A 69,238-nucleotide genomic window follows, 5' to 3' on the forward strand; every position below is an offset into this window, starting at 1 on the left:
AATTGTATCACTGATGGGGAGACAGAGGCCATGGTAGTTGCTGAGGACAGGGAGAGGAAAGAAAGAGATGTGATGTGGGGGCATTTTCGGGACTTGGAGTTGTCCTAAATGATATTGCAGGAACAGATGCTGGACAGTATATATCCTGCCACAACCCACTGAATGTACTGGGAGAGAGTGTAAACTACAATGTACACTATAATCCATGTGGTTCAGCAGTGCTCCAAAATGTATTCACCAAATGCAATGAATGTGCCACAATAATGAAAGAGGTTGTTGATGTAAGAGGAGTGGGGTGGGGTGTGGGTTATATGGGAACCTCTTATGTTTTTTATTTTATTTCGTTTTATTTTATTTTTTTATTTCTTTCCCCTACCCACCCCCCACCCCGGTTGTCTTTTCTCTGTGTCCATTTGCTGCGTGTTCTTTTGTCCGCTTCTGTTGTTGTCAGCAGCACTGGAATCTGTGTTTCTTCTTGTTGTGTCATCTTGTTGTGTCAGCTCTCCATGTGTGCAGCGCCATTTTTAGGCAGGCTGCACTTTCTTTTGCACTGGGTGGTTCTCCTTACGGGGCGCACTCCTTGCATGTGGGGCTCTCCTATGCGGGGGCACTCCTGCGTGGCACGGCACTCCTTGCGTGCATCAGCACTGCACGTGGGCCAGCTCCACACGGGTCAAGGAGGCCCGGGGTTTGAACCGTAGACGTCTCGTGGTAGACGGATGCCCTCACCACTGGGCCAAGTCCGCTTCCCTCTTATATTTTTTAATGTAACATTTTTTGTAATCTATGTATCTTTTAAAAAAGACTATTAAATTTTTAAAAATTAAAAAAAAAACCAACAATACAGTTACAATTATTGCTTTCTGTAATCTTATATAATTTTTAAGAGGTAAGAGAAGAAATGAGAAAAATATACGTATAGAGTCTATTTATAAATATGATTTCTGGTGTTAGGCATTTATTCCTGTGAATTCAAGTTACTGTCTGGTGTTATATTCTGTCTGGAGAGCTACCTTTAGTATTTCCTGTAAGGCAGGTCTGCTAGCAACAAATTCTTTAGTCTTTGTTTATCTGGGAATGTTTTTATTTCACCTTCATTTTTGAAGGATAGTTTTGCCGGATATAGAACTCTTGGTTGACAGTTTGTTTTATTTAGCACTTTGAGTATGTCATTCCACTGCCTTTGGCATCCATTTTTTCTAATGAGAAGTCAGTCATTAATCATGTTGTTGTTGTATGTGACAAGTCATTTTTCCCTTGTTGCTTTTAAGAACAGGAGCTTTCAAAAGCAAAAATGTCACTGATTCACTGTTCTTACCAAAAGTTTAGTAATTTTCATTAATGAACGCTTCTCACTTTGTTGAATGCCTTGGTCAATTCCCAGAGGGCTGCAGTGGTTATTTTTGACCATTTGTCCAGCTTCATAATTGCTTTTGGGGGGCACGAGTGGTTGACCTCACTCTGCCATCATGCTAGATATGAGAAAATGGGTTTTCTTTTTCCAGGTGAGATGGAATGCCACGAGAAGTATTAAATGAGGGGGGTGCATTATCTGATTTGCATTTGAATTTTGAATTTGATTTGAATTTTTAAAAGATAGCTGTGTAATAAATTATGCCAAATGGCTTAAAACAGCAAACATTTACTTTCTCACAGTTTCTGGAGGTCAGGAATGTGGAAGCAGCTTTGCTGTCTGGTTCCCATCGGGGTTTCTCTGGAGGGCTGTCATCAAGATGTCAGCTGGGGCTTGGCCAGGGGCAGAAGAGCCATGTCCACGCTTGCTTACCTGGCTGCTTGGCAGGTGCTTATCTGGCTGTTTGGCAGGAGCCTCAGGTCCTCACCTTTGGGTCTCTCTGTAGGCTTGCTCATAGCATCCGTTGCCCTCTGAAGTTAGTGATCTGAGAGGCAGTGTACCCGAAACAGAAGGCATGGTGTCTTCTTATGGCCTAAGCTGTGAAGTCTCACGCGGTCACCCCCTGCTTGATTCTATTCTTTAGAAGTGACTCGCGAAGTGCAGCCTACCCTCAAGAATAGGGAAATCCAGCTCTGTCTCCTGAAAGGAGGAGTAACAAAAAAGCATGTTTTTTAAACCAACACACTCCTATTTGGAGAATGGATTGTCATAGAGCAAGAATAAAAGTCGCTGGATCTGTTTGAGGCCATTGCCATCATCCAGGTGAAAGACGGTGGACTAAGAAGGTGGCAGTGGAGATGGGAGACAAGTGGAGAGATTTGAAGAGGAACTGGTGCCAGACCTGCCTTTGGCTTGTAGGTAAGGGAACAGAAGTTAAGGATGACCTCTAGGTGGGTAGCACTGCTAATTGTGGACTAGTGGTAACGAGGGGAAGACTGCAGAAGAACCATGTTTGGGCGCTCCTGGAGAACGTTGAGATGCCTGCAGGGAAATGATGCAGTGACGTCAAGAGGCAATTCAGTCAGCTAGACACATGGGTCTGGAGGTGAGAGAAGACCTGAGGTCTGGAGATAGAAATTTGAGAGTCTTCAGGCTAAATGGGTTTGAAGATAAGGGATGCTGTATTTGCAGTAATAGTGTTGAGCCAACATTAATTTCTCAGTTTTGATAAGCGTGCCAAGATTATGTAAGATGGCTGCCTACATTAGGGAATCTGAGTGGAGGTTATATGGAAACTTTCTGTACTGTCTTTGCAATTCTTCTGTAAATCTAAACTTATTTCAAAATTTTAAAAAATTTTACCTGAAAAAGAAAAAAGATATGGGATGAATGAGATCCGTTAGGGGCTGGAAAAGCTCCCCAAGGGGAAGAGCAGAAGCCGAGAAGAGATCTAAGTCTGAATCTGGAGACCCTGCAGTATCTAGAGACCAGAGAGAAGGAGAACAAGGGAAGTCTGGGAATGAGCAGCCGCTGAGGTTGAAGGGAATCCAGGAGTGTACAGTGATGTGGATGCAGGACAGTGACAGTGTTTCAAGGAGGACACAGCCATCGTCTCTATCAGTAGCTGCTGAGAGATCAAATAGGATGAAGGCAGAGTTCTTTGGATATGAAAAAGTGGGGGCACTTGCAAGTATAGTTCAGTGGAGAGAATGGGAAAGAAGTGAGTGAGTGTAAGTATGCATGGAAGATGGAGCATTTACACTTGGGGGTGCTTCTTATGTACCCAGAGGGTAAGATCCCTCAAGCTCCATCTGAAGTCCAGCTTCCTGACTTCATCCTCATGCCACTGCCTTAATCTCAGTCACTGTCATGTCTCGCCTGGATGGCTCACCTCTGCCTTGGTTTCCTTAGATCCTTCTTCTACATGGCAACCAGAATGAAAACCCTGTACCTGATCATGTTACGCTTGTGTTTACTGTAACAGTTTTTTTGTGATGTATATATCTTCAAAGAAACACAATTTACAAAAATGATGTGGTGGGGAGTGGGGAGTAGGTTATATGGGAACTTATGTTTTTTGTTTTTTAATGTAACATTCCTTGTGATCTATTAATTTAAAAGATTTTTTTTTAAAAAAGCCTTCCATGGCTCCCCTTTACCCTGAGGACAAAGACCAAAGCCCTTGCAAGTTTCCAGCCTCCCCGCCCTGCTGCCTCTCTGGTGTCTCTCAGTCTTTCTCTCCCTTTTGCTGTGTGCACTCTAGTCATCTTGAACTGTCATCTTTTCTTTTCTCCACTGGGCCCTCATCTCTCTATCCTCGAGGTCTTTGCAAATCTCAGCCGACACATCATTTCCCTCAAAAGGCCTTCTTTGACTTCTCCTTTAGGTCAAGCCCCTCTCCTCACACTTCTCCCACCCCTGCCATAAGCAGGAGAGAGACTTTGTCTTGTTTACGTCTGAATCCCAGCATATGACACCTGGTAGGCACTCAGTAAATATTTGCACTCATGGGGATTCTCCACCAGAATTTTTCTTAAACAGGCAAATATTTTAAACGGCTTTCGAATATGCTAATTTGGGCTTTCCATTTACGGATTAAAAAAAATGACAGGTCAACGATATCTTGGGGGATACGGATGTGGCTCAACCAAGTGGGCTCCCGTCTGCTATATAGGAGGTCCAGGGTTCCATGCCCAGGGCCTCCTGGTGAGGGCAAGCTGGCCCAGGCGGTGAGCTGGCCCATGTGGAGTGCTGGCCCACTGCGGCGAGCTGGCCCGTGCAGGGAAAGTCGCCCCGTGCAGGAGTGCTGACCTGCGTGGGAATGCTGTACCGCACAAGAAAGCTGCCCTGCGCAGGAGTGCCGGCCAACGCGGAGAGCTGGCGCAGCAAGATGATGCAATAAGGGACACAGAGGAGAGACGATAAGAGACGCAGCAGACCAGGGAGCTGAGGTGGCCCAAGAGAATGATCGCCCTCTCTCTCAGTCCGGAAGGTCCCAGGATGGGTTCCTGAAGCCACCTAATGAGAAGACAAGCAGACACAGAAAGAATACACAGCAAATGGACACAGAGAGCAGACAACAGGGTGGGGAGGAAATAAATAAATCTTTTAAAAAAACCAACAACAAAAAACAATATCTCAGGAGGCAAGACCTATAGAATCATTGCAACTTACAGACTGAATGTAACACTCTCATTATGGGTCGCTTGTTAATCCATTTAATAAGTAACCTTTTGAGGGAGGGAGAGGTGAGTTAAAAATCCTTAATTCTGTAGGAGCAATTAGTTATACATGTATTAATTTGCCTGCTTTCAATTCAGGCACTATTAAAAAAAAAATCCAAGGGGAAGGGTGGTAGGAGTTTAACAGCCACCCATTCTTTCTAACATTTTCAGCAAGCAAATGAAAATGAACCCTGAAACAAGCCAACAGCAGGGGCACTCATTAACTTAATATACTTGAATCTTGTGAATAGAAGCTGGAGTTTGATTCATTGAATCTGGAGCTGCAGACTTCCCCCTCCAGCCACCTGCACGGGAGCGCCACATGGGGGTTCTCTCCGGGCCTCCCATTCAGCACACCCCAGTCTGAACTCATTATCTCCTCTGCAGAAACCTGCCCTCTTCCTGGGTTCTCCATTTTGGCAACTCACTGTCCCCGGCCACAAAGGCTGGAAATCTCAGCAGCATCTTCCTGGCCCCTGCTCCATGGCCCCTCAAAGCTGCCACACCTTTACCCCCATCTCGGCACCTCCCCAGCCCCATTCCAGCCTCTGGGGACTCTCACTGAGACCTCAAACCCCACTGCAGTTCCTCTGCCTCCGCAATGGGAGGTGGCCTTCAAAAACCCAGATATGGTCATTCACCCCCTCAAAGCAAGTGAGACCCCCAAATCAAGCATTGCATTCTCATCATCAGAACGAATGTTTACTGAGCACCTACTATCTGCAAGCTCTGTGCTCGGTGCTTTCCACACATTAAATCTTTCCAAATAGCCCTCAAAGACCTAACTCCGTACCAAGACCTGGCCCCTTCTGCCTCTCCCACCCCTTCCAGACTTCTCCTAGCCTGCCAGGTGCCATCCTCAGTAGTAGCCTTTCTGGCCCAAAGACACATGCCACGCCTTTGCCCTGGTGATTTGGCTCTCCCAAAATGCTCTCTCCTCAGTCCCAGCTTGCTTGATTCCTTTTCATCCTGTGACTCTCAGCTCAAACGGTTTCTTAAAGAAGACCTTCAGAAGACTTGTTGGGAGTCCTAATCCAGTAGGATGGGTGTCCTTGTAAGGGGAGAGGGCAGAGACCAGAGCCAGACAGCCGCAGCCACCAATGCCAAGGGCGGCCAGTGAGCCCCAGAAGCTGGAGGGGGCGAAGGGGACACTTCCCTCAGGTTTCAAGTGGAACACTGGGCCCCGCTGACACCTCGGCCTGGACTTCCGGCCTCCAGAACTGAGACAGTGAATTCCTGTTGTTCGACGCCATCCTTTCTGGGGTCCTTTGTCACAGCAGCCTAGTAAACTATGACGCCTTCCTATTGCCCTGAGCAGGCCTCTCCTGCCATCACAGAATACTCCACTCGTCACCATCTGTTGTTATGTTGTTTGTTTCCGGTTTGTCTCCCTCAGGAGACCATAGGCTCCACTGAGGCAAGGGCCATGTCCAATTTGTCCACTACAGAATTCCAGGGACGAGTACGGTTCTGGGCAGAGGGGACCTCAGGAATGAAGAAACGAGGGAGTGGGGAAAGCGCGGCGCTGCTGCCTGCAGCCCAGGCTCCTCTGTCTGATGCCCTCTCCTGCAGCCCCCCGCGCGACCTTTCCCAGCATCCAGAGCTGAGGTGCTGACCTCCCTGCTCAACAGTTCATGACCCTCTTACTACCTCCTGGGAAAGGTGCTGAGAGCTTTAAAAACAGGTCTCCCCTGTGCTTCCCAGCCACCCAGCAAAGTTGCTCTGGAAGCCTGCATTATGACTGTCGTGGGCCCTGGGCCCTGGTGCTCCATAAAAACACAATAAAAGCGGTATTTTACAACGGCGCTGGTATCATATCCAAATGACCATATCAAATTATAATTATATCAAATTCATTATTGCAAGATCCATTTCTTCCTTCCGATTTTAAAAGAAATGCAAATTAAAACTTTTCGTGGGCGCTGGACGCCGAGCCGGAGGGTAAGTGCTGCTGTGCCCAGTGCCAGCCAGGGAGGGGCGGAACTGGGTCCCACCGGAGGTGAAGTCCCTGTCACCTCGGCTTTTCCCTTCGGCCCAGGCCCGGCCTAAGTCGGAGTTGGGAGCCACGAGTGACCCTCAGCCCTTTGTCCCCAGCGCGGAAGCCCGCCGGCCCCGCCTTCGTCTCCGGGCCACGCCCATCCCAGGCCACGCCCCCAGAACCGGGCGAGGCGCGCGGCCGTGGGGAGGGGGCCGCGGGGCCGCGCGTACGCCCGCCCTCCCGCCCGTCCCCGCCGCGCGCATGCGCCATGGTCGCGCGCTCGCTCGCGGGAAAGGATGGCGGGGGCCGCGCCGGGCGCCATCATGGACGAGGACTACTTCGGGAGCGCGGCCGAGTGGGGCGAGGAGGCGGACGGCGGCCAGGTGAGGGGGGGCGCCGGGCGCCTCCCACGACGACTGCTGGTCTCCGTCGCCGGCGGGCCGGCCCCGCTCCGCCGGGCCCCGAGGCGCCAGGCCGCGCGTGCTCCCCGTGGTTCAAGCACTGCCCGCCCCGCCTCACCGCGCCCTCTGCCGCGGCCTCGCGGGCCCGGCCACCCCCTGGGCCGCCGGGGCCCCCCCACTGCCCCGCGCCCCGCCCTCGCCATTGTCCAGTTGAGGGGTCAGCAGCGCGGCCCCTCCGGGCCTCCGTTTCCCCACTTGAAAAAGATGGGGATGGAGCCCGAAGGGGCGGAACGCCCCCGGCTCGGCGAAGGGGTGCGGGAGGCCACCGCCCTGCGGGCAGCCGGTCGAGCGGGGCCCCTGGTCTCGGGCCCGGCTGCCGCTGTCACACGGGGCGCCTCAGTTTCCCCCGAAGCCCAGTGAAGGGCTCTGGCTGGAGAGGAACTGCCTACCCCTCGTGACACGAGATGACCCATTGACTAGGCACTGGGCGAGGCCCAGTGTAGACCCTGTTATTCCCAAGACCCCCCAAGGCCAGTAGGACACAAACTCAGGTGGAGAATTAACGTTTGAAAACGGCCACATCAGCATCAGGAGGAAAAAGTCGAACTTTGGGCGCATGTTTGACCGTTTGGTAAATCAGCATGTGGTCAGTGCACTGGGCTGATTTAATTCTTACCCCGGGTTTAGTGTGGGAGTCGAGGGAGGACCTCTTCTCCCTGAAGACGGGGACGTTGGAAAGCCCTAGCCCGGCCTCTGTCTTGAACCGTATTCTAATCTGAAGCCCCCGCTCGGGTGCATTTTGCTCCTGGAGACCGATAGACCCCGCAGGGAGGGGGCCTGGGAGTTCGCCTTTTTAAACAAGAGTTAAGATTAAGTAGGTTTGGGAAATACTGAACTAATATTTTGAAGGAAGAAAGGGTGAGAAGATGTTTACTTGGTTGGAAGAGCTGGTGGTGAGAAGAAAGTATTAGAGCCAAGGCGCAAAGCTGTAAAGACGGGTGCTGTGTTCCTGGGACTGAAAGTCTTGTTTGGTTACTTGCCTCGTGGAGGCAGTGGCATGAGGTACAACAGGGAGGTTCAGGAGGGCCTTTGAAAGCAAGTGGGGCTTGTTCAAGAGTTTCAAGCTGGGGGTGATTTGAGTGGGTTTGTGTGCTGGAGCATTCCATAGCTTGGGAGGATTAAAGAGGAGTGGCTAGAGTTGCATTTCGCTGAGCGCCTATAGGTGCTTTCCTGCCTTCCCTCATCCACCCTCCGGGGTTTGAGTTGTGTATTACTCTGTTCAATTTTTAGATAAAGAAAGACAAACTAGTAAATGGAGGACTGGGGATCCAAACGCAGATCTTTTGTCTCCATTGCCTCTTTATCCAACAGCTGACCACCTAGGGGGTCCAGATGAGAGAAATTTAGGGTCTGAATTCGTTTAGTAGTGGGTTGGTGTTAGGGGCATCCTGTTCAAATGTAGCACCTGCCCGGTTGAGCCTACTAGTCATCATGTGGGCCCTGTAATCAGTGCTCTCCTTTTATAAACTGGGCACATGAGTTACCTGCCTTAGTTTACAGGTAGAAAGTACAGAACCAGGCCTAGACCCTTCTGATGGGAGGTTGGGGAAGCTCATGCTTGGAAAACTTTAATTGTGATCCTAATTTGACCCGCTATTCATTTTACATTCATTCTATTTGTGATTTTCCTGGGAAAGGGAAAGCCAGGGAGGTGACAGAGATAAAGGGATTCGTGAGCTGATCTTGAAAGGTAGCGGTGCAGATTCTGTGCACTTTAGCCATGTTAAGTGGCTTTTTGGAGGCAGGAAGATTTGTAAGGATGGTTAGTCCAGATGGTAGAAGCCAAGAATTGCTGTAATGCAAATATTCACGCTGACTGCGTATTGCAAATGGGGATGAGACTGGACAAATGAATAAGTGGGAGGGCAAGGCCATGCTAAAGAGAGTGGATTTTTTTTTTCCCTGAGGGAGATAGGAAACCTTAAGCTCGAGAGCAACATCAGAAGCCCACTGTGGTATCAGCATGAAAGGAAGGGATGGAACTTGGGACATTAGGGGAATATTTGCTACTGCAGATATGCAAAACCTACGGAATCGAAGAGGTAAATATGAAAGAAGGGGCCAAATTGGATACGTAAGTGAGAATTGATGTGTCCCTGTGACAGCATGTGAATGTGGGGGTGAGGGAGAAATTGAGGATGACTCCAAGGTTTCTGGCTTTTAGGTAAAAGGTAGATGCTGGAATCATTTACTAAGACATGGGCTGTAGGGAAAAGATAAGTTTAGTTTTGTCCTAATGAGTTTGCATTACTCATTGCTTCCAAACAGAAATGAGAACAGACAGTTAAATGCTTGAGTCTGGAGCTCTAGAGAGAGATCCAGGCAAAATTGTAGTTTTGAGCAGGCAGGTGGCATGACCCAGGAGACGCCATGGTAGTATAAGAAAAGGGGGCCCTGGATAGAAGCAGACCCTTTGGACAGACCCTAAAAGCTCACTCTCCTGGAAGTTCTGGCCCTCACAGCCTGGCTCAAAGCCACCCACACAAATATGGCCTGGGGGGAGACTTTCCAGTCTCCACGGGAAGGCATCATGCTCCATCTGCTCCCAAGCACTTCTTTCAGAATGTTAGTCCAGACCAGGGTGGGCAAACTTTTCTGTAAATGGAGAGAGAGTAAATATATTTAGGCTCTGCAGGTCTCATTACAGCTATTCAACTCAGCTGTTGTGGTGAAAATGTGGCCATGGATAACAGGTGATAGAATGGGCATGGTTATGTTCCAATAAAACTTTATTTATAAAAAAACAGGAGGGAGGGGCACACTGGATTTGGCTGTGGGCCAAAGTTTGCCAGTTCCTGGCCCAGTTCTTACCCCTATTATATTAGAGAAATTCCATGGAAGTTGGGGCTTTTAGATGGAAAGGTCATGTCTTGTCATATATAGTCTTAGGTTCCATGAGGTGATGAGCCCAGTGCTTGGTATGGAGTTACTGTTCAAGAGCATTTGCTTGTCAGTTAGAATGAGAGTATTAAAACCGGGCAGACCCTTGGGATCATTTGGTCCATCATTGTCATTTAACAGATGAAGAATCCTTTTTTGCCCTTAGATTCAGTGACTTAAGGTTATTTAGTTGCTTACAAGTAGCACTGGGACAAATTAACAGCCAGGCTTGTTAATTTGAGGAAAGTCAGTAATCTTTATTTTCTAGTAGTAAATTGATGGTTCCTGTCTTCAAGAATCACTTTGTAAGCCTTTGATTGGAAAGAGTTAAATGCATGTCTGAAAATAATGAAAACAATAATAATAGCTAACATCTATTGAACTCTTTCTAAATGTCAGGTCCTATTCTTAGTACCTCCAAAAATTAGCTCTTGGAATCCTCACAACATCCCAATAGGAAGGGGTCCTGTAATTATCTTTGTTTAATGGAGGAGGAAATGGACACTCAGTGAGGTTAATAAGTAACTTGCGTGACTGTAGTGCACAGCTTACAAGTGGTGGAGTGCCAGCAGCCCCACTTGGTGTGAGTCCATGCCTGTCGTCTTACCACTGCTTGTCCAGCCCGCTTCGTGAGGTTATCATGAACGTCAAATAAAGTTATGTATGGCAATACTTTAGGAATGGACAGCATTATGCAGATTTAAGGTGAAGTTGCTATAGGCTATTAATGAAAATATAGCATGGCTCATGGTATTTACCAACAGCAAGAGGATGATTATGGAGAGGGAGAAGATGACGCAGAGGTCCAGCAAGAATGCCTACATAAATTTTCTACCCGGGATTATATAATGGAACCCTCCATCTTTAACACTCTGAAGAGGTATGTGAGAAAGGTTATTTGTATGGGGAGGAGGGTGGGAGATAATTTAAGGAAAGCTTTGTAACAGACCAAGAAGATGATGTGTCAAAGTAAAAATACTATGATATTGGAATGGATGACTTCTAGGGGTTCCCCCCCCCCAAAAAAAAACCCTTAATAACCTAGCTCTCTTCCTCTTTTCCTCCCTTTTTTCATTGATCCCCATGCCTTTCATTTGAGCATACAACCACTTTGTTTTTTGAGGTGCCAGGGCCAGGGATTGAACCTGGGATCTTGTATATGGGAAGCCAGCGCTCAACCACTGAGCCACATGGGCTCCCCTGAGTTGGTCTTTTCATTTGTTTGCTTATTGTTTGTTTTTTGTTCTTAGGAGGCATCAGGAACTGAACCCTGGACCTCCTAGTGGGAAGCAGGAGCTCAACTGCTTAAGCCACATCCATTTCCCTACCAACCACTTTGTTACCTTTTCTAGGTATTTTCAGGCAGGAGGGTCTCCAGAGAATGTTATCCAGCTCTTATCTGAGAACTACACTGCTGTAGCCCAGACTGTGAACCTGCTGGCTGAGTGGCTCATTCAGACAGGTACTTCATGGGTAGTCTCCATCCTGGCTCTACCCTCCCCCTTTCAATACACCTCTCATCATTATAATGCTGATAAATTGGAAAGACCTTCTGTTTTCCTGGTTTTAAGACTTGTATAAGTAAGAACCAAGCTTCTTACCAATCTTCATCTGCTTGATTCTTACCTTTGATTCAGTAATTAAGATTTGCAAATAGCCTGCAAACATGATTTTCACTGAGCTACTTTCCCTATGATGTTGTAGAACTAAAAGATTATACAGTATATGTTTAGTGTGTCATTTTCAAGATATCTATTATAGCATGCAGTAAATGATGGATACTTGAGGGCTTTTAGCTAATATGATCAAAGTAGACCCTTCCTGTAAATCCACTAAACTGGGTGCAGATGACATTGAGGAAAGTACTGTCTGGAAGCTCGCTGATTCACTGCTTTACAGTGCTGTCGCTGTGGTTAGATACAAGTGTGTCTCTCTTGGCTGCCGTCTGTTCTCTTCTACTTTGTAAGGGTATGTTTTTTTACCCTCCCATCTGTCTGTTTTGACAGTTTGTCCTTAGCAAGGTTTTGAAGATGTCCCTGTCCTTTCTAGGTAGACAAGGGTCAAACATCCTGTGTGTTCTGCTCTGCTGCTCCTTTTGGGGTCTTACAATTTAATATAAAGTAATATTAATTTTTGTAATAAGTTCCAAGTCCTAAATGGTCAGAAGCAATTTTGTGATATTGGATTCATATACAGAATTTTGACCCTTTCACTTTTTCTAAAGTAATATAAGGAATTGAGAGATTGCCATTCTTTATCTAGTTGCTTTTCTTTTCTTTCAGGAGTTGAGCCAGTACAGGTTCAAGAAACTGTGGAAAATCACTTGAAGAGTTTATTGATCAAACATTTTGACCCTCGCAAAGCAGATTCTATTTTTACTGAAGAAGGAGAGGTGAGGAATATCTTCTTTTACTAGTACCAGTTCCTAGGTTGTTTCATTAATCCCACGTGTGCAGTGGAGAGTGCTGTATTGTGTAGGTAATGTAAGGTTTAGGTCCTAAAATAATTAGGGTGTGAGTGGAAATTGTGTAGTCAGATCTGTCCTTTAGAGCCCAGACCCAGCGCAGTGAGTTGCTTGCGTGCTGAGAGGCACATAGAAGCTGAGGTAACAGAAGAAAATGCAGATTTATACTTCCTATCTTCTGCTAACTCTTGGGCATGGGCTTTTGGAGTGTGTGGTATATTTGGTCAAATCCCCCAAGAAGCAGATGCCAAGGCAGAATTAGACCTGCAAGAGATGATTGCGGTAACACCAGGGTGGGAAAACAGGGAGGAGCTGGAGGGGGCTGGGAGAGCCACCAGACCACGATGCAGGTCTGATCACAGGTGAAGGAGAGAGGGAAGGGAGGAAGTTTGGGTCGGAAGAGTCTTAGACCGTGGTGACCCATCACAGCAGTCCCCTCTCTCCAAGCAGCGGGCCTGCCTCAGTCCCCTGATACACTCAGTCAGTGGCTGGGAGCCACCCTGGGCAATCCTGGCTTCGGCACAAGGGTAATGGTGGATTCAGAGCGCAGCACTGGGGCTGTCAGTCGCCCAGCCACCTGTGCTATTTGAATTGCTTTTGTCTCTTTGGCCCAGGGTGGATGGTGAATTGGTGTACAGTTCCAGTCCACTGAACACTGAAAGCACCTTTCATTACCCTGCTAGGCTTGTGTCAGATCTTCCTTCAGTACAAGTGGGCATTTAGGGCTCTACCTCTGCCACTTAGCTAACCTTGTGGTCCTGACCAACTCAGGTCTGTTTATGTCCTCCTCTGGGGATGGAGGGGGCAGAGCTAGTCACTCACAAGGGCTCTTCCAGCTGAAATATCCTATGATTGTTTATACATCATCATCTTCATTTAAGCTAAAGCTAGGCCTCTTAGCCTGCTCTTTATTTGTTTTGTTTTCTTTTGGCAGACTCCAGCTTGGCTTGAACAAATGATTGCACATACCACATGGAGAGATCTTTTTTATAAACTGGCTGAAGCCCATCCAGACTGTTTGATGCTTAACTTCACTGTTAAGGTAGGAAGAGCACTAGAATGGGAGAAAAGGTAAATGTGTTTGTGGGCGAGGGTTTGGGGAAAGGTATTTATTGTTTCTCTTTAATAAGCCTTCCGTTGAGAAAGGAAAAGCATAGAGTGTGTAGCTGTATTTTTGGGTCATTATTGACTGTGTTTTAGGATTTGGCAAGAATGTGTTTATATAACCAGTTATGTTCTGAGAAGAGCTTTTACGAATACCTGCTCTGTCCCCTTCGTCTTACACATGGGGAAGCCGAGTAGAGAAATGGTTAGTCTGGGTCACAAGTCAAATTTGTTGTGAAGCTGGGATCAGAGTAAAGGTTTTGAGACCCCTGGACCAATGCATGCTTGTTCCATTTTGACCACAAATAGGACAAGCCAGTTTTCTATGAAATGTGTGGTTACTGTGTGTTGATACTTTGTTTGACTTCTTGCTTTTGTGTCATAGCTTATTTCTGATGCAGGGTATCAAGGGGAGATTACCAGTGTCTCCACAGCTTGCCAGCAGTTAGAAGTATTTTCTAGAGTACTCCGAACGTCTCTAGCTACAATTTTAGATGGAGGAGAAGAAAACCTTGAAAAAAATCTCCCTGAGTTTGCTGTAAGTTCTTTACTTTGCATATCTCAAATTAATAGGATGCTGTTTGGGTCATGTGTTCTCAAACCTGAAATGCCCCTTCCCTCTAGAGAATCTCCAGGTCAGAAGGAACCTTACATTGCATTTTCACTTCTGCCTTCACTTGTCATTGCTGCAGTAGTGAAACCCCAAACTCTTTCTCCCTGCAATTTTTCAGAAAATGGTTTGCCATGGGGAGCACACATACCTGTTTGCCCAGGCGATGATGTCCGTGCTGGCCCAAGAAGAGCAAGGGGGCTCCGCCGTGCGCAGGATTGCTCAGGAAGTTCAGCGCTTTGCTCAGGAGAAGTGAGGGGCAGGGTTTCTGCTCAGCCTGTCCCTTGCTCATTGCTCACCCACAGAATCCTTCCCACTGCCCTTATTTCCACAACCCAAACTTGTAGTTCTGCCAATTTTGACATAGAGGTGAACTTCCTTTTACCCAGTAGATCTGGAAGAGTCGGGATATTTTAAATACACATGGAGAACTTGCTTTTTTAAAGTATTGCTTTGATGAATCTTTTGTAAAGCACTTAGTTATTCTTTAAATTCACTGGATTTGTGAATCTGTGTTTTCATATATTAGAATTCATTAATAGCAAATAACAATAGTCCTGAAATAGTTATTCAATAATCTAATTATTATACTGTGGTTCATATCTTACACAACAAAATTAGCTACTAATTTCATTTTCTACTGCTAGTGGAGTCTTAATATAAGGTGTTTTAAAAGCACATGCTTTCTTCTTTAAATTCTGCAAGCTCTATTTCAATCATTCCTTCTTGGGTAAACTAGTCAATACACCACCAAATGACAGAAATATGAAAAAACAAAGGGATCCCAACAATTCAAAGCATTTAAAGAAAAGAAAAGGCCACTTTCTAAATGACAGGGTACATGGTACTTTTTTGTTTTTTGTTTTTTTCATGAAGAGGTCATGATGCAAGTCAGATCACTCTAGCATTAGGCACAGCTGCTTCCTACCCCCGAGCGTGCCAGGCCCTTGGGGCGATGCTGTCCAAGGGGGCGCTGAACCCCGCTGACATCACGGTCCTCTTCAAGATGTTCACCAGCATGGACCCTCCACCTGTGGAGCTGGTGAGTTACCTCTTATTTTCCTCCTCAGATGAGAGAGCCCCACTTCTGTTGGGAATGATTATTTTAGAAAGTCTGTGTTTCTCTTACTGTCTTAAGTCATAGAGTGCAAATTCCTGTTGAATCATTTCTGTCCTTTTCCTTTCTCTTCCCTGTTCCACTCTCAGTGTGCACAGAGCCTGCCAGGGGCTGGTACGAGTGCGCTCTTCATCCTGCCTGGCCAGTTGGAATTGCTGGGCACTTCAGCCTGTTATCCATGAGTGTGTGTAACTCACCTACCATCTCTTTCTTTTTTTTTTAACAGCTTTATTGAGATAGAATTCACAAACCAGATAGTTTACCCATTTGAAGTATAAAATTCACTGACTTTTAGCATACTCACAGATGTATGCATCTATCACCACCAGTCCGTTTGAGAACATTTTCATCATATTAAAGAGAAACCCATGGGAGTGGGTATAGGTCAGTGGTTGAGCACTTGCTGTGCATATACGAGGTCCCAGGTTCAATCCCCAGTAGTTCCTTAAAAAAAAAAAAAAGAAAGAAAGAAACCCAGTATCCTTTAGCTATCACCTTATCCCATCCCTTCTAGCCCTAAGGAACCACTAATATACTTTCTGTCGAAGGATTTCCCTAGTCTGAGTTTTTTAATAAATGGAAACATATAGTGTGTAGTCTTTGGTAACTACTTTCACTTAGAAACCTTGAATGTTTTGAAGGCTTCTCTCTGTGCTAACATGTATCAGCAGTTGCTTTTATGGCCAAATACACTAATGTCTGGATAGACCACATTTTGTTTACTTGTCAGCTGATGGACATTTGGGTTGTTTCCACCTGTGGCTATTGTGGATAATGCTGCTATAAACATTCGTGTCCAGGTGTTTGGATATGTTTTCATTTCTTACAGGTATATGCCTAGGAGTAGAAGTGCTAGGTCTTATGGTAACTAGTTTAATCATTTGAGAATTGCTAGGTCTTATGGTAACTAGTTTACTCTTTTTTTTTAAAAAAAAGATTTATTTATTTATTTATTTCTCTCCCCTTACCTCCCACCCACCCCGGTTGTCTGTTCTCTGTGTCTATTTGCTGCGTTTTCTTTGTCCGCTTCTGTTATTACGGCACGGGAATCTGTGTTTCTTTTCGTTGCGTCATCTTGTTATGTCAGGTCTCTGTGTGTGTGGCGCCATTCCTGGGCAGGCTATACCTTCTTTTGCGCTGGGCAGCTCTCCTTACAGGGCGCACACCTTGCGCGTGGGGCTCCCTTATGCAGGGGACACCCCTGCGTGGCACAGCACTCCTTGCGTGCAAGCGCATCAGCATTGCACATGGGCCAGCTGCACATGGGTCAAGGAGGCCCGGGGTTTGAACCGTGGACCTCCCATGTGGTAGACGGACGCCCTAACCACTGGGCCAAGTCCGCCACCCTAGTTTAATCATTTGAGGAACTGCCACACTGTTTTTCAAAGCAGCTGCACCATTTTAAATTCCTGCTAGCAATATGTGAGGGTTCAAATTTCTCCACATGCTCACCGACATTTGTTAGTATTTGACTTTTTGCTTCTAGCCATACTAGCAGGTGTGAAATGGTATCTTATTATGGTTATGATTTGTATTTCCCTGGTGACTAATGATGGCAAGCAGCCTTTCATTTGCTTGTTGGCCATTGATACATCTTCTTTGGAGAAATGTTTGATAAGGTCTTATATCTAGTCTTTAACTGGATTATTTATCTTTTTTAAAGTTCTTTCTATATTCTAGATGTAAGTTCATTATCAGATAGTTTGCACATATTTTCTCTCATGCTTTGGGTTTCCTGAGTGCCTCCTAAATGAGTTGTATGTTTCTCTCCAGATCCGGGTGCCGGCCTTCCTGGACCTGTTCATGCAGTCACTCTTCAAACCAGGGGCCAGGATCAACCAGGACCACAAGCACAAGTACATCCACATCCTGGCCTATGCAGCAAGCGTGGTTGAGACCTGGAAGAAGGTACTGTCAGCACTTAGAATTCTTGGACTCATAGGGAAATATATGTCCTACTTTGCTTGGTATTTAGGAATTTTGACTGCAAGAAACCTTGAGCCTGTCAAGTGCCCAAATATATGTTATTCTGTTTCTGCATAAAATAATCAAATTGCTTAACATCTCAAGTGTAAGTATCATCTGTGATAATTTGAACTGCAATTTGAAGTGACTAAAGAAATGAACCTGATCTCCATAAGCCACAAACACTCATCTTACTAGTTTTCAGTCTCTATACATTGAGTGACTGTGAAGTCTGACAATTAAACAGCCTCCTTACTTCAGAGCTAGGGAAGTTGATTTGCCGAGAGAAGTGCAGTCCCAGATGGCCCTGACAGCAGGGGAGTGCTCCATGAAGATTCAGCTGTTTGTGTGTGTTTTCAGAACAAGCGAGTGAGCATCAATAAAGATGAACTGAAGTCTACGTCGAAAGCTGTTGAAACTGTTCACAGTTTGTGTTGCAATGAGAACAAAGGGGCCTCTGAACTAGTGGCAGAGTTGAGTACACTTTATCAGTGTATTAGGTAAGCACACTGATCCTTCTTTCTAAATGTAGTCTGTTTGGGAGTAGATGGTTTGACTTTTCTTATTAAAAGCTTGGGAAAAAAAACAAAAGCTTCAGAGATACTTATTCTTTTTTTTTTTTCTTTCTTAAACTTATGTAGAGAACTTTAAACAGTTTTAGTAGCACAAGTACTTCTCAGGTGTTTATTTGCTAAGAATATGTTTATTAAATCCTCATAAATTAAGGCTTAATAAAAGACTAGCCAGAATTACAAAAATTGATGTGAAGAAAGGTTTTATTTATAGTAAAAGTTAGGCCAACGGAGTATTGCTTAGATGAGAAAAGCCTAAAAATGGTGTCCTCTTAGGTCTTAGACTTTTATTTATATTAGGAATGAAAAAAAGAGTTTGGTAAAGAAAGGTAAACTTCTACCCAGTCCACCAGAGTGTTTTACATTAATGGGCTTTTTCTTTTAAACCAGTAATGTTAGTACGGTTTAAAGTGAACTGAGAATTGAATTCAGGTTCTTTCCTGCACGTTTGAGAGGATGCTGATCTCATTAGAATGTTCACTAACAAGGTTCTCCAATGGAAGAGCGTATTGAAGAGTGAATTGATGTGGTTTGAAATGGATTTTTTTTTTTTAACTTTCCTAACCCTTTAATGCTTCCTAGCATGCTTTGGTGTCTTTTTGTTTTTTTTAAAAAAACATTGTAGGTTTCCAGTGGTGGCAATGGGTGTACTGAAGTGGGTGGATTGGACTGTATCAGAACCCAGGTACTTTCAGCTGCAGACTGACCACACCCCAGTCCACCTGGCTTTGCTGGACGAGGTAAGATGCATCTACCGCCTACACAGCGTGTCTGCATGCCACACTGTTTATCTGACTACTACCATTGTGCCTATTCAGTGAGTTCAGAAGATACTCTGTTCAATGGCAGTTATTTATCCTAAATGAGGATTTTCCTTTTAAGGAACTCGTTTCATTGCCTTCGTAGATTTCTGTTTTTATCAAATATCACTGAGAGGATGAGGAATGGCAAAGAAGTTGAATGGCTCTGGGCCAAGGTTGTCAGGACTGTCCTTTTCAGTGACAAGCTGTCTCTGGTAGCTTTACAATGACAGCCATTCTGTGCCCTGGGAGTGACCCCAGAAATGGACCCCATTGCTCAGAGAGGCTCCCTCTGGCCTGTTTGTAGATCAGCACCTGCCACCAGCTCCTGCATCCCCAGGTCTTACAGCTGCTTGTTAAGCTCTTTGAGACTGAGCACTCCCAGCTGGATGTGATGGAGCAGGTGAGGGGGTGCCCTGTGGGGGGTTGTGTGCTGGGGCTGGGGGGCTGTTCCCATTCTGATAGGCCATCTGCCCCCACTCTTTTGTAGCTTGAGTTGAAGAAGACCCTACTGGACAGGATGGTTCACCTGCTGAGTCGAGGTTATGTACTTCCTGTTGTCAGTTACATCCGAAAGTGTCTGGAGAAGCTGGACACTGACATTTCACTCATTCGCTATTTTGTAACTGAGGTCAGCAATACACCATTTGTTTCACATTTCATAGTGTTTACACTAGCAGTGCCCCTTTGGGCTTTGCTTAGTTCATTTTGTACCTGAGAATTATGCTTTCTGATAATCGTGGGGATGACAATGACAGATACCAGGTTTCCAAGCACCTCCTCTCTGTCAGGAGCTATATTATGTGCTTTACCTACATATATGCTGGGGTCTTCAGGTTTGAGATGGGAATTGTCTCCAAGGGGCAAGAAAAAAAGGGGGAGGGCTCTTTTCTTTCTCCAAACTGGCGACCATTTCATCAGCATGTTGTGTGATGCCTGTCATAGCCGGTGTGGAAGACAAAAGAGTGACCCAGTGTTTCGCCTCATAGGTACTGGACGTCATTGCGCCTCCATATACCTCTGACTTTGTGCAGCTTTTCCTCCCTATCTTGGAAAATGACAGCATTGCAGGCACCATTAAAACAGAAGGTGAACATGACCCTGTGACGGAATTTATCGGTAAGGGTTACTTGAACATCCCTTTGCTACAATATTAAATGCCATTTTAAACTCCTGTATCTAACCCAGTGACTATTTCTCTTCTCTTAAAGCTCACTGTAAATCTAACTTCATCATGGTGAACTAATTTAGAGTACCCCCAACGCCAAAGCAGAATATTCCAGGCAGATGTAGAAAAACTGAAGAAGCTCAGTCGGCACCTTGGAAGTGGCCTCTGGTGGGAGGAGAAATGTTAGTGTGATGGAAAAGCTGGAATCGTGACTGGCCCCTTTTCTTTGTTGTAAACCTAAGCTGGGTTTACTTTCTTCGTCTCAGTTCATGTTACCTCAGAATGGACCCAGCCTGCAGCCCTGGGGTGCTAGGAATTCAGAGACATTTCCCTGCTTAACTTCGAAGAGTGACTGTGAAAATGAACTACTTTCAAAGTTGACTCTTAAGTTTTCTCAAAAGAGCCAAATAGGTTAATTGATCTTTTAACCATAATTGTTTTAATCTGCCAACAGCAAAGTAAAACCTTTCTGCTGGGTTTTAACACTTCGATCCTGGTGTACATTGTGTATAAGAAAAGCACATTTCACTCAGGTTCACTTCTTGTGTGAAGTCTTATATTTTAGTCATCATTTGGGCAATTCAAAATTACTATCCCCTTCCATTGATTCCAAGGTGACCCAGAATTATTGGTAATAAATCTGAACTCTTTTACCTCTTAAATGCCACATTATGATGATTTACCAAATAGAAAGGACAAAGCCATCTATTTTTTTTCTTTTTTAAATAAAATTTCATTTAAGTATATCATTCATACAAAAAACGTACTGAAACAGTAAGTATATAGTAAAAGTTGTGAACTTAAAAAACAAACATACATGTCATTGTAAAGCCACCTATCTGTTGACAAAAGTTGGGGACCCACAGTGTGATGTTTCTTGCAGACCCCACACTTGCTGAGTGGTTTCAGTGCAGCCATTGTGTTTAAGCCATTCCAATTTCGATTCCTCAAGAAATCTCTGTCCCCACTTCGGCAGGTGCCCCTTCTAGGTGCTCAGTGCTTTTACCAGTTATCAGCTACTTTGAATATCACCCCAGTTCCACAGATCACGCAGTACCAGCGTGGTGCCTGCATTGATGGAAGCCCTCTGACTCGAGTTCCTGAGAATGTTCTAAGCTGTTCTTCAATGCGTCATCCACCTTAAACGATGGGGTCTCCAAATGTACAGAAGTTCTCAATTGCGAGGTTGTACTTCGCCCCCTTCCCGTCCTTATAGGTGCTGGTGACGATCCTCATCCAGCCTTTTTCTCCCTGTGAGGAAAAGTGGGATCATGGGTCATCTCGTTAGAGCTCAACCACCTAACTTTCTTTTCTGCTCTCAAGCTATAGAGGTTTTTCTTGCTTTCATCATCCTTAGGCTTGGAGGACATATAGTCAGTCTCTAAACAACCTACTCAGCTGTCCCTTCACCCTTTTCCATGACTCCTCTTCAGAGCTATCTTTGGTGAACTCTTTCCCTCAGTTAATATTTAGCGTGAGGGGTTTATGGTCCTATATGCCCAAAACTAATTATTGTACCAAAATGTGTTGATTTTTCTAGACCAGACAGCTTCTCTACCAATTAGTACCCTCATTTGTAGGTATTTCATTAAAAAATACTGGCTTTTCACCACACTCCACATTAATCAGCTTCCCTATTTACAGAATGGGTTTCCGTGACCTCTAAACTGTTAATGGGTAATGCCAGCCCTTAGAAAGTAAACTCTGGTAGTTAATTTCAAGTATTTTTGAAAAAACTACATAGCATTATTTTTGAGAGTGAAACCGTGATAGGAGAGAAGAATAAGATGGCTACAGAGGAAGAAACTAGCTAAACTGTGAAACCTCCAAAGCTGTGGCTTTCAACCGGGCGTTCCACCCCCTGAGGGCATCTGGTAACCTGGGAGACCTCATGGTGGTTCCCCTGGGGGAGGGCGGGGCGGCGGGCGGCTAGTGGGAGAGGCCGGGGATGCTGCTCCGTCTCACCATGCCCAGGATGGCCCCAAGTGGCCCTGGTCTGTGGTTGGGAGACCCTGGGCCAAAGCCAGAAACCGCTGTTCCGGGCTGCAGCCTTGGCCTCCCAGCTAGCACAACCCTTGAAATCGGAAGGGTATCAGAACCCTTTCTCTCCATGTGTACTTAAGTGAAAATTTCTTACCCATGGTTCGCCCCATGAATTCCGGACAATCCAGTACTCAGTCCCATTGCTGACACCCCACCCAGCCACAGAGATGACGTGGTTTATGAAGGGCGCCTCGTTGTATTCAGTGTAGATGCCGCCAGTGTATTCGTCCATCCCTTTTGTTGCCATTATACCACAGCTGAGAGCAAGCAGTTAAAGAATTAGCACTTTAAAAGAATTTACCATCGCCAGAAAGTCCAATTCTCGATCCAATTCTGTTGTTACTCAGGGGTCTTCCCTACTGAAACAATCCCAAACTCTCTACATGGCACTCTGCAGCTTTGAAAGCTGCTTCACGTATGTCCCTCACTCAGTAATCCTTTGAGGGGGCAGAATACTTAGCCATTCAGTTTTCTTTGAAAACTGAAGTTCTTAGAGGTGAAAAAGTATGTGGCACTTATGTCTCAAGATTAGAGCGAATGCAATCTGCCAGGAGGAAAGGGATGAAAATGACTTGTCTCATTCACCTGAAGCATAAAAGAGAAAATGGCGCACACTCCCACAGGGTGCGGTCGCAGCTTCCCTTACCTGATGGGGCCATTTGCGTAGATTTCTGCCATCATCTTCTCCCTCCCAGAGAGGGAGCCGTAGTCGCCCACTCTCCAGAGGGTGTAGTTCTGGATGACGTGGCACACTTTGAATTCTGTGCATGTCCCACACTGATTGAACTTGTTACACTCTGTGGGAGCACAGGAAAGTCAGCAGGAGACTGTCTTCTCATTAACCTGCTAACAAAGGATCTTGCCCAAACCCACTCTTGCTACTTTTCTAATTCAGCCTGCCATTCATTAGCTAATAACGGAAATAATCTTGGTATCAGGTGTGGTTTAATTATGCTCTTTCAGTTGCAAAGAATTATGAAAATGCCCTTTCCTAGGCCCTGGCAGAAAAGAAAGATGACAATTGTTAATTAGCACATAGTAGGCATTCAAGACAGCCTTCTTTCTTTTCTTTTAGAGCCTGGGGGAAGGGTCTTTTTACAGTGCTTTATATTATAGTTGGAAATAGAAGGTAATCAAATTATTAGTATTTAATTAGATAATTCAGCCAGTGAATAAATCAGCCAGTACATTTGGGAAAAGAATAAGCTCTTTGTTCTTTTGGTTTGAGGAGGTATGATGAATTAGTTTTAAACCATTCCAGGTCACTCCCTCCCATTGTTCCCCGGCTTTTTTACTGCTTTGCTGTTATCCATTTATGTTCTAGTTACACACCAGCCCGGAATCTTCCCCCAGGACTTAAAACTCCTTGAGGCTTAAACTATTGGTTTAATTTGTCCCTCAGACCCCAAATACCCATTGCAGTGCAACCAGAAAATGGTGGCTCCACAGTCCTCCTTGCCAAGACAAAGACGGCTCTATTTATTGCAAACAAGCAGGATTCTCATGAGTTCCTTCCACCTGTCACCCCAGTGGGATTAGAGGGGCCGCCCAGGGCTGGACAAGAGCAGTTCGTGGCGGGGTGTGGCCCCAGGACCCCTCCCCCATCCCTGCAGAGCAGTCAGCTGGCCTTCCTGTCCTTGGTCCTTGGGTCTCAGGTCCCTGCTGGGTTTACCCCTTCAACAAAGGACGCCCCCAACCTGGGGTGGGGTGGGGGGATTCTCCCTGGCTGGACAATAAGACCTAAGAGGCAAGGCCAGGGGAACCCACTGCCGCTGGAACAAACTCTGTGATAGATCGGGGCGGGGGGGGGGGCAGCATGGGAACCCAGGGCTCCCTCCCCGCTCCCCCCATTCCCCCAGTGGCCTTTCCCAGTGCCCTTCCCCGGGTTCTCCCCAGCTCTTTACTCCGGCATCTAGATCTGGCACAGTTGGGTGACTTGAAACTGCCGATTATTGGTTTGGGGCTTGGGTATCTGCTCCCTGGTCTCGAAGGACAGTGGCCTGGAGGGATGTGCCGACCACAGCTTCCAGGCCCGCTTGGCTCTGCCCTTCCCATGCGGCGGCCCCTCGGCTCCACACGCCTGAAGCTACCCTCCCCCGGCCTGCTTCCTTCCCACCTTCCACCCGCACGGCCCACGGGCTTGCCCTCTGTTTCCAAGGCCGCACACGGCCTGCATCCGGGGCCCTCCAGTCCCTATAATGCCATCAGAAGGCCAACACGGCAGGATCTGGGACACCATGTCCAGGCCACAGGGCACGGCAGGACTGCACAATGTGACGCCCGGGGGCAGGAAGATGCCCTCCAGTCCCCACCCAGGCCAGGCATTCTGTTGAGGCCAAAGGCCAAAGGTCCCAGCTTGCAGCTGCCCCCCTGCCCCGGCCTGCACCAGCTTCAGGTGGCAGGAGACCTCTGCAGGGTGGCCTGCCACGGAGTGGCCCTGGAATGCCAGAGGCAGGGGCAGGGGTGCCCAGGCCGGGCCTGGCAGGGGGCAGGCGGGGCGGGGCTGCCGGCGCACGGCCTACCTTGGTCCTTGGCCTGGTAGTTGTTGCAAGTCTCATCGGGGATGCCGTGGCTGTGGGCGTAGGCCCACACCAGCAGGTCGGTGCCCCCCTCGCAGGAGCCGGCCTGGCCGCAGTCGATGACGTTCTGCACGGACAGCAGGGTGGGGGGCCACGCCCCTTTCCTCTTGATGTTGATGCGGTCTGCAGAGGGCAGGAGCACGGCAGCCTGGTGGGCACCCGCTCCCGCCCTCCAGCAGCCTCCTGCCCCGCTGGGTGCTCAGGTCCCACGGTGCCATGCCCCGGGGCTGTCAGGGATGAGCGTGAGCCCGTCCACCCCAGCAGTCTGGGACAGCAGGTGAGGCAACTTGGGGTCTGTGGCAGCCACCGGGTCAGCCAACGGTGGCCGTGGCATCCTCATCGCTGACCAACCTGCGTCTGTCCCCCTCCAGCCACAAGCAGAATCCTAGAAGGGGGCCCAGACCTGCGGCCAGTCCCACCTCAAACCCCTGCCCAGCCCTCCCCCACTGCCCTGCACCCTCGTCTGTCCCCCTGCCCCATCAGCACCTCTCAGTTTCCTACCCCCCGCCCCTCCCCCGCCCAAGCCCTCCACCTCCAGGAACGTGTGGCCAGCACCAGCAGGAGCCCCCTGTCTCCACCTTGCCCCCGGGTCTGGAGTGATCTCCAGACACCTCGGGCTGGCATCCTTGCTTTCTGCAGGGCCCCCCCAGACCCCAGGGGCGCCTGCCCCAGCGCTGTTGCTTGCTTTTATTCTAAGCAGCTCCCGCCATGCCGCAGACTCAATACCGCACTTAGCTCCCTTGTTTATGGCCTCCCCGCTCCGGGTTTTGTTTGCAGTTTTCTTTTCACCTCTAGCTCCAGGATCTACTGAATACAGGGCCTGCCGTGCAGTCGCTGCTCCCTAAATACCAGCTGCGTTTTCTCACCCTCTCTGCAGCCTGGAGGTCCCTTCCTGGCAGCCCCCCAGAGCCCCCCAGACCTCATGTGCTCCCTGGCCTGGCGGCGGGCTCCGTGTGTCCTTCCCAGCACTGCCATTTGCTCGCCCCTCCTCCGTTTGACATCTCCAGCATCTTAAGCGTCGTGGTCATGCAGAGAACGTGCCCATTCTCGGGAGGAGCAGGCTGAAGCGGCAGGGGGGACGGCGGACTTTCAGATGGTTACTGAGAGGGAAGTGTGCGCGTGCAGGTGGAGAGTGGAGAGGTGAGGCGAGGTGACGGCATGCAAGGGGGGCCCTGCCTGCCCTCTCAACTTGGTCCCTCTTCTCTCATTGGTCACTGACGCTCGCTGCGCCCACTCTCCACCACTGGTCATGTGTGTGCTCCGGCCCACCCCTTGGCCTCTGGTGCCCGCCCCACTCGCGCACACATGCAGGCCACAGAGCTGGCCTGGCACCCCCCACGGCCTCTCCCGCCAACGCGCGATGCCAGCCTCAGGCCTCACTCCAGCAACTAGGACCTGTGGGCACGCCACTGGCCTCTCCCTGCCCAGCTCCCTGTCATGGCCTCACACACCCCCCATGTCCCAGGGCCCCCCTCCCATGGCCTTTCCCAGCCCAGTCCATCACCCCTCCAGGCCCATGGCCTCTCTTGGAGCCAGGACTGCGCATCACAGGGCACAGAGCCCCGTGGGCAGGCCCAGCACGACTCCGTCCTCAGCCTCCCCCTTGCTCCTCGCCTGGCCCTCAGTCCATCTCACGACCCTACTGAAAACAGCAGCGGTTTCCTCATCCGCCCTGTCGGCAAACACCTCCAGGAAGAGCAGCGAGGCGACCCTGCCTGGTTGAGACCCGCAGGAATCCCAGGCCCACTGCTGTTCCTCCCCGAGGATTTGGCCACCTTACCTGCCTTTGCCTCCCACCTCAGCTCTCCCTGAGAGGACTGTTGCATCAGCACCTGCACACACGTTCACTCACCTGTCTTATGCATGCACCTGCACACATTTTGCTCTCACCTGTCACATAACATGCACCTGCACACACGTGGCACTCACCTTAGCACACACACCCACGTTCACTCACCTGTCTCATAACACATGCACCTGCACACACGTGACACTCACCTGTCTCATAACACATGTACCTGCACACACGTGACACTCACCTGTCTTATAACACATGCACCTGCGCACACGTGGCACCCACCTGTCTTATAACACACGCACCTGCGCACACGTGGCACCCACCTGTCTTATAACACACGCACCTGCGCACACGTGGCACCCACCTGTCTTATAACACAGGCACCTGCACACACGTGGCACCCACCTGCCTTATAACACATGCACCCACACACACGTGGCACTCACCTGTCTTATAACACAGGCACCCGCACACACGTGGCACTCACCTGTCTTATAACACATGCACCTGCACACACGTGGCACTCACCTGTCTTATAACACATGCACCTGCACACATGTGGCACTCATCTGTCTTAGCAGCAGCACAGAAGCCCTCGACCCTGTACCCACCTCCACTTCCTGCCTCAGGTCTCCGCTGGAAACAGCCACCCACCTGCCTCCACTCCCCCCTCAGCCCCCTCCAGCAGGTGCCCTCCTGGCCCCTCCTAAATGTGCCCTTGTCAAGGCCCGGGAGCTCCACACTGCCAGTCCTGACGGTCACCGTGGCCCAGGGCACCACGGGGGGGCCGCTCCACACACCTGGAAGCACTTCTGTCCCGGGGTTGCTGGCACACGCGTCCCGCGCCCCCCGCTCGCTGTCACCACCCTCGAGGCCACGGCCAGCGCCCCGCTCTAGTTTCAGTTCTGCCTTTGCCCTCGGACGCCAGGTGTGCCCACCCAGCCCCTCTCCCGGTTCCACTGAGGTGCCAGCACGCCTCCTGCCAGGGTCCGGGTGGGACGCCCCGTGTCTGCACCTCCCCACCTGCTTCGCCCCCACCTTCCCATTCCAAAACAGAGGCTTAGGCACCCCTGGGGAGCGAGGAAACAGGCGCCACTTCTACCCTCATGAAGCTGCGGGGAGGCAACAAGCAAAACCAGCGCACCAAGTGTAGAGCGTGTCGTGCCGCCAAGAAAATGAAACAGGCGATTATTTTAACCGGGGGGGGGGGGCAAGGAAGGCCTCTCTGAGGTGGCCTCGTGCGACGCAGGAGGGGCCGGGAGCGCGGCTGGCAGGGGCGGTCCCAGGCTGCCTCCTGGGGTAAAAAGCCCCCACATCCCTGCTTGGCGGGAGCCGGGGAGAGTGCGAGGAGGAAGGTCCAAATAAGTGAGAGCCGGGGGACGGACCCTCTGTCTTATCCGGGGGAGACCCCTGGGGGCAATGGGATCCGACTCCACCCGCCCATTGGCTGAGACCAGGTGGTGGCGAGGCCAGCGGGCCGGGGAGAGACGGGGCGGGCAGCGCGCGGTGAGAAGGCGGCGGGAGCGAGGACGTGCTGCAGGTGGCACCGGCCAGACTGGCCAGAGCCCGGACGAGGCGTGAGGTCGGCCAAGCTCCGGCCGACACGCGGTGGGGCGCAGCAGGCGAGGGCGGTGGGGCAGAGGAGAAGCTGAGCGGGGCCTTGAGAGCAGGGGTCAAGGTCAGTGAAGGGTCCTGGTCCAAGTGGCCAAGTGGTCCAAGGACTAAGCCCCGGGATGCCGGGGGCTCAGAGGTGGCGAGGGGACTGGGCGGGAATGGCTGGGGGCTGGCACACGGCCAGCGCTCGGGAGGCCCCGCGTCCAGGGAGCTCGAGGCCGGCGAAGCGGCCACTCTGGTGCCACAGGGGCATTCCAGTGCCGCGGGAGGTGGTGAGGCCGGAGGGGCTTCACCAAGGGGGACAGGAAGTGGCGTTGCCACAGACGAGCTTTCCAGAAGGAGGGGTGGTGGCTGGAGGTGGGTGTGGGGTGGCCAGGGCCCCCCAAGTGGGGGTGGTCTGAGGTTGACAGCCCTACAGTAAGGGGCAGGGCCAGCTGACCCCCAGGCAGGGGGCTGGGCCCGTGGAAGAGGCTTTGGTTTCATCAGGGAGACAAGGGCGCCTCGGCCCGAGCAGATGTGGGAGGTTAGGGAGAGAGAGAGGGGGAAGCGGGGAATCCACTCCGCAAAAGGGTGGGCCCACGGGACCACCACCCACCTCAACTCAGACCAGCCCTCCACCCAGCTCCGCTCCACTCTGCAACCTCCTTCAAAAGCAGCTCTCGCCCAGTGGCTCCCTTTCCAAAACCCTCCAGGCCGCCCACCAGGCCCTGGGGCTCTGCCCCTTGACCTTTCCCACTCCCCCTCCTCCCCGCCCAGCCCTCGCCCCCGGCACAGGGCTTCTTTCACTTCCTCAACTGCCCTTCCTGCTTACAGCCTCCTGCGCCTCGAGGCCTGCGCGCTCCTGGCCCAAGGAGGCCTTCCCAGGCTGGCCTGGAGCTGTGATTCCACTTTCTCCTGTCCCTGCACAGCTCGCGCCACCCCAGGGGCCTCCCCCAGGGGCTCCCGCACCTGAAAGGGGGCCCACCCACCTGCCCCCTCCTCCTGTCCTGAAGTTTCTGACATTTACTCCAGCCTCCAGGGGCCTTACCAGTCCCCAGAAAGAGACAGGGCCGAGGCCACAGCCAGCGCTGGCCCCGCCCAGAGCCAAAGCCCAAGGACAGAGGCCAGCCGAAGTCCCGGCCAAAGGCCAGCTCCGGCTTCTCACCCTAGTGGCTGCTCACACACGGGGCCAAGTCTTCTGAACACCCTGCCTCAGTTTCCTCATCTGCCCTGGAAGAATGGCAGGGCAGCTAGGAGGCTTAAAGGAAGGCACACACGTCAGGGCTGGTCACCCTGATATCGTGATGCCCATTTAGCCCCAGGCCACACCTGCCACAGGCCGGCCATAGAAAGGAGGCGGCTGCTCAGCCCAAGTCGCTTTGCCAACTCTGACTCATCCAGGGCTCCGTCCCCAGGCAGGTGTGGGGAGCAGGGGTCCAGTGCTGGTTTGAAGTCTTCTCTGACTTTGCAAGAAGTGCTAGAACCACCTTCTCTCTCAAAGCAAGGGGCAGTGGGTAAGACCTCGGCTCCCTCTCTCCTCCTTGCTGCCAGCCTCTTGACCCCACTGAGACCAGACGGCTCAGGAACGGATTGGGAAGCTGGCCAGGCTTCAGGGAGGCAAGGCAGGCCAGGGCTGCAGGCTGCCAGCCCTCACTCCGCAGCCCAAACCCATCCCAGGCCTCCAGCTCAAGTATTAACCACAGCTGACAAGCAGTTTCACTTTGGTGGCCCCAAAAACAGGGGGCTTTCCACTTCTGGTTTGAGTCAAAATGGCAGGGGGAGGGGGTGGACAAACCAGGGGCTGTTTCTCACCCGGCTGAAGCTCTAGTCCTGCCTGCCCACCGGGCCCCAGGCAGGCCCACCCCTGCGCCGGGGAGACCCTCCAGAAGTACCTAGTTCTCCCTGTGGCCTGGCCCTCCCTTGCTTCTCGAGGTGGTGGGAGGATGGGGAGGGCAGAGGCCGGTCCCCGAGGTCCCCGGTGCTCCAGCAGCCCCGGCCCGCCTGGGACTGTGGCCCTTGGACCCTGAGCCGCAGCCACCCATGCTGGCCAGGAGGTGCCGGCCAGGCTGTCCCCACCTGGCCAGGCGGTGCCGAGGGCCTGTCCCGAGCCCCCGCCGGGCCCACCTACCCGCCATGGCGCTGGTGCTGCCGTGGGCCCAGCAGGAGCCGCAGTACTGGGGGATGTGCTGGTTCCTGGTCACGCTGGCGTAGTTGACGCCGTTCACGTTGCGCCAGTCCCAGCGCTGGGGCAGCTCCGCCGGGCTCAGGTACTCGTGCGGTCGGGGATAGGTCCTGGGGAGAGACCAGGTCGCCACGTCCCACCGGGGCTCTGGGCACTGCTCCTGGCCCCTCTCTGGGCCCCAGTTGCCAGCTCCAGACCAGGCACTCTCAGGATGTGCAGGGAGGGGCCACAGCGAGGGACCGGGGGCGCCCCTGCCCCGGGCCTGGCTTTCTGAACAGGGTGGGCTTGCCCAACCCCTCCAACCCCGGGGCTCCCCGCGTGTGAAAGCGAAGGGTGGCCCCCTCCCCCAAAAGGGCGGGCTGGAGCTGACCCTCCAAGGTCAAGGGCTGCAGGGCGCCTGGGTTCCTCCAGACCCGCAGAGGCAGGGCCTCAGGGACCGGGGCTGTCCTCCCGCACTTCCGTCGCCCTCCCCCTGCCCGCGCCCCTGCCCGCGCCCACCTGCGCCCCAACAGCTGGTCCCCTCGCGGGGGCCGGTAGCAGGACCGGCCCGGAAGGAAGTGGAGGCCGGCCCGGACCGCGCCCGCCAGCAGCAGGAGCAGCAGCAGCTGCCGGCCCGCCCCGCCCCGCATGGCTCCCGCAGCGCCCGCTCAGCTCCGGCGCGGCGACCCGTTGGCCCCAGTGCAGGCTCCTCCACCCGCCCGGCCCTTAAGGCGCCGGCGCCCGGGGCCCTCCCCTGGGCGGGGCGCGCCCGCTGGCCCCGGCCCCGCCCGCCGCCACCTGCGTGACCCCGGCCCCGCCCGCCCGGCCTGCACCGCGGTGCCCGGCCAGCCCGCCCCGCGTGGGCCCTGCCTGGCACCCCGGGCCGTGGAGACGCGGCCGGCGGCCTCTAGAGCGCGACCCCAGGCCCGCCCGTGCCCCAGAGGGAAGGCCGAGCCGCGACGGCTGGCGCCGGGGTCCCTCCGGCTGGACACCCGCTTTCCAGCCCTGGTGCCCTCGGCCCTGGAGAAAGGCCGCCTGCCCCTGCACCCCCAGGTCCCAGGAGGAGGCCTTGTCCCCCCAGAATGAAGCCAGGGTCCGGCTGCCTGAACCAAAGGCGCATGGTCCTCCCTGGAGAGAGGGCAGGCGCCCCTTCTCCAGAAACCCCCCCCCCCGAGGGGAGTCTCCACGCTGCCTGCAAATCACTAGTCCCCCCCAAGACACCCAAAAATGCATGAAGCGCTCCTGCCAGCAAAACTCTTCCTCAAACAGGGACTGCGAAGCAGACGTGGGACCCGGGACTCGGTTTCACCACTTCAGTCTCGTGCTGGCGCAACTCACGCGGGGGCGGCCCGTGGCTTCCTCCGGCTGGTGAGGAAAGGCCCCCGCCCCGCCCTCGGGAGCTGGTCCTCAGAGGACCTCACGCCGGGCCCAGGGTCCCCGAGGCCCGTCCCTCGGCCTGCGCCAACACGGCAGAGTAAAGCGGCCGTCCACCTGCGTCCAGGACCACCCTGGAGGCCCCGGGTGGCCCCGGGGAGCCCTGGGAAGCCCATCCGTCGCTGGTCAGCAGGGCCAGGCCTGAGTGGCCTCGAAGTTCCTGTCCCTGTTCTGGAAAGTGGCCCCTGAGGCAACGGGAGGAGCGGGCTCTGGCCCTGGCTCAACGGTCACGCCCAGGCCATTCTCTCTCCTCTGAGGGACGGTCCCCCTGAGCTGCAGGGGTGAGGGTGCCCCCGCTTCCGGAGGCCGGCTGGCCTGGGGCAGACGCCCACTTCCCTCTGGAATGTGGAAGGTGGGCGGGGGTCCTGCCTGCTGAGGCCCGTAGGGCCTTCGTCCCCCTCAGCCAGGGCTGAAGAGAACCAGCCGGTTCCAGTGACGGCGCAGCCCCCTCACGGCTGCCACCCCCCAGCCGGGGGCTTCCTGAGGGCAGGGTGTGTGGACTCCTCTAAAGAAGAAGCCGAACGCACAGCGCTGCTGAAGGACCCTCAGCAATCACCGTTGTGGGGTGACAGGTACTGTGGGGACCCTGAGCACCCAGAGACAGAAGTGGGGGTGGGGAGGGGCCACCCGAGGCCCCCAGCGGCCCCCAGCGGCAGAGCTGTGCTGTGAGGCTCCTGTCCCCGGTCCCAGGTGTGTCCACTCCAGGTGGTGTGGGGCCCCCTGGGGTGCGCTGAAGTTGCCTGGAGGCCCTCTGGACGGTCTCCACGTGTGGAAGGTACTGTGACCAGAGGGGCAGCCACAAAGACCCACCTTGGCCTCATGCTCTTGTCACGGATTGAATCGTGTCCCCCAAAGAGACAGGGCGGAGTCCTGAGCCCGGTGCTTCCGTGGTGACTTAGTGGTAAAGAGGGTCGTTGCGGAGGGAATTGATCGGAGGAGGGCGTTGAACTGGAGGAGGGTGGCCCCAAGCCAGTAGGCTGGTGCACTTGGGAAAAAGGGAAGGAGGGAGACAGACAGACAGACACGCCGAGGGACGTCCTGCTGAGGCCAGGCAGAGATGGGTAGTCCTGCCCCAGGGAGCACCGAGGCTTGCCGGGGAGCCCAGGAACCAGAAGCGGCCAGAAGGGCCTCGAGCGCCGGAGGAGGCCTGGCCTGCCCTGCCTGGGTGTCAGGCGTCTGGCCTGGGCTGGGACAGGCTGACTCTGCGCTTTGGCCTAGGACTGTGTTCTGGTGGCCCCAGGAGACAGGCAGGCTCCGCTGTGCTGCCAGGGCCCCCCAAGCCATGCCCTTTGTCCCGGGGCCCTGGTGATAGCAGGCCTGCCCCCCTGCCTCCAGGGCCCCTCCCTCTCAGACCCAGGCCTTCCAGCTGGTCCGATTTGACCGGCAGGGGCCAGTTGAGGGGGACAGAGTGCCCGAGTCCCTGCTCTCTCAGGTGGAGCCCACCTCCTTTCCCAGGGGCCCCAGGCGCACCCTCTCTGATGCAGGGTCAAGGGAGGAGGGGGTGGAGGTGAGGAGCCCAAGTTGACAAGTTGTGCCACACTGGGCTGTCCCCCAAAAGAGAAGCGACTAAAAAGCAGAACATGATGGAAAAGTGGGGTAGGGGTACCTACATCTGGGACCATATTGGTCCAGCCAAGAAGGAAATGAAACTGCCGTGACTCAGCGATGGCCTGCAGCCCCTGGTGACAGTCACACACAGAGCCAGGCGGAACGAGGCCTGGCCACCTCTGTCCGTGGCTCTGGTCCACTGGATGCCCATCCAGCTGGCCGAGTGTCCCCTCGGAGGGGACGGGGGTCTTTTCAGCAGAGGGCCACGGGCCCGACCGAAGTCGAGTACCGATTCACCAAGTGCCCACACAGGCCGCTTGCCCACGGTGGGCAGTGGGCGTTGGCTGAGCAGGCCCTCCGGCTGCTGGGCCTGAGGCAGAGGAGGGCACGTCCAGGCACCTTCCTAGATAGGCCACACCCAGGAGCCCATGGGCCCCCCTGAGGTCCCAGGTCCCAGGCTCAGCCTCTCCCTGGAAAGCAGATTTGCCTGAGCTGCAGCTTCGGGGACCCCCGGGGAGCCTGGAAGCTCTGTCTCCCCAACACCGCAGCTCGTGCCCGGAAGGGCCTTCCAAACTGATCTTTCCAGGTCGGGCCTGGACGGATGCAGCCCGGGCAGGCGCGGGGCCTTCTCTCCCGAGGCCCTCTGCTTGGCGCCTGGCAGCCGTGTTCTCAGCTGCCCAGCTGGAGGTGGCATCTCGAGTGTCTCAGGACTAGCACTGCCGAACCCCCTGGGAAGGTCTTTACCTGGGACGCTCACCTTGTGTTTTGGGTCTAACAGCGCCATTCCTGCTCCCAGGTGGTATGTAAGGCAGAGGGCTGAGGCAATGATGTTCTAGAGGGTTCTTCAATCTGGGAAACGACTGTCCTTGCTGGACCCTGGGGACAACCTGGGGGGTGGGAGCAGACACCATCTCCCTGTTGGGCAGGTGTGGAGACCAAGCGAGGGGAGGAGACCTGCACCGGGAGAGCCTCCCAAGGCCGGGCCACGGGCGCTGAAGCGTCTTCATTTCTAAAGATAAGGCCGACCTCCCACCCCCTGCCCCCCTAAGGAGCACATTTATTTCAGAGTTAGGCCGGGAATGGCCCATTTTCCAGCCCAAAGGAGAAGTGACGCTTCAGTTTCCTCCGACTCTCCTCAGATTCCTCTTTCTTTCCTTCTTCCTTCTTGCCACATCTGACCCCACCTCAGCCAGGGGAGGCATTTCCTATTATTCCACATTCCTGAGGTAACCACATCCTGTAGACCGGCGCTTGTTTAGGTGGACACTGACAGTGCCCGATAGCGAGTCTGGTTTCGCAGGGCATGGCGGAGGCAGGGCCCCCGACCTCCAGCCACGTGGTCATCAGGTCGGAGCCACGTGCTGACTCCCAGATGCCTTTGGTGTGTAGACTGCTGGTTGGGTGGATCACCCAGACTGCCAGTAAAGATTTGTGGAGCACCCCGTGTGTGGAGCACCCTATGTGTGGGGCACCTCGTGTGAGGGGCACCACACATGTGGAGCACCTTGCATGTGGGATACCTCATGGAGTACTTTGTGTGAGGAGCATCTCATGTATGGCACCTTGTAGAGCACCTTGCGTGAGGAGCACCTCGTCTGTGGAGCATCTCAAGGAGCACCTTGCATGTGGGGTACCCCATGTGTGGAGAACCTCATGTGTGGAGCACCCCACGTGGGGAGCATCTCCTGGAGCATCTTGTGTGAAGAGCATCTCATGTGTGGGGCACCTTGTGGAGCACCTCGTAGAGCACCTTGTGTGAGGACCACCTTGTCTGTGGAGCATCTCATGGGGTACCTCGTGTGTGGAGCATCTCACGTCGAGTACCTTGTGGAGCATCTTGTGTGGGGGGCACCCTATGTGTGGAGTACCTATTGGAGCATGTTGTGTGAGGAGCATCTCATGTGTGGAGCACCTTGTAGAGCACCTTGCATGAGGAGCACCTCGTGTGAGGAGCACCTCGTCTGTGGAGCATCTTGTGGGGTACTTCGTGTGTGGGCACCTCACATGTGGAGCACCTTCTGTGTGGGGTACCCCATGTGTGGAGCACCTCATGGAGCATCTTGTGTGAGGAGCACCTCCCATGTGGGGCCCCTCACGTGTGCCAGAGACTTTTCTCAGTGCTGGGGATCCAGCTGTTCGCCCAGTCCCTGCTTCCATAGAGCTACATCCTGGTACAGAAATATGTGGAGGAAACACCAGTCTCAGGAAGTAGAACGAGCTTGGAGAGGATGAAATGGGCAAGGTGCTAGAGGCTGGGGCACTTTGGACCTTTTCGGCTGCGACCGTGCTCTTGGGTGCCAAAGAGTCAGATTGAATGATGGAGACTGGGCCGTGGAAAGTGCTGGAGGAAGAGGGTCCGCGAAAGCCTCCAAGGGAGAAAGCGCCTGGCTGTGGTAAACAGAGGAAGCGCTGGCACCAGGAGCGCGGTGGCTGGTGGGGGGAGCCGGGGGCCAGTCGCGGGAGACCCTCCAAGGCTGGAGGTGGGAAAGGCACGTCGGGCCTCCTGCCTGCAGGGAGTGAACGGGCGCCCGCGGGCCCTGCTCCGCAGAGGCCTCTTCCCGCTGCCTCCTGCCCGCGCCCCTCCGTGGGCGAGGCCTGTGGCCTGGCTGGCCCATCTTCTCTCTTGTCTACATTTTAGACAAACACATCTGCTGTGGCAAGAAGTGTGGGGTGCACCCTGGAGCTGACGTTTTGCACAGATCCCTCTGGAGGTGGCTGGTTGGGGTCACAGCAGGACAGATGGGGACAGGACTCCCTGGGGGGGGACCCAGCGTGGGCCAGGGACAGGCTTGAGGTGACCTGAGCTGTCTGGGAAGGCCCTGGGATGCCCCGCTGGCGCCGGCCTGGCCCACCTGCTCCTGACCCCTGGACCCCCTTATCCTGCATTATCCCGAGACTGAGCCTCAGTTTCTTCCTCGGCAGAGTGGGGAGGCCCCCCCCCCCAGCTCCCGGCTGGCGGGTACGGGCCTGAGGAGGGAGCCCATGAGAGACGTGGGCAGGGGGGCTGGTCCTGGCCCTGTGGGGCGCAGCCCACGCGCACCCCCTGCCAGGAAGAGCACTGGGCCCGTGTCTGTCAGATAAATGAAGGGACCCCTGCGAGCTCTTGGACAGGCGGCTGCTGGAAGACGTGTGTGCTGGTGTCCGGCCCAGGCGCTGACCCGTCTCCTGCTGGTGCCACAGACGTTGCTTATGGGGGGCTGCGTGCGCCGGGGCCAGGGGGTGCCCTCGAGGGTGTCCCTGTACCAGCAGGCGGGGGGTCCCAGGGAAGTGTGTGTGTGTGTGGGGGCGGTGGTTTCCTCCTGCCAACCAGAAGGCCACGGCCCGGGATGTTGCTGGCCAAAGCCCTCAGCGAGACGGGGGCACGGAGGGCACCCCAGGAGGCCAGCGTGGCGCGGAGACGCCCCAGACCGGCCTCCTCCCCCTTGGTAAGGGGAGTCCTCCTCCCAGAACTTACTTTTCCAGGATGAAAACGAACATCGACGGAAAGTGCAGAAAAGCGGCGCTCCGTGCGTCTGCCCACGCGCGGCTGACTCACTCGTAACGGCCCCTCAGGTGTCATTCTCCTGCGAAGACATTTGGGGAAAAGTTTTTCTGCTTCTGAATCACAAGCCAACACTGTAATTCAACCATCTTCCCCGAGTTACTCAAGGAGCTTCAGCGTCGGGGCCGGGTGTGTTCAACGAGCCCTCTGGGTACTTCTCGTTTGCTGCATGGGTGGGGAGGGCGCCATCTGACCACAGGGGGGTGCATCTCCGGGGGAAGCCTGGAAGTGGCTGATTTGGGGTTTCCGGGTGACACTGGGTTTTCCTTATCTTCTTAGTTCTGTTCCCGTAATAGACTCAAGTGTCATCTGCGAAAGGGCCTGCTGTGGCCGGCCCCTGCTGGACGGCTGGCCGCGGTGACCTGCAGGAGGGAAGGGGTTTCGGGCCCACCGCCGGCCTCTAGTTCATGTCACTGTCCTCGGGCAGGTCCTGGCTCCTCCACGTGTGCTCAGAGCAAGCGTCCCTGCAGCCCTCTGCCCTCGCCCTCCAGAGCCGTTGTTGCTCACCTGCCTTTGTCCACGGCTCCTTGGAGACACGAGCTGCAGCACTTCCCTGTGACAGATGACTTTGTCACTGACGGTCACTGCTGGTCCCTTGCTGCGGCTCAGGCCCGGGGTGGGGGTGGGGGAGTCCTCCAGGGAGCCCGCGCACCTGCACCCCAGAAAGGGCGGCTTCTCTTGGTCCGGGAGAGGCCCTGGCCATGTCCCTGGCTTTCCTGGGGTGGCGGTCAGAGGGGAGGGAATGGGTGCCTTCGTAAGGGAGGACGGCGCAGCGGAGGCCCCGGGCGGATGCTTTCCAGACCCTCCTCACTTCTACCGAGACAGGAGAACGCACTTCTCCACACTTTGCTTCGTTGCACTTTGCAGATACTGTGCATTTTTTGTTTTTTTTACAAATGGAAGGTTTGTGGCAACCCTGCATCAGGCAAGTCTCTGGGTGTCATTTTTAAACAGTATGTGCTCATTCTTTTTTAAAAATTTTATCTAAAATTTATTTGAGACTGGGACCTCGTATGTGGGAAGCCGACACCAAACCACAGAGCCACATGGGCTCCCCTGAGTTGCTTCTTTGTTCATTTTGCTTGTCGTTCGTATTTTTTTGTTTTTAGGAGGCACCAGGAACCAAACCTTGGACCTCCCAGGTGGGAAGCAGGCGCTCAGCCGCTTGAGCCACCTCCACTCTCTGTGCTCGCTCTTCATGTCTGGGTCACAGTTTAATTGAGTATGGATGCTGTATTTTTAAAAATGTTTTATTTATTTTTTAACTTTATTTTGTACATTTCATAACTGAAAATATAAACAATAATTAAAAAAGAATACAGTTGAATAAAAACATACATTTCTCAATTAAATGTACTGGATACACACAAATTTTTTTAAATCATACATTATTTTACACAAAATATTTGTTTGATAGTAACATAATCATACAGTATTTGTCCTTTTGTGTCTGGCTTGCTTCACTGAACATAATGTCCTCCAGGTCCATCCATGCTGTCATATGAGTTACGACTTCATTTCTTCTTAGAGCTGCATAATATTCCATCATGTGAATACACCACGGTTTGTTTATCTGTTCATCAGTTGATGGACACCTGCGCTGTTCCCACCTTTCGGCAATAATGAGGAACGCTGCTGTGAACATCGCGAGCAGATGTCTGCTCGTGTCCCTGCTCGCAGCTCTTCTGGGCATCTACCCAGTAGTGGTACTGCAGGGTCATATGGCAAGTTGATATTCAACTTCTTTAGGAACTGCCAGACAGTCCTCCACAGTGGCTGCACCATCCTGCATTCCCACCAACAGTGGATAAGTGTCCCTGTCTCTCCACATCCTCTCCAACACTGGGAGTTCTCTGTCTTTTTAACAGTGGACATTCTGACAGGTGTGAGATGATATCTCATTGTAGCTTTGATTTGCATTTCCCTAATCGCTAGTGATGTTGAGCATTTCTTCACGTGTTTTTTGTACATTGTATTTTTAGACATAACAGAGTACAGTATAGTGTTAACGTAACTTTTATATACACTGGGAAACAAAAAATCCGTGTGACCGTTTATAGTGCGACTCGCTTTGCCGCGGCGGCGTGGAACGGAACCCGCAGCATCGCGGAGATGTGCCTGTGGCGTGATTCGGTAGAGCCCCAGTGCCGCGTGACGGCCAGCCCGAGGCATGGTTGATATGCAGGGACTGCGGCCCGTCCACGTGGACACGCACACCTCGTCCTTCCATCCTGCGAAGATGCCGGCCACCAATGTGCACGGGGGCAGCCACGGGTCACGCGCTCCTCATGACAAACTTGCGACTCAGGCATCCCTGCCCCCTTTTACAGACGAGAAAAGCCAGGGGCCGAGCTGGGCTCTGGCTCGGGGACCTGCAAACTGTCCCTGGCGCGCGCCTGCCCCCGGCCCTCACCCTCTCTGAAGCCCAGGGCCCAAAGCTCAGCACCGGCGGGGCCCGAGGGGACTCAGCAGTGACCCCCGGAATCAGCGGCAGGTTTCCTCCTGGTTCCCCCTTCTGCCTACTGCCCCGCGAACAGGAAACCTTCCAGGCGACCATCTGGAAGCACGGCTTTTCCCTCCCTAAGCACGCCGGGAGGGCCGGGAGGACCGCTTCAGGCTGGGGCTGGGTGGGGACGGCCCCCTGACCCCCGGGACCCGCTCACCCGGCCAAGCACAACACAGGAAGCTCCGCAGGCCCCTGGCCAGGCCGTGGCCAGGCCGCCCTCAGCCCCCGCGGGGCCCGGCAGCAGCTGTGCCATGAGGCCGCTGGGCCCCCCTCTCGGGCTGAGGACCTCCACGGGCTGGGAGAGGCCCTGGCACCACGACCGCCCCTCCGTGGGCAGCACACCGTGCAGGCGGCACGCCCGTGGCTTGGCGAAGGCCGGCCGTTTCGCGCTCAGACCTCCCGGCTGTTTGTGGTGACCGAGGCCCAGTGATGGACCAGCCACTGTGGGGCTTCCAAGGGGAAAGGACGGGGCAGCCCAGGAGTGGGAGACAAGGCCTGGCATACGCAATTAGCAAACAGCACCCCAGGGGACAGCTGCAGGTGGAAGTGGCTGGCCCCGAGCCTCAGCGGGTATCCTGTTGGGGGACCCTGAATGAGGGGAGCACTGACGGCGGTGGGCTGCCTTTGGGCTGTGGAGGGGTCTGATGAGCTGGGGTAGCGTGGGGAGGGGTGAGGGCACAGAGGGAAGAGGAAAAGGGGCCCAGGCACCCTGGCAGAGGGCGAGAAGGTGGCAGAACTGTCAACCAAGTTTAGGCCATCCTGTGCATTTTCAAATTTGAGACAAATACCGCTGTGCATACGCAGATTTCTTCCTTTTGAATCTACACATTCTTTTCCTTACCCTTTGGGGTGGGCCAGAAGCATCTGGTGTGACCTCCCTCTCTGGGGGCCCATCTGTCACTGCTGGGTTTAGATGACACAACTGGTTCTAGCTGGAAGAGGCCTTTGCAGGTGGACCTGGAGGGCCCGGTGAGCTGGGAGCCACGACACCCACTCCCATCGCGAGCCAGCGTCCAGCGCCCAGGCTGCTGCCCAGAGGCCACTGTGGCAAGGGGGCAGTCGGTCTCACACCCTAGGAAATGACTGGGCGATATTCTGTTCTGAGAAAGGAAAGAACACCCCCCCCAAGTGGATGGCAGGCAGGGGCAGGGGGCTGGGCTGGGCCTCCGGGCTGGACACGCCCTCAGGGTGCTCCATGAGGGTGGCCGGCCAGCTGGCCCCTCACTGCTGCGCTGGAGCGGCGCTGGCTCGCAGGGTGAACGGAGTCTCCCCAAGTCTGACGATTCCCTGAAGACCAAACACTTGGGCGCAGAGGAAGGATGCGTGAAATCGTGCACATCCAGATCGGCCAGTGCGGCAACCAGATCGGAGCCAAGGTAAGGGAGGGCGGGGGCTGCCCTGGCCTCGCCGCGGTCCATCGGTGCGGCCAGCTGAGGCAGCGCCAGGGCTTAGCCGGGAAAGCAGATGGCACACACCGGCCAAATGCTTGATTTACCAAGCGACCTCTTTTTTCACTTTTTAGGAGGTACGGGGGATTGAACCTGGACCTCACACGGAAGGCAGGCGCTCCACCACTGAGCTGCACCTGCTCCTAAGCAACGTCTTTAGTTGATGAGACACAGGAAATACTAAAGGTTGAAAGGGCTGATTTAATTAATGCTAATTTTGCCAATAATTGCATCTGTATAATCGACAGGAGCCAACCTTTTTTACTTTTGTCACCTCAGCAATGAACTTTTCATATCTAAAAACAGTAATTTATCTCAAAACAGTTTTCCAAAGTTTGGTGGGGAACTCTTCACTAATTTGACTTTCTCTCCTTCCCTGTGTTTATGTCACAGAGTAAAAATCCACCAACTGCTGTTCTATTTAGTATGTGATAAATTAAAAAGGATGGACAGTGGGAGCCCAGTGTCTGAGCCCTGCTTCCCATGTACAGGATCCTGGGTTCAATCCCCAGTACCTCCTAAAAAAAAAAAAAAAAGGAAAAATTAAAGAGGTAAACCAAAACTAAAGTTTTCTTGTATACTGGCAGAAAAAAATCAAAATATACCCTCTGGAATATAAATTAGTTTTTCCTCCTGCCCCTTAAATTTTTCTACAAAGTACCTAATTCCATCAGCCAATGGCCAGAAGCTGGGTGAAGGGGCCCAGGTTTCTGGCCCTGGGGACCTGTTCAGGTGACCCGCTTTCCTTGTTCTCTGCTGTTTTAAAATGCCCCTTCCTGGTATGCTCTGCTAACTTTTAATACGAAGGTCTCTGAGGGCAGATGTTTAAAACCTGGGACACAGTAGAAGAGCTCGAGAAGCAGTTGTCTTTCCAGGGCAGTGACAAGACAACGCTCACAATAACGCACAGAGGGGACGGGTGAGCTGCGCTGTTCTGAGGTGCAGTTAGTGGGGGACGGTGGGGGGGCTGAGGCGAGGGGGCGTGGGGTCTAGTGGTTAGAGCTCCCGCGGGCTCCTTACTATTTGGGGCCCTAGCAACTTTCAGACACATTCCACTTGTGGTTCACGGAACTTATCTGGACCTCTTCTTCCCCTCTCAGAGCAGTGCTGGCAATTTCCTCCAGCAGAGCCTTGCTATCAAGACGGCAGAGCAGAGCTGTCATTTACTAGACAGGCTTGGGAAACTCGCCCTAGGGGATTTTAACAAAAACGAAGACATTTTCATTGCACTTTAATCTGGGCTTCTCTGGGGCAAATCAAAGGGGGCCATCTCAGGAACTGCTTCCAAATTAAGAGCTCGGCATGTGTCTATGTTAATAAACACTGCACTGGGATGGAAAGTCCATTCGCTGGGTTTCAAATAGTTGCAGGGAAGAGCTCTGCGGAACCAGGAATCGCGTTCATCCCTGAGCACCAGAAATGCACATCCCTTAGGCATGCCTAGATGTCCAAGTTAGGGGCTTTGAGGAAAACTGTATGAAAATAAATCCCCAAAGGGAAATTCGGTATTATTGTGAAGTCACAGAAGAATTCAGCTTATTTCCAAGTCATGGGATCTACAGTTCTCCAATTTGGGGTGCTGTGGGGTGAAATTAGAAGTACACTTTCTGTTGTGACATTCGAAAACAACAATGTTCATGTATACAACAGCCTGGATTTAACAGAGGCAAAATTGAATACCTTATGAGCTCCATATTTAATCTAAGGAATTCAGGTGGGTACAAATTGCAGACATCAAAAAGTGAATTGTAGGGAAAACGGACTTGGCCCAGTGGTTAGGGTGTCCGTCTACCACATGGGAGGTCCACGGTTCAAACCCCGGGCCTCCTTGACCCGTGTGGAGCTGGCCCACGCGCAATGCTGATGCGCGCAAGGTGTGCCCTGTCACGCAGGGGTGTCCCCCGCATAGGGGAGCCCCACGTGCAAGGAGTGCGCCCCATAAGGAGAGCCGCCCAGCGCAAGAGAAAGTGCAGCCTGCCCAGGAATGGCGCCGCCCACACTTCCCGTGCTGCTGACGACAACAGAAGCGGACTAAGAAACTAGACGCAGCAAATAGACACAGAGAACAGACAACCGGGGGGGGGGGGGGGAATTAAATAAATAAATAAACCTTTAAAAAAAAAAAGTGAATTGTAGGGAGCAGATATGGCTCCTGCAGTTGAGCACCTGTCCCACATGGGGGGGGGGGTCCCAGGTTTGGTTCCCAGTGCCTCCTGAGAAAACAGAAATAAACAACAAGCAAAACAAATGAAAAAACACTAACCCAGGAAAGCCGATGTGGCTCAGTGGTTGAGCGCCGGCTTCCCACATACGAGGTCCTGGGTTCAATCTCTGGCCCCCAGTACCTCAAAAAAACCAAAACCTGAATTGCAGTGCAGAGGGGTCATTTAGGAAGGCGGCTGACAAATACCACCTTGCACCTGCCCAGGGTGCCAGCTGCCTCTCCTGGGGTCCCTTCCTGCTGACCGGCCTTCTGCTTTCAGTTCTGGGAGGTGATCGGCGAGGAGCACGGGATTGACCCGGTGGGAAGCTACTGCGGCGACTCGGCCTTGCAGCTGGAGCGCATCAGTGTCTACTACAACGAGGCCTATGGTAGGCGGTAGGGGGCGCTGCCCCGGGGGCCCCCCGGCCCGGGGCAGGGGGAGGGCGCAGCAGACGTCCAAGGTGGGGCCCCGCGGCAGTTCGAGGGGAAGACGGGGAGGCTCTGAGAGCTGCACCTCCCAACAGCAGCTGGCTAAGGACCTCCCTCCTTTTACACTTTTAAAGGAAAACCAGAATCATTTCCAAAAGGAAGGAGCAGAATTCCCCTCATTGACCAGATAACAAGCCAAAATAGACAGGGATGGGAAAAGTATTTTGTTTAGGTAGTTTATTGATTTTTGTGGTTGTTGGACTCCAGGATAAGCTGAAAAGTAAAAACGTCTCTATCTACCAAAGAATACCTTTTTTTGGGTGGGGGGACAGGGAGAGTCCCAAGCTCTCTCTTTTTTTTTTTAAAGATTTATTTTTATTTTTATTTCTCTCCCCTCCCCCCACCCCAGTTGTCTGCTCTGTGTCCATTTGCTGTGTGTTCTGTGTCCGCTTATATTCTTGTCAGTGGCACCAAGAATCTGTGTCTCTTTTCATTGCGTCATCTTGCTGCATCAGCTCTCCGTGTGTACGGCGCCACTCCTGGGTGGGCTGCGCTTTTTTTGCACTGGGCGGTTCTCCTTACAGGGTGCAATCTTTGTGCATGGGGCACCCCTATGCGGGGGGACACCCCTGAGTGGCACAGCACTCCTTGCCCGCATCTGCACTGTGCATGGGCCAGCTCACCACATGGGTCAGGAGGCCCTGGGTTTGAACCCTGGACCTCCCATGTGGTAGGTGCACGCTCTAACCGTTGAGCCAAATCTGCTTCCCCCCAGGCTCTATTTTGATGAAACATTACCTTTGACTAAGTACAGTTTGCTAAACTCTTCCTCTCCCTACAGGTAAGAAGTACGTACCCCGCGCGGTCCTCGTGGACCTGGAACCTGGGACCATGGACAGCATCCGATCCAGCAAATTAGGAGCCCTTTTCCAACCCGACAGTTTTGTCCATGGTAGGTTTCTCTGGAAGGATCCATGGGGAAGCTGTAAGCATGACTCCCAGTGGTGACCCCTCTTTGCCCTTCTTCCCCTCACCCCCTGCCTGCTCTGGGCGAGGCCACTTCACAAGACTTTTCTGCTGCAGGGACCTCTGGGGCTGGCAACAACTGGGCCAAGGGGCACTACACCGAGGGTGCCGAGCTGATTCAGAGTGTGATGGACGTGGTGAGGGCTGAGAGCGAGAGCTGCGACTGCCTGCAGGGTTTCCAGATTGTCCACTCCCTCGGTGGGGGGACGGGCTCCGGGATGGGCACGCTGCTCATGAACAAGATCCGCGAGGAGTACCCTGACCGCATCATGAACTCCTTCAGCGTCATGCCCTCGCCCAAGGTCTCGGACACGGTGGTGGAGCCCTACAACGCCGTGCTGTCCATCCACCAGCTGATCGAGAATGCCGACGCCTGCTTCTGCATCGACAACGAGGCCCTCTACGACATCTGCTTCCGCACCCTGAAGCTGACGACGCCCACCTACGTGGACCTCAACCACCTGGTGTCCTTGACCATGAGTGGGATCACCACCTCGCTGCGGTTCCCGGGCCAGCTCAACGCCGACCTGCGGAAGCTGGCAGTGAACATGGTCCCATTCCCCCGCCTGCACTTCTTCATGCCTGGCTTCGCCCCGCTCACGGCCCAGGGCAGCCAGCAGTACCGGGCGCTCTCTGTGGCTGAGCTCACCCAGCAGATGTTTGATGCCCGCAACACCATGGCTGCCTGCGACCCGCGCCGGGGCCGCTACCTGACAGTGGCCTGCATCTTCCGGGGCAAGATGTCCATGAAGGAAGTGGATGAGCAGCTGCTTGCCGTGCAGACCCGGAACAGCAGCTGTTTTGTGGAGTGGATTCCCAACAACGTCAAGGTCGCCGTCTGTGACATCCCTCCCCGCGGGCTGAACATGGCAGCCACCTTCATTGGCAACAGCACGGCCATCCAAGAGCTCTTCACCAGGGTTTCCGAGCACTTCTCAGCTATGTTCAAAAGGAAGGCTTTCGTGCACTGGTACACCGGTGAGGGAATGGACGTAAGCGAGTTTGGAGAAGCTGAAAGTAACATCCACGATCTGGTATCCGAGTACCAACAATTTCAAGATGCCACAGCTGCTCTGGAGGAAAACGAAGAGGTCATGGAGGAGGAAGCTGAACCAGGAGATAAGGAGCATTAACCAGGAGGCAAGGTGCATGCCAGCTGTCACTGTAGCCACTTGCAGAACTGTTTTCCTCAACATGAGTGTTTTTTCTCCAGCCATCCAAAGCCTTTTCTGCACTGCAGCAGTGAAAGATTCCTACTTATTACTGGCACTTACTAAGCTTGAGAGGTGTGATATGCAAGGCACAGTCTAGTAACTTTTTTAAAATAGCAAAATGAATTTAAATGAAGCGCTCTCTGTTTTGAAGTTCACTGGTATCTGCCATGTGCCCAGCAAGCACTGAGCGAGGCACCATGCGTGCGCCTGGGGGTCTGCAGGCCCTGCCTGCAGTTCACACTCATTTTCTTTTTTTTGAGATACCGGGGCTGGGGATTGAACCCTGGACTTCCTATATGGGAAGCCAGCACTCAACTGCTTGAGCCACATCCACTCCCACTGCCCATTTTTAAGTGCGTTGGCAGCCTGTGCAGCACCCTGGACTCCCTGGTTGGCCTTCCGGGGCTGCTGAGTCCCTTGATGTGGGTGCGCTCTTCCTCACTGGCCTCAGCCAGCACCCTGTCCCTTTGTGCTTGCTGCCCCCAGAAAAGCTAGGGGAGAGGTAGGACGTGGGGAGCTGTGGAGTCAGGGAACATGAGATCAGCATTCCCTAGGAAGCTGTGCAGGCCTTGTGAACTCACACTAAACAGAAGAGAAAAAGGGAGGCACCCCCAAGAGCCCTCTCACAGAAATACCTAATGGGAAAAAAAAGACCAGCAAAACTAAATAATTCCAATCCTCTGATTTCTGTATAGCTAGCTTTTTACACATATATTTATAGTGTTTCATTTTCTCATTAGTGTTAGGTTCCATGAATTCATTAATGACCATCTTTGGTTTTCCTCTTAAAGGCTATTTTGAAATGCCCTTTTCACTTTATCATTCCCCTAAAATGCTCGGCAGCCTCTTCGCTCTTTAAGGCAATGGTGGACACAGGAATTAGGCTGCAACTGCTGCGATGTCCTCCCAGGTACGGAGGACATTGTCTCGTTAGGGAACTTTTACAGTGCAAATTAATTTGCAGAAGTTGCCATAAATGTTTGCAGGATGACACAGCTTTAACCATTACAAGATTTTAATCTGCTCACTTTATAAAAGGACCAAATACACAAGAGCATAATCAAATCATCCCTGACTCCTTAATTACAGTTTACCTATTTCTGACATATGGCGCTGCCATCCCTTTTTAAACAGCTGTCTCAGGTTATCACTGAGCTATACCATTTGACCCAAGAAGAGCTGGGAATGGGAAGATGCTATAACTCTCACTGTAGGAAATACTTACTTGCAGGCAACTGGATTCTCATCTCCCAACTTGCTTTTGTAATCTGCAATAATAAAATAGCGAGTGGATGGATGACAGTAGGCCATCTGGAGAAATTTCACTCTTTTCACATATGCATCACAGGGAAATAACCAGAATGCATACCAAGAGAAAATATAGCCTTGCTGTCAGAATCACCAAAAAGCCTGTCTACAAAATTACAAATAACAAAAGCCCCCCAAAGTTTTGAATACTTTCTGTGGTTCAAGAAGTGATAAAAACAAAAGCAGATTTAGTAAGGAATTCTAACTATATACTCTTAGTTTGAGGTTAACGTCCCCAGATGCTTAAAGACTTACAACCTGTCATTACTTAAGAATTTATACACATGTTACCTTCCTTCAGCACTTTCCTCCTCTGATCTAAAAAGGCAAATAGATGCAAGGAAAGACAATTTGAATCTTTTTTTAAAAAACGGTCTGATTTGTATTACTGTAAAGATTTTTGTCAATAGTAATCATTAATGTACAGAGAAATTAAATTTTAAATGGCTAAATTGCTTTATTTCAGACAAAATAAATTCCTTTTCTTGGAGCCTAACTGCCCAGACTAATTTTCAGTAGTTAAAAATATTTCAAAATGCATCTCACCATCCTACTCTTTCATGTGGTAGAAACAGATAAAGAAACAAAACTAAAAACCAAGAGAAATCTGTCCAGATTCTGAACTTATTCCTTTAGCAGTGTGGCTGCTACAGTGACACTGGTCTCTCGGAGAGTGTCGGCAGAACCAAAGAATTTTAGAGGTTGTCCGATTTCTTTGCTTTACACACAAGGACTTAAGATTAATCGACTCCCTTGAAAATCACCAAACTGGTGAAAGGCCCACAACCAGGTGACCAGGGTCTGCTGGGAATTCGGGCCAGCACTCCTGACAGGTGTCCAGCAGAGCAGGATGCAGGAAGTTTATTTCATCACACTGTCAGCTCAGGGTTTTTCCTGAGTCACAGAGAAGTAGCCTCAAGTAATCTTTGCTGGGCAGTAAACTTGTCTTTTATTCAGTTACTTTAATCCCTTCCCTAGGCTTTACCTCTAATTATCCCATCTGCCTAATAAAATGACATATTTCTAATTACTCGGCTGGAAATAATTCAGCCTGTTGCTTTATTTACCTGGTTTCAAAAAGCTCCCTGTGATTCTTGTATTCCTGTCCCCTGAAATGAAGGCTGCTTCCTAGGACCTTCAGCTTGGAGACCAGCAATGATGCTGGGCTGCCTAGACTTCCAAACAGCAGGACGACAGCCCCAAGGCAGACTCCAGGGGCTCCTCCCCCTCTGCACATGCCCTGGGCCTGGAATGAAATAAGTGTCCCCCGGGAAAGCTGTCCTCTCTAGAACCCAGGACAAAGACTACTGTCTCTGGCATCCCCTCAGCAGTGCCAGGCGCTGCCCTGATCAGAGTACCATAAGCTGAAGGACTGTGCAGGAACTGGCCTTGGGACCGAAGCGGAGCACTGTATCAAACTTTCCTGTTAAAATTTCTCCCTTCTCCAAAAACAGTTAAAAATCAAGCAGGTAACTTTGCAATGGTGTTTGCCTTGGCCAAGTGCTTCCAAGTATCACAGATAAGAACAAAGCATTTGCAACAATTCATCACTAAAAACTGAATGAATGAATGACTCAACTCCCCAGGCAAACACCATTAAACTGCTCTAATCATCATGGCCAGATTCTAGTCTAAGATCTTATTTTCATTTCAGCTCGGTCATCAACTCAATAAGCAAATTATCCAGCAGTTTTGCCTCATTTCCTATGAGAAATGCTACCAGCATATAAAAATTCATTTATAAAACATGAAAAGCATTTTGTGCTTGCATAAATTCTAGTATTAAGAGTTCTGTATAGGTTTTAAGTGCATGATAGAAAAATCAGCAGCAGTTTATATGTTTTCTACTCTATGCTTTCAGTCATTTTCATCCAGGCTCCTGAGAGCAGCACTACCTAGAGACACTGCTGCCTACACAAAGGGTGAGGATGGCGGATAATGACCCATCCGTTGTTCCTATGTGACTTCTGCAACTCAAAGATAAGGGATGAAAGAGCTTCAGTGACAGTACAATTCTGACCACCAATTAATGCCACGAGAAAGAGAGCATTCTCTCTGGTAACATTTTCACCATGCTTCTGCATCCCTTTGGCTACTAGATAGTAATCCTCCTGCCCCCTTTCCAGAATCCCCTGTTCACGTGGTCATAACCCTGCAGTTGTGCAGACAGTTTTGGGAAAAGTCCAATGGAAACCAAAGACCAAGAAGAGTGAATCACACTTCATTTTATTGGCATTGTCAATATATGAAGAACAAGACAGGTATTTTTTTTCTCCATGGAGCCAGACTGCTTTCAATATGCCATAACATATGCCCACACATCTTCACCTTCAACATGCAGCATTTCAAGCTTTAGTCAGGGTCTAGGAGGAAAAAAGAAAATACACCAGTTGCTAGTTCTTTGTGTTTTCTGAAAAATCCAACATGAGTATGGGAAATAACTTCCTTATCATGAACCAAATGACATAAGCATGGCTTCAGTGTACTGGGATAGGACAGTGCCTTGACTTTCTGCTGTTAAGTGCTGGTTCACATGCACGACCTTAGCTGAACACTCTCCTAGCAATAAAGAAATTGCTTTGCCTTTAAATGACACAAAAATCCTCCTCTGCTAATGGCACCAGGAGCCCCATCTCCTGTAGGATGTAACGGAGAGGGCTTATCTTCTTTACAGGAGCTGAGCACTATTTTGCGATGCCAAGAACATCCCAAAGTCAGGAGAGTTAGATGCCGAGTCTAGCTTGGCTACACTGCAGAGAGAGGCTAAATGATGTTGTTCTCAGTCAGCTCATTGTTGAAACAAAACAACCCAACATAAAACCATGTCTCAACACTCAGAATTATGACATTAGACAGACAGCCCCTAGAAAAAGGGCTAAATTCAAAACACTGCATCTCCAGGCTCATAATAAAATATTTACTAATTCGAAATGAAAATGAAAAGTGCTTAGGGGAGACAGTTCCAATAAGTAAAATTGCTCATAACCACAAGCTGCCAAAGGATTAGTATTTATCAATTTCCTTGCAACTGTGGGTCTGAGGCATTTTAAAAGCAAAACAAGAAAACTATATCTGAAAAACATTCCTTTAATAATTTGCCTTATCTTTGAAATGTCAAGAAAGTAGTTTAGAGATCCAAATCACTTCAGTAGTTTGAAGCACAAAAGTCTGAATTTATGAAAAGCACAAAACTAACTTTTCATTGCATTAAGAATGTAACTTTGTATTACCAATATCTTTGGAAAAGTAGTATTAGCCAAACCCCCTGAAAGTATACATTTGGCAAAACAGTACTCACTGCAGGATCTTGCAGATTTTACTGCCTGATAAAATAGTAGGGCCCTTGCTTGTACTTTTAGTCTTGATGTTTAGGAAGCAGTGATTTGTGAGAACATAAGCAGATGTGGGGGAAATAAAAATGCAATGAACTGTAATTTTTCATGCTACTGGTTATTATGTAACTCCAAGAGCGATTACAAAAGTGGGGAATTCATCCTCCAAATTATTTGATTTTGTGCAGACGAATGAAACAGGTTTAATTAAAACAAGATGGCTCTGTACCTAGGCATTGCTAAATGAACTGAAAATCAATGTGCCAATTACTCTGACCAGGGCCCGACCTGAAACGGCTTTCTTTTCTTATGCCAAAGAACTCCTATAATTTGTATGCTTTAAGTTATTATTCTACTAATTTCTGATGTACTTATAGACCAAAAATGGGAGGGAATGCAACTAAATATACTTTTACTATTTTAAGATACTCTGAAAGAAAATTTAAGATGCAACGTTTCTTCTAAACAAATCAGTAACTTACAGATTATTCCTTTTTCACTTTCACAATTTTTACACTGCTGCCAGAAGTCTTCTCGGCATTTGCTTTGAATTCAGTCTTGAGTGCATCTCTTACTGCTTTTGCACAGATCTGGGAGTATCGGATGTAGCTAAGAAAAAACAGAGAAAAAAGTTAATTATCAATGCTCTAGTAGTCTGTTACCATGCTTTTGTTTTTCTTCCTATACTTTTAATTTTGGTTTGGTTGCAAAGGGCTGTAGAACTAGATTTTAAAATGACTAACATAAAAAAAATCTAAAAGAAGAAAAAGGTTAGAAAGGAACGTACCCAGGTATTACTAGCGTTTAGAAGAGTCACCTTTTTTCCCCTTCTTTGGGCTGTGTCTTCTTTCTTTACTGCACATGTATTAATTTCAAATAAATGTATAAACATTTTTTAAAAATCCCACAGCACAAAAAAGAAAACAGATGAAAATGCTAACAGATGCTATACCATGAAATTTTTCTTTTCTCTATTTAAATTTTTCTCTAATTATATTATTCTTACAAGGAATATATAATTAAAAGAAAAAAAACCATTTTGAATTAAAACTGTTCTTCCTCTAATAACTGAAGACTTCCTTGAAAGTACTGGATTCTGTTTCACAATTCTGACACTGAACATACCTACTAAGCAAGGTTTTGAAATTAAATGGAAACATCATCAATTTTAGCAAAACACCTAAAAGCTTGCTTCCTGTTTGGTAGATGGACTCTCATTAACATCTTATCTCCCAAAAGATGACAACTTCTGTTCCATACTTGGGGGTACTTTTTTTTTTTTTTTTTTAAATGAGAGAAGTTGTAGGGAAACGGACTTTGGCCCAGTGGTTAGGGCGTCCGTCTACCACATGGGAGGTCCGTGGTTCAAGCCCCGGGCCTCCTTGACCCGTGTGGAGCTGGCCATGCGCAGTGCTGATGCGCGCAAGGAGTGCCGTGCCACGCAAGGGTGTCCCCCGTGTGGGGGAGCCCCACGCGCAAGGAGTGCGCCCGTGAGGAAAGCCGCCCAGCGTGAAAAGAAAGAGCAGCCTGCCCAGGAATGGCGCCGCCCACACTTCCCGTGCCGCTGCCCACAACAGAAGCGGACAAAGAAACAAGACGCAGCAAATAGACACCAAGAACAGACAACCCGGGGAGGGGGGGGAATTAAATAAATAAATAAATCTTTAAAAAAAATAAATAAATAAATAAATGAGAGAAGTTGTAGATTTATATAAAAGTCATGCAGAAAATAGAGTTCCCATACACCACAACCCCTCCCAATTATTAACACCTTGCATTAGTGTGGTATCAGTTACAGGTGATAAAAGCCTACTATTACAAATGTACTATTAATTATAATCTAGTTTACATTAGGGTTGTTATGTGTACAGTCATAAGTTTTTGTTTTTTTTTTTTAAACTCTACTCTAGTAACATATTTCAGGTTGTATATATGTTACTCCTATTTTCTCAGACTCTCAAACTGGTTCTGGAGGCTAGAGGGAGAGTTCCAACATCTACTTCCACTCTAATTGGACCTTCAAGCGGTCCAATGTTTCTGGCTTGTATATTCACCTGTAAAAACAACAGGAAAAAAAGGGATAATAATACCTGCTTTGCTGGTGGTTGGGAGGATGAGAGACAAAGTGTGAAAAAGCATGGAATGCTATAGTTGTGCATACGTATTCATCCTTCCAACGCTACAGAACTTTGCTGAACCTTGGCCAAATCAGGAAGTGCTTGGGTTTCTCAGCTGTATGATAATCAATACCCTCTAGAAGGCAGTACTACTCTACCGAATCAAATGGTAAATTGTGTCACCTGCAACAAGGTACCTTTACTCAACCAGGTACAGAGACCAAGAAACCAGGTTTGATACTTAGACCACAGCAACTCCCATTACACCAGGGGCCATCTCCTCCAAAGGGCTCCATACTTCTGCCACGAGTCACCTTTGCGCAAAGTGCACTACAACTTACCAAGGGCTATCACCCGTTCTACCAATAAAATCTGAGATTAAAAGTTTAAAACAGAAAAAAAAATATGTAACATTATAGGACACCTGTAATGCACAGACTGTGTAACATTACAGATGACAGGAGGAAGGGCCAAAAATACTAACAATGGTTCTATCAAGAGAACGTCCCGCCCCTTCTGCTTCCCAAGTTTTACAAAAGCTATTGCCTTTACAATGTAAACAATATTATTCAAAAAGAAAAGACCCCTTTAAGAATAACTCTTTCGTTGACAAGTCTACCACAGTCAACGCAAGTTTTCAATGCTATTTTGTCTGATGCTCATCTCTACCGTAAAAGGTGAGGAAAGGCTGGATTAGCATTTTACAGGTCAAGGTCACGAAGAATTACGGGTCTTGCACCCACTCCCGAGTGTTGAGTATCTGGGAAGGGGGTCTGGGGCCTGAAGTTGCACACATGAGTTGGGCAGGCCTGGACCTCCCGGGAGGGGCGACGATGACCCCCGCGTCCGGAAAGGGGCCGCGGGCCCGTCCGCGTGCTCTCCGTCCACAGAGACGCCATCTTGGCGGCAGGAGCTGCGCCCGAGGGGCCGGCTCTCGCCCGGGTGGCCTCACTGGGCCCACGGACCCGCGCCGGCCGCGGACCCCCGGAGGCTCGGCGTGACCTCCTGACCCCGGGCCGGGAACTTCCGGCGCCCTTCCCTCCGGAGGCCCGGGCCTACCTGAGCCCAGCCTGTCGCCAGTACGCCACCATGATGTCGCGAGAGTGGAGCGCGACGGCCAAATTGTGGGGGAGCGTCAACGCCGGCTCAGCCCCGCGCGGCCCAGCGGCAGGAAGGTCAGGCCCGAGAAGCGGAAGGGGCGGGGCCCCGCTGCCCCGCCGCCGAAGCCAATCCCCGGGCGGGCCGGCCGCTCGCGCCTGCCTATTGGCTCTGTGGGGGCCGGCCAGACCGCGGTTTGTGCCCCTCCGGCTTCCGTAGGAACGGGGTGGCCAGCGCTTAGCGCCCGCCCCGCCGAGAGAAAAGCCGCGTGGCTCGGGGAGGAGGGTCTCGGAGAGCGACCCCGAGTACGCGCCTCGGGGCTGCCTCTGGCCTTGGCCCCGGAGAGTGCGGCTGGGGACGCCTGTTGTTCCCGCGAGCTCTGGGCTCCGATCACGTTCTGCAGACACTGGGCTCTCGGCCTTCTCATATGTCCTGATAACTGCAACTTAAAAAGCACTTAAGCTTATGTCTACTTTCCCGGGGTTACATTTAAAAAGGCATTGGAAACAAAAGCGGAGCTTCGGCGGAAAGTGTGCGAATTCCCCAACATCTTAGTTTTAGGCGGTAACCTGTGACCTTGTGACAAGATGGGGGCGGGGGGACCGGGTTGGAGTGGGAAAAAACTCTGAGGGGTGAAAGCTGGAGCCACAAAAGAGAACTCACAGCAACAAAGAAAAGTCCTTATCCCCACGTTTCTAATTTAACAGAAGGAAACCCTCACCTTGCAAAACAGTAACTTTTATAGCCGGAAGCAATTAAAGTGTGTTTTCTAAAAGAAAAAATGAGTTGTGCTCGCCAATTTTAATTACTAAAAAAATTACAATCAGGAAAAACAGGGAAGTTTTTAACTAGAAAGGTTTTCCTTTAACTCTCTAAGTTCTTTCTTTAATACCAAATAGAATAAGGGGCTCAATAGTTCAAGAGTTTAATGACCACTACTCCAGTTTAGTCCTTTTAAATGCATTTCCTTTCTGTGTTATTTATATTTTAACAGGTAAATGCAAAAATCACTAGCTATTTAAACAGGCAACTGCATTAGAAAATGAAAACTTACACAACTTTAACATTAGATCCAGAGTAAAAAAAAAATCAAAGGATAAAGAATTTGCTTAGAAATCTTTTATCATTAGGACATTACACTTTTTCAGAACAAGTATAATTTACAGGAATTATACAAGACAATTTTTTTACCAAATATAAAAATTTAGCAATGTTTCAGTTGCAAAAACCATCTCTGGTTACAAAAAATAATCAGAAACCTTATTGTATTTAGGGTGCTTTTACAAATGTCCTAAGAAGTCTTAAGCTAAATAATATTTTATGTAGAAAAAATGCTACTTTTTAAAATAGTTTAATACACTATTCCTGTGGTTTATATACATAAACGAACTGGTCTCTCTTATATGAAACCTAATTGGATGTTTTCCACTTGTACATAAAGCACTGTAAAATAAAGGCAAGAGTTAATTGCCTTTAAAAAAAAATACTCTGTATGGAGCAAATAAGATTATTTAGTGGTTGACAATTATCTGCTACAAAATATAAAACAAAATACATTTACTGGATTGTTTTTCAGATTGCAGCTGCCCACTGGCATCCCAAATAAGGATTTCCCATAAACAAAAGCAGCACTGAAGTTCACTTAGTGATTAGGTCAATCCATTTTTTTTCTTTATTCTTTTATCTTCCCCACCACCCCCACGCCCTGCAGTGGCACCATATTATTAAAAACATCAAGTACCTGGGATTTATGCTTCAGATTAAGACATCATTTGAGTAATTTCAAATGATGTACAGCTCTTCATGTAAAAAAGATGTTTTGTGGTCACAATTACTTCAAAAAGTAATTATATTCAAATAACCTGACATATCATGCTTTAGCAATTACAGAACCATGATTTTGACACATGGCAATTTATGAGTTAGGCAAATGTGAAATGCTAAAAGATGTGAACAGCTGTTCTTCTGTTTTAAGTTTAGAGTGCTGCAAAATTCAGGTAATGACTTTATTTTTCCAGTTAACATAACCAGCCCACGGTACAGCATACTAAAGCATAAAGAGTTTTCGAAGTACAAATCCAAGGAAGGTAATACCCTAAGTTACAAAACTTTGGCAAATTAATACAGTACTCTTTAATACAATAAAATCATATTTTTGTTGGAGTTATATGTTATTTTATATTGATAGTTTTCACTCCAAAAATATCACATAAGTACCAACTCTAAACACTGTGGTTTTTAATGGTGGTTTAAAGCAGAGCAAGTTTGTAAATACAAAATAACATGCTTTTAAAAGTTCCAATTTTCTACTTTTAAAGAGTCCCTTCATATAAGCTACTGAAGTTTACTTTAGTAGGAATAACTGTGTGTGCATAATACATTAAAGTAGCTTTGCTTTGTTCTGGGGTTGGTCCAAAGCAAGGTAGAGTTCCAATGCATGAAAAGCTTTAAAATTCTACCTTAAGGGGATTCAGTATGCCAACACCAATTTCAAAGTACTTTTTCAAAAACTGTAAAATTTAAAAATAAATACTGGAACCCTTAAAATAAGATGGCCATTTCAAATAACACAAATTTCAGATGGTCTCTTAATTAGAGGCCCCGTATCTCTGTTTTCATGAAAAGTCACAAACCCTTTCTTCAGCTTATTACAAAAAAGTCTACCTAAAATATAGTTGTATTTTTTTCTTTAAATAACAAATAAATATATTGCCAGCTTGGAAAGACCTGGGGGATCCAATGTTGTATACCAATTTTCATTATCATTTCTCTACAAATGCTGCCGCCGCCATTGGTGTCCTTATGCTTCCTCTTGCTGAAGCTGCCAACTCTTCAATCTCAGCATTTAATTTATGTATGACCCATTCCATTGCTTCTCGGCCCTTTAAAAAATTCAGTACATTCACTGTTACCAAGGGAGAGCAAAGGCATGTATCAAATAAAGATACATCAGGAAGTAATAAGGAGAGTTACAAGCATAACCAAACCTCACCAGGGCAGATTGCTTTTGTTCTTGCTTATTCTTCCCTAATGTTATTTACCAAATAGCAAATGCCTTGAGCAACTGGCTTGATCTGTAAACTGACTTCTATTTTGTATGCAAAAGGTGTTCTCCAAAGCATCTACAATGCAATGACAGTGATGTCTTATTTATTTCATGATTAGAGTGACTCCCTTTTTGGGGGTGAGAAGGTCAAACACTTTTATGGATTCTTTTTAGGGCAACATTTTAAATCAAAATCTAGTACAGGGACCTACAGATCTGCTCTCTGACTTTTTACTTGCCCCTTCTCTCTCTGGGCTCTAGGAAGTTACCTGAGAAGCCAAAAAAGGAGCACTTCATGGCTGTCCCTCAGGGCCTTTGCACACATAGCTCCTGTGCCTGGGTACATCTTCCTGGCAGACCCCTCATACCAGCTGGCTCCTCACTCACTGGGCATAAGCATCACTTTCTTGACCATCTCACCCACTGCCTCATTAATACTCGCATTTCTTTGTTCTTTTTGTTTCCCAATGACACACATGATTATGTGATCAGCACCAATTTCCTTAGTTCTGGGAGGACAGGGACCACATTGTTTTGTTCCCCACTGTACCCAGTCTAGCCTAGTACTCTGCCTGGCACAGAGAAGGCATCTAATGAATATCTTTTGACTGCTGAATGATTGTATATTAAACGTGTCATAAAACAGTGCGCGATGTATCTCCTTCTCTAAATTTACTGCATTCTCAATGGGGTGAAAATTCCCCCCAGGGTTATGTGTGAAAACACTTAACTCTCTTCTCATGTATGAAATACAAATATGTTTTTCTGTGGTATTACATTTTCATGGGAGGTGCTCAGGAAAAAATGTTTAAAATCGATCTGGGGGTAGAGGTGGAGTAATGAAAAGAGTTTGAGAAATAGTGCTTTACACAATGACAATCCAGCTACACATGAAAGCTGCACCACACACTTCCCATGCTACCTCATGCTAACTCTTCATTACTCTTCATGCTAACTCTGTGAGATGGAGAGTTGAATGGGTAAGTAGGAAGTAATCCCCATTTCACAGATGGAGAGCTAAGTCACAGAAAGTTTAACTTATTTGTCTAATGCTGAAAGTCTAGTAAGGGTCAGGGTCTGGATGTGAACTCAGGTGTGGTGGACCCCAGAACCTGTGCAAATCACTGCTGCAAGTCACATGGCTTTTTGCCCACAGTGGCGGCAAGGCAGCTAGCAGGGCCACATGTGTTTGGAAGGAAGTTCTGCCAAGAAAGGAAACCAGGGAATAATGACAAGTCAGAGCCGCCTTACTTACTTTATTAGCATTTGAAGAAATTGTACTTGCCATCAGTCCTTCCAGGTAACTACTAAGGCTGACTCCTTTCACAGTGATTATGGCTTCTTGAGTCAAAACAGTTCTGTAACAAAACACATTCACATAGCTTCAAAATGATCCTGTTTTCATTTTTTAAAGAACTATTTGATTAAAAAAAAAATTAAACCACCCTATAAAATAAATTTGTTAAAACACTTTTTACTCACTTTTCTGGGTCTTGAGAATGTGGTTTGTATATAAGTCTCTCATCTACTGAGACCATATTTGTAAATGAAATCTATAGAATGAAAAGAAAAAAAAAAAGGCCAAACCATTTTGGAAACTAAAGATTTAAAATATTTTCAAAATTAACACCCAAACCAAAATCTTACTAGCTAGCTATACATGGAAAAAATGGAAACAAAAATAAACAATCCACTTTGATATTACTATGGAAATAGCATTTAAATTTCACTATTCGTTGCCTACTTATTAAAACCAATAAATTTGAGAAAATGTAATAATAATAATAATAAAATGGCTAGATTCCCAAATTCATCTTATTGTCAATACTATCCCCTAGAAAAAGCCAGGATCATTTCAGCAGTGAGGCTAATGAAGCTGCAAACATGCAAAGAAAATACAGCCAGTAAATGATTTCTTTCCAAACTACATTGAAGAACACATATTCATCTACATACTAACAATGAAAGAGACAAAAAATTGAGCCAAATAGTTCAAAATTGGAACAAAAGATAGTCCAAACTTACATTAGTAGATTTAAGTTCCATTGTTCTCTCTACCGGATCTACTACTGAATGTTCCTGCACATATGTTTTGGTTCTTGCTGCACCAATAAGCTAAGTAAAACATTCAGAATTAGTAATTCAGAAGAGGAAGGATTTTTAAACAAATCTATCAATATTTTATTTTAAAGGTAAAAATGTGTTCTAATATCCTGAACAAAAATGTTTCATAAAAAGCATGAGAGAACAGACAAAAGTCAGAAAAGAGGTCCATTTGAGAGGAACAAAAATTTATACACCATGAATAAGAGGAGACTACCAGCTACAAACAGGAATCAGCCCACTGAAAATATATGTAATATAATTAGGATGCAGAAACTGCCAAGGTGCAATGATGGAGAAATGAAGCTAAAACATGGAAATCAGATTTGGGGAACTATGGCTTTCAGGAAAAAAGGAAAGCTCAAGAGTATCTGCCAATATATTCTTAGAGTAGTCCAGGAAGGGGTGTGATGATTTCATTTTTCAGACAAAAAAAAGAGCTACCTCATGATGGAGGAAATGTATCAACATTGAGTATCACTCCCTGTGTTCTGACCCCAGGCCAATCCCAGATCTTACTTATTTTTGTGTCCCCATTATTAATGCAGTGGTTTGTACAAAGGAAGCAACCTGTAAATTCCAATTGAAAAATGTATCTGATGGATCTACCTTCTAGAAAGAGAAGCTCTACAGAAAACCAGACCCATTTATCACACAGAGTTTTGTCATGTTATGGTAAACTAGCATTTTAGTTCCTTGTTGGTTAACCAACCAGCTCACCACAGCCTGCCTACTTGTAACTGAACAGGATTGTTTCTAAGCCTACAAGAGGAGTACCAGACCTGTGAACAAATGTGGTAAGAGCCAGGTACAAGAATATGCTCTTTATTTAATGTGTCCAACCTATCAATGACCACAGGAATTGTCACCTACCACCCATGATCAGACCATTACTTCTGAATCCCATTATTGGTCTCAAGTTGCAAGGGAAAGCAGGAAGAGCAGAATGCAACTCTTTTTAGATTATACAGCATCAGCTGGATTCCTTCAGAAGGTTTTATCAGGTGCCTTCATGAAGGCTGTAATAATATTTCCAATTCATTATACACTCATAACTCAAGTTTATTATAATACAATTTGAACTGATGCAAAAATGACATTCAGAATTGGCGCCCACAACCTATTTGAAATTATAATGTGGTTTAGAAAACTTCTCTACAGCAGTCACATTTCCACAGGCCTAAAGACACACTTACAGATTTCACAATGGAAGGCAGTCCCCACTCTGTGCTGAGAAGTCTATGGCTGTGCAACTTTCCAGAGGGATCTATGTGTCTGTCCAATACGTCAACTCCAACCACACTTGGGTTCATAGGATTTGGGTATTTCTGCATGGCAGCTGTTGTAACAGTTTCCCATGGGTGGCTGCCAACATGAACCAAAAATCAAACATTTAAAGTATGCATATGAATCACACAATAAGCCTACCAACTTATTTTTTACAATTAAAGTTTAATTAGTTAACCTTAGGAAAAATCATTTTTATATACTTTATTAAAACTTGGAGGTTTACAGAAAAATTATACTGAAAATTCAGAGTTCCATATTTCCCTTCCCCAATTATTAACACTGTATATTAGTGTCAAAATTGATGAGAGGGAATATTACTTTATGAAACACTGACTGAATGATGATTTTGAGGGATGGATTTACATTTTATAATTTCTCCGGCACAGAGGTGTCCTGTAAAACTGATGGCTATAAAAGATGAAAATGGCTAACAGAGCATTATAGTAGTTTCTAAAATAATCTTTCCTATTTACCATCATCCACTTCCACAGGTAAATTTTATTTCTACCAAGAGCCACTGATTTCATAAAAGTATACTAAAAATTATATTCTACAGTAACAAGCAGCAAAACTGTGATTATTATATCATTTATTTCTGTTTGACCCCAATTCTACGAAGCTATAAAGAAGTAACAACAGTAAAAGAACTTATAGACATTGTATATTTTTAGAGATTGTGCAAAAAAGACCAAAAGCATTATTGATTTACATACAATATTAAAAAAGCTGTTTTTCTCTATACTAACAGTGGTCTCTCTAAGTCAATCTTTACCCATTGTTTCTCTCACATTTGTGATTCTGACTTGTTTTAAAAAGGTCATTCAATACAATATTATTCAAGGCACTCCAAATGAGTTATTTTCTAATATCCCCTCTTAATGTAACAAGCATTTCCTTATTGCCTAGGATTGAAATGAAAGTAACACATCATTTTAGAACTTAGAGCATCTTTACTTTCTTTTAAAAAGCACATGTGTTTGGATGATTCAAAATGTGATGTACACTTTTCACGTCACAATGTATGTGAATAAGACACTTATACAAAAGCTATTCTTTTTAAAAAGGCCTTTATTAACTATATTGAGTGTTAAAGGTGACAGTCTACCTCAAGTCTGATTCCAATCCCTGCTAATACCATTTACCTGTGTTCACGCTTCCATTTAAAGGGAAAAGACAAGATCTGGATATGCTGTTTTAAGCTACTCTGATTTATAAACCATACAGCATTACTTTTTATTTTTCTAAAAGCAAAACAGATAGATATTAACCTATTTCAACTTTTCAGAGAACTCACATTGACAACTACATTTTGTCAAGAGAAGGAAAATCTCAACACCATTCATTTCTCAGAACTCTGGACAATGAGTGACATCATTTTAAATGTTTTCATTTTCTCTATATTATTACAGAAATGAACCTCATTCTGTTTTTAATCTTGAGCCTTATTCAGCAATCAATGCAGGTATATAAACAGAGCTGCTTCATAAATCTAAACAATCTCCACAAATAGAAATGACACAGACGAGCACTCTGATTGTCACCAAGGCAACTATCTGAAATGAAAATCAGGTGAACCTTTTCCCTGCCTTCATCTAGTCATATAGCATGGCAAGCTGGCTTCCATGCACTTATCTCTACCCCCCAACACCTCTAAAAAATTAATAACTGCATGGCTTCAGGGTGCTTTTGCATTATTGTAATTTAGTCACTCTCTCCTCTCTGAGCCAATCTGAAAACATGGATCTGATGTTGACTTAGCTTGGACTAAGACCGCTTGATGAAACCATAGCTAACTCATACATTACAGAGGATACATATTACAATTAACAGCCTTCCAGCAGTTAATTTTAACTGTATTAACCTAATTATGTGAAAAAGATCTCACACTGGAAGACATTCAGCCACTATGGCCACAGCACTAAAATGGAGTCAGGAGAAACTGGGTGTGGTTTACTGACCTGCACAATTTCTTCACCTATAAAATGAGGCAGGGTGGCTGTTAACTCCACTGTGGTGGCAACAAGTATGATTCATTTAATAAAATGTAACCAACCCACAGCAAGGGTCTGGCACATACTGGGCATTGATATTTACTGAGGGCATCAATGAATGAATTCAACTGGGTGCCAACTGTATGCTAGGCTTCCTTATAAGGAAAATATTTATTAGAAAATCAAAGATGGGTAAGGCAGAATGATTACTTAGATGTCACTGTTAGTGAGATCTAGGGAAACAAAGGGAAATAAATGGGTAAGATTTGTGAGGGGTAAATTATGACTTCAATTACAGGTATGCTGAGTTGAAGTCCTGTGGGTTGTGTGAGTAGAGATGTCTGGTATGTACCTGAAAATAAGGATTTGAAGTTCAAGAGAGGATGGGGCCAAAGGTACAAATTTGGGTGTCACAGAGTGTCAGCTGGGACCCTGACTGAATGCCTCGCTTATCTGGGGAGAAAGTACGGGCAATGGCTTCTTCTCCCAGAACACGTACAGCTTTTATTTGAATATGTCAATCTTCGGAGAGGAGGGTCTCAGAGCTTTCATCAAATCTCAGATACAAAGAGAGAGAAAAGGATTAGGAATCACTTACGAATGCAAGACAGGAAGGCCGACAACAGAATCTCATTGGGCATTTACACTGAAGGGGAAAAAGAGAGGGAAAAGTTGAAGAGAAGGGAAGAAAGAGTGGAGAGTGGGGTAGGGACAAGCTTGGGAGAAGAGGGTTAGGAAAGACCAAGCGATAAGAAAGTTCTAAGAAGCAGACACAGAGTCAAGAACTTCTGAAGCATTCAAACCCCAAGAAGATTCAAAGTAGGAAACCATCTGTCATCCCAGGTGCTGAAATGGAGTAGCAAAGGAAGTGACCAGGCAAAAAAACATCAAAAAGACTACAAATCCAGGGTCTTTTTCCTATTAGGAAAGAAAAGAAAGGCTCCTTCTGAGTCTAATAATTTATAGTTTCCAGGGTACAGGGGACTCTCGTATGTGGCTGATTCACAGACTATGTAAAAATGTTTACAACTTTTAAAATTGTCCTCAGAAACACTTTTGAAAAATCAAAATATACTACAAAACTCTATTAACTAAAACAGTATGGCAAAACAGCAAGATCAGTGGAATGGAACAGATAGCTCAGAAATGGATTCAATTATAAATCACAAAGATATCATTTCCAATCAGTGAGAGGAAAATGGACTAGTCAATACAGTGGTGGGAACAGGGACTATTTCTTTATGATAGACTTTACATCATAGAAAATGATACAGCTGCTTACATTTGAGGTTCTTTTGTATAAGGAATCATGGAATCAGAAGGGAATTTAAATTTAATTCCCGACATCCAACTTGTTTAAGGCCTTTTTTGTTATGAAAACTTTCCCACTAACTAAAAGATGTCCTTGAGGTGGCCCCAAAGATAGCATACACTGGTCATACACTGATCGGCCCTGCTGATATCATCTTCATCTCTCAGGTGAAAATGAGTAACCCAAGGTCACACAGTTTGAGAGAGGCTGAGCTGGACCTTGGACTCCAAATCCAAGGCTCTCTTCCTTAGGCCTAGAAGTTAACAGAAAAGGTTTCCTATCTCGGTCGCCGGAACTCACCCTAAATTCACACTGTACCCAAACGATGGCGGGGGCAACGAGACTCTTGACAAAACCCACGCCTTCCCCTCGAGAGTCTTGCGTCCACGTCCTACCAGGGTTTTGCCAAGCTGGATGTTGCAACGAGTAGCCTCGCCCGAAGCTCGGGGCGCAGCCCAGAACCACATGCTCTGCGACGCCCCCACCACCTTAAGTGACCCCTCTCTGGGAGGCCACCTGGGCTTGGAGGTTCGGGGTCTTCCCCGTGGGGACCTTTCCTGGGAGGAGGGCCGGGGCACGCCAGGGGTAGTAACCCTGAAGCCCCCGCCCCCTGATCGCGCTGTGGGGCTCCGCCGACTCAGCTCTCCTCACTAGGCCCGAGGCCTGGAAGCCTCTTGAGGGGCGCTTCCGTGTCGCCATGGCTCTAGGCCGGGCCCGCCTTCGGGCCGGGCAGTTGTCCTCCCTGCCCCTGCTTACTTAGCCCCACCACCCCCAGACTTACTCAAAGACGTGCTCTGAGGTCCATATCTTCATGGTGCCGGCGACAGGCGCGATGTCCGGGCGGCGCTAGGGGACAGCGAGGGAAGAGGCAGCACCTGCCCCCGCCCCCGCCCCCAGTCACCCCAGCCGGCGAGCACTGCGCAGGCGCCGTCAGGCCCGACGCGGGGGACGTCCTCGTCGCGCCTGCCCCACGCCCTATCCCGGCCGGGGTTTTGCCCCAGCCTTGCGCGCGGCGCAGCGAAACCCCGCCCCTTAGCGCCAGGCGCACTGCGCTGGCGCAGTTCCGGGGGAGCGCCCGAGGCCGCCGCCGCGGGCCCTGTGTGCGCAGGCGCGACACGCGGCCGCCGTCCCGCCCCCTCGCGGGCGTCGCGGGCAATGCTGACCTCTGCGCACGGTTGGCTCAGGCCCAAGGCGGCCAGTGCGTCGGGCGGGTTACCCTGGGCAGGGGCCCAGCGCACGCCAGCCTTACGTAGGAAGACGGTTGACGGTCCACTCAACCCACTGATACAGAAAATCCCTGGCAGGGAGCCCCTATGGAAATGTTCCTCCACTCCCAAGTCTATGGTGGATCCACTCAACCGTCAACCAATCCATCAACCAAACCAACCAACTAGGGAACCACCATCAGCTGTGTGCTCGGTCCACTTGCCCTCCGAGAGCACGTGTCCGTGGAGGCGCTAACATCCGGGAGCGGGATGAACTCTAAAATGAAGGTTTCATTTAAGAAGTAGAGAAGAGAGGCGTGGAGATTAAATGGAATGGATGGGGAAGTTTCAGGGCTGCGGGGGTGGGGGAGAGGCAGACATAACTGGGTGTGGATCGGGTGGGTCTTAGCTCAGTTGTCACCTTCCAGGAAGGCCTTCCCTCATCACCCTTTTCCAGCAGATTGTCCCGCACAACATCCTGTTGCATTTTTCTTAGCCCTCATCACTCTCTAGCATCTTGTTTTATTTAACTTCCACTGGAATGTACGTCCTTGAAGGCAAGCATCTTGACTGACTTATTCAAAGATGATTCTCGGTGCCTCTTATATAGTAAAGGCTCAACAATGATTGAGAAATAAAATCATCAATAATTATTTGTGGAATGAATGAATTAATGAAGCCATCTAGTTTATTCGTTTCGTTTCCTCTAGAATGTAAGCCCCTGAGGGAGAACTCCTGCAGGATTCGTTCAATGCTTCCCTGTCCCTATAAAATGATTATTTGTTGCATAAATGAATGAATGACTAAGAAGGGAGGAGGCAGTAGGAGATGGCATGGGATTTCCCTCAGAGATGAGCCTTCTCTGGTAGACAAACTGCCTGGCCTGGCTTTCAAGGTAAGTAGCTCCCAGCCCTATCCTAGTCATGCTCCATAACCATGTTCAGCCCAGTTTGCCATTTTAAGAAGTGCCTATGGAGGAAAATCTGTACAACTGGTTACTTAGAGCTAGTTAGAAACACCACCTCATTCTTGTCCTTGGCTGGTTTGATTGTTAAAAACAAATAAGAACCAGGTTAATTTAGGAGGGAGGCTAATTAAAAAAAAAAAAAGAAAAGAAAAGCTGAAGCCCTTTATATACAGAAACAAAAATTACATTAGCCAGGAAGGAAATAATATGGTTGCCTAGTTGCTAAGTGCAATTTGTGGCACCTAGGATTTTTGTTTTTTAAAAACCTACAGCACACAGAGTGAATTCTTGGGGAGCTAATGCTTTATGAGCTGCTAAGAGTGCCTCACTGGGTGTTAAAAACACCGGTTCAGGAACCATCCGCACAGAACAGCCTGTCCCTGGTATTCCTGGAGCTCTGTGAAGCTGGTCACCACCAGGAGTCCTATTCTGTTTATTTTAGAGGATGTTTTTCTGCCCTCGGTTCAAGATTTTTTTTTTTTTAAGTAGTGAAAATTGACCAACACTCCCGCCCTCCCCGTCTGTCAGTCTATTGATTTTACTTTCTACCTCTGGATTGATGGGGAGCGGGGCATGATCCTGGGAGGTCCAGGATCCAACTACATTTTCTATGTGTCTCCTTAAGGTGGTAAGGATGCCACCTCATACTTGGACTGGGAAAGCGAGACCTTTACATATATTATCTCCCAGAGACTGACTTAGAGACACACAGAGGAAGCAAATTAATGGCTTTTAGATGCCTAAGTATTGTATCACTGACAATGCTGCTCACAGAAACAGTGACGTCATTAGTAGGTTATTAACTCGACTTGAAATTAAGTAGGTGACTGTCTTGCCGGAGGAGGGATGACACACGGTCTCTGGTCCCCACGCCCTTTCTGTTGAGATTCCTCCTGCCCAGCCTCCTGCCTGGACAGGGAAGAATGCAGATGTTTCCTCCACCTCTGGCTGGGGAGCCAAAACACAACTCAGGAAATAACTCAATATTTACGGGCTAAACACAGTGGGCCTGGCCTTACAGAGGACCTGGTGTTGGGAGCAGAGGGGCCAAGAACTGTGGACTGCAGCCCCGTGGGCGGGCTTTCTGGATGATAAGGAGTGGGACATCTATCTGGAAGGCAGAGGAGGATTTGGTGGGGGGGCTGAGATCAGGGGTTGGTCTGCGAAGAGGCAGAGGCTCACTGACGTTCAGGGCAGACTGAGGGGTGTAGTCAGGTGCTGTGGTTTCCCTGTGGGCCTGCTCCTTTTATTTCCAAGCTTTCAGTCACTCACACCATCTCCACAATTTTTGTCCTATCCTTGGACCAGGTGCTCCATTATTTTTACAACTCCTTTACAAATACACTTGAAATGAAACTTTACATACCAATAGTAAATAGAAAATCGCTGTATCTCCCCATTGCACATGAAATACATAATTATTCAAATAAGACAATAAACACCCTGGGCTCTCTAATACCTTTTTGTGTACTCTGATAGTGGGTATATCTCATTTTGGGGCTGGTTTCCAAATTTCACAGCTGCTTTATTGACTTTTTTGGTTTGTTTTTGATTTGGAGGTGCCAGGTGTCAAGCCCAGGACCTCGTACATGATGAGCAGGCATTCAGCCACTTGAGCTACACCCGCTCCCTGCTTTATTGACTCTTGTCCATTCTCCTCAAACCCCAAACTCACCTTTTCCTTTGAACCTCTCAGCAGTGACCTTTATCTCTGAATTCACTGAGAACTACTCCAACCTCTCTCCCTTCCTCCTTGAAATGTCTTCTATTTTCATCAGTTCCCTGTATTTCTTTTTTTAAAAAAGATTTCTTTGTTTGTTTATTTCCCCCTTCTCCTCCCGCCCTGCTGTTTTGCTGGATTCATTCTCTGTGTGATCTTCTGTATCTATTTTTTTTTGGTCTTCTCAATTTTTCTCCTCTAGGATTCACTGGGATTCGATCCTGGGGACCTCTGATGTGGAGAGAGAGGTCCCCAGGTCCCTGCTAGCTGTGCCACCTCAGTTCCTGGTCGGCTGCGCTTCACCTTGACTCTCCCCTTTGCCTGTCTTTTGTTGCGTTATCATCTTGCTGTGTGACTCACTAGCGTGGGCACTGGCTCACCATGTGGGCACTTGGCTTGACTCACGGGCTCTCAGCTCACCACGTAGGCACTGGCATGCCACGCGGGCACTGGCTCACCACACAGGCACACTTCCTCTTCTTCTTTTTCACCAGGGGGCTCCAGGAATTGAACCCAGTTCCTCCCATATAGTAGGCGGAAGCCCTATCACTTGAGCCACATCTGCTTCCCTGTATTTCTTCTTGTCTCAACACATCCTTTCTCCTTTCCAATCCTTTTTTTTTTTTTGCCACCCACCATTGATTCATATCCTCGTGGACACTACAGCTAGAGGCTGTCAATTGGAGGGTATTCGTCCCTCCGGGGGAAGTTTTGAAATATCTGGGGACGTTTCTTTTGGCCATTGTTGGCATCGAATGGGTAGAGACCAGGGATGCTGCTGAACAGCTTACAATCCACAGGATAGTTCTCCACTTCGAAGAATCAGCTGGCCCAAATGCCCATAGTGCCACAGTGGAGAAACTTAGCTGGAGCTAACAGACTGGCATAATCTGGCACAGTCAACGTGTCTGGGCTCTATCTTTTGCCCTTCAATCCCCCAACCCAACTGAACCAACAGCTGCATTGGTCACTCGCTGTCCCTGAACTCTTCCACACCTCGACCTTTGTACACTGTGTTCTCTCTGCCCAGAATGCACTTTCCCCTCCTTTGCCCTGTGGAGACTTACTCATGCCTTGAGTGTGCAAATACTGCGCTCCTGCTGAGCTCCCCACTGACACATGTCCTCCCTAGCTCAACATAATGCTTTGTTTCTGCCTCCGTGCTCCCACTGCCATCTTGAACAGACACTGCAGTCTAGTGCTCGATGTGTGCCTGTGTGTGCGCAACTGCAGTATGAAATTCAAAGTGGTGACTCCGTGTTAGAGGGGTGGGGCCCCCCTTAGCTAACTCTTTATTCCATGTGACCACACCAGGAAGCAAGAGTCAGAACATGAAAATGTAATACAATTGGTTTGGAAAGTGAAACTTGGAAAAGATGCAGGATTTCATCAAGTTGATGAGAATGATGTTCAAGAACTTCTCACTCTTACACCAAGCCACTGGCAGATGACTTTGGGAAGAATTAAGGCAGTCAGCACTTGAGAAAAGTGAAAGGGATTATTTCCAGGGAAAAAGTAGGTCAACAGACAATGATTTGAATAGCTGTGGACTGGGAGAGATCCTTGGGAAAAGGAACTGAGTCCTTGAGCATTTCTGTAAAGATATCTATCACTATGATTGGGCTGGGAAATTCAAACATGACATATAGTTGCTATTTTACAGTTTCGTGGGGAAAGTTATGCCAAAAATAGCTTTAGATTCAGTCTATGTAATAAGAATTTACAGAAAGTTACAATTTTAACCTAAGTTAAACACACAAATATGCATGCACACATATGCATATGCCACTATTCATATAAACTTATTATCATATTACATTTCCTTTTACAGAATCTCAGCCACACGTTACCCCATTATTTACTTGAAATTTCGGTCTCAGTTTTAAGTAGATCCACTTTCAGTGGGCTTTATTTGGTACCAAATTTACCCTGAAAATGAGGGCTTTCTTAAACACCAAGAGCTAGACCACGCAGAGGGAAGAGCGGCTAACTCCTTGGGGGAATCTTTCTTAGGAAAGCTTCACAGAAAAGATTTAATCTAAACTGTGTTTTGAAGGATGAATAGGAATTAACCAGGATGAGAGAAAAAAGAAAAATGCATTTCAGGCAGAGCAGCATAAAAAGAGGCCTCCGGGCTTGGTAGTAGACAGGCAGCAGGAAGTAGTTTTATTGGATGGTGCATGAACAGGAAGCTGGAAAGATAGGCTGAGGCTAGGTTGGCAAGGGCCATGAAGGAGTTTGGGCTTTTTCCTGTATGTGAGGAGAAGCCATGAAGGGTGTTTAAGTAGAAGAGTAATGTGACTGAGCTATAGTTTAGATTAGTGTTTGCCAGGATGCATTATGTGGTGGGTTAAAGATGGCTGAAAGTTCTTTGCCACCTCTTGCATGGCAAGGTGGAAACTCTCTTTCCCTGTCCTTTGAATCTGGGCTGGTCCTGTGACTTTCTCTGTGCAATAGAATGGGCCTTAGGAGGCCTGCATTTTGTGTATGTGGAATGTTCTGTCTTTGGGACCTAGTTGCTATGCTGTG

General features: G+C 49.2%; 4 protein-coding genes across 5 annotated transcripts; 2 read left to right on the forward strand and 2 right to left on the reverse strand.

The window, feature by feature from the left end:
* Positions 1–6,796: 6,796 nt before the first annotated feature.
* Positions 6,797–20,359, forward strand: NELFCD (negative elongation factor complex member C/D). Of its 2 annotated transcripts, none has more exons than XR_009183283.2 (15): positions 6,797–6,939; positions 10,662–10,777; positions 11,250–11,359; positions 12,180–12,289; positions 13,296–13,403; positions 13,851–14,003; positions 14,197–14,327; positions 14,952–15,117; positions 16,966–17,100; positions 17,518–17,657; positions 18,355–18,469; positions 18,837–18,932; positions 19,020–19,071; positions 19,519–19,648; positions 19,741–20,359. XR_009183283.2 is itself a non-coding variant. In XM_004460142.4 (15 exons), the coding sequence occupies exons 1-15, from the start codon at positions 6,853–6,855 to the stop codon at positions 19,773–19,775; spliced, it is 1,773 nt and encodes a 590-aa protein (XP_004460199.1). In that variant the 5' UTR covers positions 6,805–6,852; the 3' UTR covers positions 19,776–20,359. The 2 variants fall into 2 exon arrangements, 1 of the variants encoding a protein (XP_004460199.1); XM_004460142.4 differs by having other exon boundaries at positions 6,805–6,939; positions 19,020–19,160.
* Positions 20,360–20,461: 102 nt separating this feature from the next.
* Positions 20,462–30,575, reverse strand: CTSZ (cathepsin Z). The gene is made up of 6 exons (XM_012525787.4): positions 30,391–30,575; positions 29,839–30,002; positions 24,263–24,442; positions 22,387–22,537; positions 21,835–21,997; positions 20,462–20,948 (listed from the first exon to the last, which is right to left on the reverse strand). The coding sequence occupies exons 1-6, from the start codon at positions 30,519–30,521 to the stop codon at positions 20,838–20,840; spliced, it is 900 nt and encodes a 299-aa protein (XP_012381241.2). The 5' UTR covers positions 30,522–30,575; the 3' UTR covers positions 20,462–20,837.
* A 9,548-nt stretch (positions 30,576–40,123) lies between these two features.
* TUBB1 (tubulin beta 1 class VI) lies at positions 40,124–48,910 on the forward strand. The gene is made up of 4 exons (XM_004460139.5): positions 40,124–40,276; positions 42,832–42,940; positions 43,822–43,932; positions 44,064–48,910. Exons 1-4 carry the CDS (start codon positions 40,220–40,222, stop codon positions 45,137–45,139), a joined length of 1,353 nt encoding a protein of 450 aa, XP_004460196.1. The 5' UTR covers positions 40,124–40,219; the 3' UTR covers positions 45,140–48,910.
* A 5,269-nt stretch (positions 48,911–54,179) lies between these two features.
* PRELID3B (PRELI domain containing 3B) lies at positions 54,180–63,749 on the reverse strand. Its single transcript, XM_004460137.5, has 6 exons — positions 63,599–63,749; positions 59,421–59,589; positions 58,147–58,236; positions 57,604–57,674; positions 57,377–57,479; positions 54,180–55,957 (listed from the first exon to the last, which is right to left on the reverse strand). The coding sequence occupies exons 1-6, from the start codon at positions 63,628–63,630 to the stop codon at positions 55,838–55,840; spliced, it is 585 nt and encodes a 194-aa protein (XP_004460194.1). The 5' UTR covers positions 63,631–63,749; the 3' UTR covers positions 54,180–55,837.
* Positions 63,750–69,238: the final 5,489 nt, after the last annotated feature.

This window comes from Dasypus novemcinctus, chromosome 24, assembly GCF_030445035.2.
Source record: "Dasypus novemcinctus isolate mDasNov1 chromosome 24, mDasNov1.1.hap2, whole genome shotgun sequence".
In the NCBI taxonomy this organism is placed as follows: domain Eukaryota; kingdom Metazoa; phylum Chordata; class Mammalia; order Cingulata; family Dasypodidae; genus Dasypus; species Dasypus novemcinctus.

Coding starts and splice junctions, on each gene's coding strand:
- NELFCD (XM_004460142.4), top strand. CDS start 6,853: ATGGCGGGGGCCGCGCCGGGCGCCATCATGGACGAGGACTACTTCGGG. Junction 17,658..18,354: donor ACACTTTATCAGTGTATTAG/GTAAGCACACTG, acceptor AAAACATTGTAG/GTTTCCAGTGGTGGCAATGG. Junction 19,649..19,740: donor CCCTGTGACGGAATTTATCG/GTAAGGGTTACT, acceptor CTTCTCTTAAAG/CTCACTGTAAATCTAACTTC.
- CTSZ (XM_012525787.4), bottom strand. CDS start 30,521: ATGCGGGGCGGGGCGGGCCGGCAGCTGCTGCTGCTCCTGCTGCTGGCG. Junction 24,443..29,838: donor CAGCACCAGCGCCATGGCGG/GTAGGTGGGCCC, acceptor TGCCCTCTGCAG/ACCGCATCAACATCAAGAGG. Junction 20,949..21,834: donor ATTCATGGGGCGAACCATGG/GTAAGAAATTTT, acceptor TTTTCCTCACAG/GGAGAAAAAGGCTGGATGAG.
- TUBB1 (XM_004460139.5), top strand. CDS start 40,220: ATGCGTGAAATCGTGCACATCCAGATCGGCCAGTGCGGCAACCAGATC. Junction 42,941..43,821: donor CTACTACAACGAGGCCTATG/GTAGGCGGTAGG, acceptor CTCTCCCTACAG/GTAAGAAGTACGTACCCCGC. Junction 43,933..44,063: donor ACCCGACAGTTTTGTCCATG/GTAGGTTTCTCT, acceptor TTTCTGCTGCAG/GGACCTCTGGGGCTGGCAAC.
- PRELID3B (XM_004460137.5), bottom strand. CDS start 63,630: ATGAAGATATGGACCTCAGAGCACGTCTTTGA. Junction 57,480..57,603: donor CATTCTCAAGACCCAGAAAA/GTGAGTAAAAAG, acceptor GTTTTGTTACAG/AACTGTTTTGACTCAAGAAG. Junction 55,958..57,376: donor TTTCTTCAAATGCTAATAAA/GTAAGTAAGGCG, acceptor AATTTTTTAAAG/GGCCGAGAAGCAATGGAATG.